General features: G+C 43.9%; 2 protein-coding genes across 3 annotated transcripts; one reads left to right on the top strand and one right to left on the bottom strand.

The window, feature by feature from the left end:
- Positions 1-24,533: 24,533 nt before the first annotated feature.
- On the bottom strand, positions 24,534-33,300 carry ATOX1 (antioxidant 1 copper chaperone). The gene is made up of 4 exons (XM_035105708.2): positions 33,144-33,300; positions 29,286-29,361; positions 26,646-26,816; positions 24,534-24,772 (listed from the first exon to the last, which is right to left on the bottom strand). The coding sequence occupies exons 1-3, from the start codon at positions 33,147-33,149 to the stop codon at positions 26,692-26,694; spliced, it is 207 nt and encodes a 68-aa protein (XP_034961599.1). The 5' UTR covers positions 33,150-33,300; the 3' UTR covers positions 24,534-24,772; positions 26,646-26,691.
- A 7,951-nt stretch (positions 33,301-41,251) lies between these two features.
- On the top strand, positions 41,252-68,753 carry G3BP1 (G3BP stress granule assembly factor 1). Of its 2 annotated transcripts, none has more exons than XM_035105713.2 (12): positions 41,252-41,380; positions 58,794-58,907; positions 60,357-60,438; positions 61,642-61,815; positions 62,258-62,348; positions 63,710-63,803; positions 64,376-64,580; positions 65,940-66,041; positions 66,380-66,491; positions 66,880-67,005; positions 67,124-67,233; positions 67,711-68,753. In XM_035105713.2, the coding sequence occupies exons 2-12, from the start codon at positions 58,813-58,815 to the stop codon at positions 67,915-67,917; spliced, it is 1,398 nt and encodes a 465-aa protein (XP_034961604.1). In that variant the 5' UTR covers positions 41,252-41,380; positions 58,794-58,812; the 3' UTR covers positions 67,918-68,753. The 2 variants fall into 2 exon arrangements, with proteins under 2 accessions (XP_034961604.1, XP_034961600.1); XM_035105709.2 differs by having other exon boundaries at positions 67,103-67,233.
- The last annotated feature ends 271 nt before the right edge of the window (positions 68,754-69,024 follow it).

Raw genomic sequence — 69,024 nt, 5'->3', positions numbered from 1 at the left:
TCGCTGCCCCCCAGCGACTCCAATCTGCGCGGTGCATGCCACTTGGCGCCCCCACCCCCGCGACTCCCAAGCCGAGCCTCCAGCCTCCCAGTAAAAAGTCCGGAGACATTGGGATAGGATGTGCACAGGTGTTGTGTGGCTCAGGTGTGCAAAAACAAAAACAACCTCTCCATCCTGGAGTGCAATAACTTGGCCGGCCCTTGGCTAGCCCCGATTTTCTGAGAATAGTTGGGAATCAAATACCCAAGAAGATTATATGTGGACACTGACAGGGCAATTTTATACACACCTACTCAGAAGTAAAGCCCACTGAGTTAAATGGAACTCACTCCTACCCAGTATGCATTAGTTTGCCTCTCTTGTGCCTAAGCTTGTGCCTCTCTTTTTAACCACTGTCATCATCCTTAGGCCTTTTAACAGTAGCTACAGATATCTAGAAATTTAGCAGTCCTTGATATGGCACAGATGGACAACCTGTGGACCTCCAGATGTTGTTAAACTACAACTCCCATCATCCTTGACCATTGGCCATGCTGATAGAAGATGAATTCCACCAAAGTTATTGGAGGGGGCACAAATTCTCCATCCTTGCTGTTATGGACATAAGAGATTTTTTGAAAAGCTTTACCAGCAACTTTTCTGCACACTGGTTTGCGGTTAAAGGCACAGGAGCTGATCCAGTTTGAAAGGTGGCAACCGGCTTAGATGCTTCTGTACAATTCCCATCCCTGCATTTCAGTTACTTGCTCCAGCAAGGCTGAATGTTTTCTGCAGTGGACTAGTTATGCCTTCCAGCCTCGAGGCATTGAAATGGTGCAGCTGCTGGGACTTGTCCTGTGAAGACAAAAACATCTGGAAAAGTTTAAAGAGTGGAACCAGTTCGCTTTCTGCCTTGCAACGTGGCAGCTGCTTAAATGCTCTGCATTCTGGCCTGAAGCGAAACCTTCCCTTAAAGAGCACACCAAATGACAGAGCCAGGGAGATAATTATAACTGCAACTTCTTCACATACGTGGCAGCTGAATGCAGAGCATTGACAAAAGCAAAAAGGAGCAATTGCATCAGAAAAAAGGGTTAGAGATAGAATTTAACCAGGAATCTTCATCCTTTGCGAGTTCCAGCACATGGATGTCTTTGCAATTACATTTAGCCAATGCAGGAAAAGATGCTGCACTGAAGCAACACCAAAGCCTAGACCCCCTCCAGCCCCTCCACTTTCCTTGCACAGAGCTAAGCTTGGCTTTCATGTCCTTGGGAGGAGTTGCTTTGCTAGCAAAAGCGAGGGGGTGCTTGTGGGATTGGCTAATGTCTTGGCTCTTAATAGAGGGGGGAACAAGGAGTTCTTAACAATAATCTGAGTGTCCTTCGCTTATCAAACAGATTGCTATCCCCCTGTATTTCACTTACAAATGTAAGTGCTTGTACTAGAAGGTAGTACAGTAGCTGTTTTCTATGATAGCAGCAACTGGGGCGTTTTGCTTTCTCAAATGTGCCTAGCTTGTACAAGTGTGCAGAATTGCAACAGGACTTATGCATTGATTTCACTGCAGTCAAGCACATGCCTACTCAAAAGCAAGGTCCACTGAATTCAATGGAACTTTATGTATTGGATAGAAGTCTTAAATCCTTAAATGATGTGCAGTAGAGAATTGAGCCCTGCCTCCATGTTACCTGGGAAGCCTTTACACTTAACACAGGATCACTAGTGCTATGTACCGGTCTTGGGTTTAACACATCTTTGGTTGTCAGGTGCGCGTTCCAACCAATCGTATAAGCATTGGCAGATGAAGGTTCTAATGGCAAGTAAGCGAAGGGACTGTCAACTGTCAACTGCCAGTTTCTTTCTGGGTTTTTTTAGTGTGCATGTCCTGTGAGCTCTGTTCTTGTTTGTCTATAAGTGAACCATTGTCGCTGACAAATATTTAATAAACGTAGTTGATGAACTGCCTTGGGCCTCTGACTTTTCTGAACATTTAACAACTAGGGATCCGGTTGCTGCTCAACTGTGGAGAAAATGAATTCCACACGTGCTCAGAATCAATTATATAATGGCACTTGTTCTGATCTAACCCCATTCATCAGAAATGCGCTCCATTACTATGCTCTGATGAGCTTTGGGAGGGGGAGCCACAGTCATGCATGTTGTTAAATTTTCATGTTTTAATTGTCTCATTACTTCCCAGATACAAAAACAGCTAGAATTCTAAAATTTGGTACATGCCAGAAAGGTAGGAATATTGAACCAAAAGTAGATGCTAGTCCCATTGGTAGAAATGCAGCCCATAGTGGCCACCAGTATAAATAATAATAATAATAATAATAATAATAATAATAATAATAATAATAATATATTATTTATACCCTGCCCATCTAGCTGGGCTTCCCCAGCCACTCTGGGCAGCTTCCAACTGAATATTAAAAACAGTACAGCATCAGACATTAAAAACTTCCCTAAACAGGGCTGCCTTCAGTTGTCTTCTAAAAGTAAAATAATTGCTTATTGTCTTGACATCTGCTGGGAGGGCGTTCCACAGGGCGGGTGCCACTACCGAGAAGGCCCTCTGTCTGGTTCCCTGCAACCTCACCTCTCGCAATGAGGGAACCGCTAGAAGGCCCTCGGTGCTGGATCTCAGTGTCCGGGCTGAATGATGGGGTTGGAGACGCTCCTTCAGGTATACAGTACTACAGCTATTAAATAAGTACCACTGGAGAATTTGCCACATAGTTGGGACCTAGAGACATTTGCTGTTATCTCCTTAATGCATCATTATGCTTTGTGTGTGAACAGTGCAGACATGAATTATGGGCCCAGTGCACCTCATTCTAGATCCAGACAGAAACAAGTTAACACATGTAACTGGAGAAGTTTCTATAAATCAGACAGAAATTTATGGTACTGGAGGGAGGAATCCAGAAATGCATGACTTAACTGTGAATCATGTTCCCTCAGACACAACTTGCTCCCTGAGGCAGTTTTTCTCCATGATACACAAAAGGAAAATGTGAACTGACATTAAATTCTGGTCTAGGAGGTTCTGGGGGCAGAGCTCTGAAACTATACTCTGCTACCCTAAGACCCAAAAGTAAACCAAATTCCACCAAATGGAAGAGAAGGAAAGGTTTGTGACGAGCACAATGGTGCAATGGTTACCTTAAAGCAACAACAGAACATCTAGAAATGAATATATTGCCACAGACACAGAAATAAACATAAAAAGGCTGCATTCAATGCTGGTCATACTCAAAGTAGACCCATCAATGTTCATGAACATGACTTCCTTAAATCTATTAACTCCAGTGGATTTACACTGAGTAAAACTAAGTTGGATACAACTCAGAGAGGATGTCCTAACCCAGGCACCCCCAAACTGCGGCCCTCCAGATGTTTTGGCCTACAACTCCCATGATCCCTAGCTAACAGGACCAGTGGTCAGGGATGATGGGAATTGTAGTCCAAAACATCTGGAGGGCCGAAGTCTGGGGATGCCTGTCCTAACCTCTTTCCCAACCAGTCTGGCGTTGAAGCAGGGATGGTGAACTTGTGGCCTTCCAAATGTTCCTGGACTGCCATTATTCCATGGGCCTGATGGGAGTCAGAATCCAGCGTCTGGAGGGCCACAGGGTCACCAACCCTTGCCTTAAACAAACTAGAGAGCTCCCTCAGGATCAATGGTATATTTAGAGGTTGTGTGAGTGAAGAAACCACATCAACTGTCCCGAGACCTGAAAATACAGGGCTAGGAAAGAAGATTTTTCATATTTGGAAGTGAACCACCCTGCGTTCAGCACTACAATTATGTGAAGTTTTAAAACATGCAGATCTTCATAAAATGGGAAGCAGATGTTGCATTGTGTATGGGTGTACACATGCATAGAACTACTGTATATCCTCCTTACAGCTCACCAGACACTCCAAAGGGCTCACAACATTATAATGACGGAATGAGCTGTTTCCGTATTGTTGACATTCCACCATGTCATTGAACACTGAACAACGCAGAAGAAGCAAGGGATGCACATGTGGTGTTCACAGGATGTATGGAAGAGCTAGTGCTAAAGGAAGGATGAAAAAGAGGAGGAGGCTGGAGCCATTATAAGGGTGGTGGTGCAGTCACTGATCAGAATAACCAAAATGGTGACTGTGGGCTCAGGCAAAGCAGAATTCTAGCACTTGCCTGATCCTCCCAGTTGACAGTGACTCCCATAAACATTCTGGGGCCACAAACAGTTGTGATGACAGATTTGCAAAATTCACAGGGTCCTTCCTGTGCACTCTGTTCGTTTTGCCAGCAGCTCTTGGGGGCTGGATAGTATATTGCTACGGTTCCTATTTTACAGGTGGGAAAGTGAGACTTAAGCCACATCTGTAACATACATATACCACTTAGATAGCCACGTCTTCCCCCAAAGAATCCTGGGAACCGGAGTTTGTCAAGGATGCTGAGAGTTGTTCAAAAACCTCAGTTCCCCGCACAGAGCTATGACTCCCAGAATTCCCCGGAAAGAGGGGTTGGTTGTTAAAACATTTCTGGAAATTGTAGCTTTCTGAGAGGAATAGGGGTCTCCTAACAAATCTCAGCACCCTTCACAAACTACAGTTCCTGGGTGTCAGGCTTCAGGGAATCGGCTTACTCCTCCGTGGCAGTAGATAAGCAGAACAAAGGAAAGGAGTCTTCTTACCAGTTTGAAACCTTAATCATCACAGTGAGAAAACAAAGAACACATCTCCTAGTAATGGCGGTGCTCCCAATTAAGGAGCCCACCCCCTTCTGTCCCTATTAACCTACGCCACTTCTACGCCTTGTAATCTGAGCTTGTACCCTCTGTGCTTTCTGTTCTGCCACTTTCTGAGCTCTTCTCGACTTTGGGGAGGGCGGTGGAGGAATGCTGTCCAGAGACTGTGAATCTGTTAACCCTCTCTCTTCCAGTGTTTCTTCTCCTAGCTGTTCCCCATCCAGTATTTCCCAGCTTCTGCCTTCTGAACTGTGCCCCTCTGCAAATCACTGTTCCAAATCTATACTGCTCCTCCTGCTCCTGGGAAGATTCAGGATCTGGATCAGGAGCAGGGGGAGGGGGAAGCTCCCACCATTCCTCCTCAGTGCAGCCCACCTCGGCACAGTCCCTGACACTGGGATTCTCTGGGAGGAAAATATTACTTTTAAAATGCCGTAAGAGGGCTTTAAATATATGCTGTGGTTGTGGCCTGAGTGTCATGGGCAAGGCCAGGTTTGCTCAATATAAAGCCCACCGACGGCTGCAACAGTTGTCTGGCTCCTGGGTGGATTCCAAAATCCCATTGTGCCAGCCCTTTGCCACATCACTATGGAAACATCTAAAAGCCACCCAAGCTGACCACATCACAACACCTGCATTGCTCCTCCTGTTCCTGGCTTCAGAAGTGCATGTTACGGTTGGATCTGTTTTTCTAGGCTAGAACTGTTGAGTGGAAAGGGCCCAATGCGTCCTGTTGTCTTGTAATTAGTCGCTAACTACACTACTAAATTCTGAGAGCTGGCTGGTGTTTGTATGTTTCAACACCTTTCCTTCCTGTGCATCTGCTGGCTGTAAAAAAAACAGGGGACATGTGCATGGCTTTGAATGGGTGTGGTGTTGCAATGGGGTTATGCAAACCTGAAGATCCGCTCCCCCCCCCCCTAGGAAGGCCACATTCAGCTGGAATCTATCACAGTGGAGCTCTTAATAGACAGCCAGCATTAATATTTGTCAGTAACTGGAGCCAGTTTTAAGTTTGAGGAGTTTATGCCGAGTCTTCCGCAAATGCTGATGTCACAATCCAAAACAGAGTTAAGTGTGCATAAGCCCTTTCACTTTTTGGGGTGGGGGTGGTTATGTTTCCCTAGCTTTGTGCCTGTGTTTATTTGATCTTATCCATTTTATACATTCCCTTTCCTCCCCAAAATAGCCCGTGGTAGCTTAATACAACCTAAGGAAATAAAGAAAAAAGTATATTAAAACACTTTATAAAATATTTCCATTATCAATCAACTTGCCTGTTTAATGCACAGTGCATGATATTTGCACAGGTGTTGCTAGTGTAGATGATTTGTTACATTCAGGCCACAAAACAAATCGGCTACTAAAAGGACTTTTAATGCCTTCACTAATAAAAGAAGATGCTTGAAATAAGACTTGATCTTAATTTAGTGGGGCAGGAAAAGGCACCTTTAATTTCATCATACAGGACAGGAATCAAATCAAATCAAGACATGCAAATTTTCTGCAGCACTCTCTCTAAAAGTGGGGAAGCTTCCAAATGAAATTCTGAGTCTTTTGCTGGCTCCTGGGGATAGAAGGGGAAAGGTTTCATCCCTCCTACATCTGTTTCTGCCCAAGAGATATCTTGCATCTGGAGTGGAAAGCAGGCCACTTCGTTCACAAGCTGACGTGTCAAGAAACTAGCTCACAGCCTTTCTTCTTGGGATTTCCGAAATGTAGGTTTAATTCTGCAAACTTTGGTCCAAAAAGCGAGGAGAAAGGAGCATTCTTTAGTGATTATTTTTTTAAAAAAAGAAGCCCTCAACAATCTGGTACTTTTTCCAAACCCATCTCATTTCTTGTATTTTCCTGAGTGAGGCCACCAAATGAAGTAGATTCATTCGGCATCAAGGAAACTTTGAGCCATTAGCATATTTGCTCCGTAGCATCCAGTAGATGGCTTAAATGCAAAAGGCATAAGGCAGGCATCCCCAAACTTTGGCCCTCCAGATGTTTTGGACTACAGTTCCCATCTTCCCTGACCACTGGTCCTGTTAGCTTGGGATCATGGGAGTTGTAGGCCAAAACATCTGGAGGGCCACAGTTTGGAGATGCCTGGCATAAGGGCTTCTGCGAAGGCAACACCTGCCTGGTTGTGAAGGTGGCAAAAGACCTTTCTTCTCCACCTCCATTGCATCCTCAAGTAGCCCATCTGGCAGAACATTTCTGAGAGGCACACAAGGCTGGTTAACATGTATCATCCTGGTAAGCAGAAACCTGCTGTGGCTAATTGGAATGCATTTTGAGGATAAAGTTGCTCACCTCCATTAGGACTTAGAGCAGGGGTGACTGGGAAGTGGATCCTGCAAACCCCTGCCAATGTTCATTTGATGAATCCTGCCCATTGAAATGAACAATATGAAGTTAGTCATGTCTGCTAACTTCAGTGAGCCTGCTCTCGAGTAGGACTAGCATTGGTTACAATCCTATGAAGCATGCAATTCTGAAAAAAAACACCCATAAACCACACACACACACACCAAAAACAGCAGCAAAAAGCTACAGCAGCATGACTAACAGGGGGGGGGGGGAATCTCCACTGCAGTCTGTCAAAATCTTGGCAAAATAGGCTTGGCACCCCATCCCCTGCGCTGGGAAAAGCTTCACCTATTTATTTCTGCTTGCTGTGCAGTTCTCTAAGCCCTGCTGTTGATTTAAAAAGAGAGATTTTGTTCATAAAATCCTCACTCTTGAAGCCCAAGCATCTCCCTTCTCATGGGCTGTCAGCTCCAGCACCACAAAAGAGCACCATCAACAGGAATGCCCAGGCCAGATATTCTGCCAGCGCCACATCTTTGTTAGTTTTGGCTCCTTCTGTCAACGGAGCTACTGAATGTAAGGTACGAAAGCAAGAGGAAACCATGGAATATAATCACAGTGGCACCAGACATTTCCAGAATAGCTCCCACTCCCAAAAGCCAACCAGATAGCCTACTTGAGGGCTGTTTCGGTTACGGTGAAATCTGGACCTGCTCCACAGAGTATAGTCAGCCTTATTGCCTTTTAAAGAAATGCTTGCTCTCTGCTCCCAGGCTTATGTAACGGAAGGACTGCCCACTGAAGATGTGCATTGCAAATCAAAACCAGCCACTTTGAAAAGAAATCCAGACATATTGGCTCGATTTAGTGGGTTGCCTCACTGCTTCTTGAACAATTACAGAGCCTGTGGTTCTTGACACACTACGGTAAGTCAGGCACAGGCAAACTCAGCCCTCCAGATGTTTGGGACTACAACTCCCATGATCCCTAGCTAGCAGGACCAGTGGTCAGGGATGACAGGAATTGTAGTCCCAAAACATCTGGAGGGCTGAGTTTGCCTATGCCAGCTCTAAGCAGTCCACAGAGTGGATGGGGGAAAGTGCCAGGGGAGATGCGAGCCCCTTTCTGGCAACTTCCAATCAATGCAGTGCAAAAGGCTGTATGTCCTGCTCCTCCTGTTGATTGGCAGAGCTGGGAATCATTACAGCAATCCTCTTTATTGCAAATCTCCCATTCCCCCCTTCTTCAGGATGCACATCGTTCCCACTTTGAGCTCCCTGTCCCCAAGTCACAGACAAAATCATTCCCATCTGTATTTGTTTTTGCAGCTGGGACCCGGCATCCGCTCACTTTGTTTACTTGCTGGAAAGACTTAAGAGCCACTTCTCCTCCTGCCTCAGAAGTGGCTCTGAGCACGTGGCAATAATAAACAGAAAGAATATTTTAAACTATGGTCACCAGATGTCCCCGCTTCCTGGGGACAGTCCCTGGATTTACAAATCTGTCCCCGGACAAAATCCGTCCCCGGAATGTCCCTGGATTTCATTTAATGTCCACGGATTTATATTTTAAGTGTTGTAGATTTATTAGTAGGGAATGAAAGTTGTGTGATTGGTTCAACGGCACAAGACACATCATATGGGGACTTCCGGCAAGGCAAAATGGTGGGCGCCACGGCAGCAAGCAGCTCCTGAAGCCAGCCACAGCCAACTGCGCTACCAGGCTGGCTCTGGGCTGCTGAGACTGCCACTGCCACTGCCAAGGGGGAACCGGGGATGCGCGGCACGTCAACTGGGGGAAGCGCTGACATACACCCCCGTGCGACCCAAATCAAGTCAGGAGCGAGAGTGCCCAGCCACCCGGCTGACTGCCCAGCGGTGCTCCGGGGCCAGGAAAAACCCGGAGCTGACACAGGGAGAAGGAGGAGAGGAGAAGAAGGAAGAGAGAGGAAGAGGAAGGAGAAAAACAGAGGGGACCCCTGACCTTGTCGTGCCGCTGCCGCCGCCACCGCTTAGGAGGAGAGGTAGGAGAGCACCGGGAGGGCAATGGCATGTGGCCGAGCCCAGGCCCAACCCGAGCCTACTCCACAGCGGCTAGCGCTCCAAGAGAGCAGGCCACGACCCATTGGAGGGCCGCACGACAGAGGAGACCACAGAAGAGAAGATATTACTTCTTAATTTTTTTAAAAAATAACATTTTTAAAATAACTTTTTTCTCTCTTTTTTTAAAAAAAGTGTCCCCGGATTCTTTGAAAAAAAATCTGGTAACCTTTGTTGTTGTTTAGTCGTTTAGTCGTGTCCGACTCTTCGTGACCCCATGGACCAGAGCACGCCAGGCACTCCTGTCTTGCACTGCCTCCCGCAGTTTGGTCAAGCTCATGTTCGTAGCTTCGAGAACACTGTCCAACCATCTCGTCCTCTGTTGTCCCCTTCTCCTAGTGCCCTCAATCTTTCCCAACATCAGGGTCTTTTCCAGGGAGTCTTCTCTTCTCATGAGGTGGCCAAAGTATTATTTAAACCTTATTTAAACCTAATAAAATATCTGTGATCTATTTTAAGCTTAAGGCTTGTGCTAACTCATTGTGACAGAAATGTTAACACTAATTTCTGTCTCCGCCCAGGTAATATTCTGTAGTCTTCTCTTCAGCTAATGTGCTTTTAACCCTTCCACGTGGCAAGACGGCTGCCTGATGGATCTCTTTCTCAAAGAAGATTGTGGCTGAAGGTTTATCTGTGCACCACATCATGTCTGGCCATGAGACAAAGTTGTCCTAAGAGGCCATCTGTACACGGCCATCTGTAAAGTGCTTTGAATTAGGGATGCATGCCCAGGGCTAGCTGACTACAAGATGAAGATCCCCTGCTTATGGCAGTTCCAACTCTATCATTCTATGATCTATTTCAAAGTTTCCCTAGGGATTGGAATTGAGTAGCCCAGAAGCTATACATCTGGTCTAGTTAATTTCACCCACACATTGACTTGTATGGGGAAGCAGCTAGAATTGGAACAAACAGGCTTTTGCTAACCCAGTGAGCCTTTGATAACACACCTATATAGCTGGCTCACTACTTATGCAAGGGTTCGGTTCTGGGGGTCCACATGCAAAAGCAGAAACCCCAGAACCCACCCACCCCCAGCAAGGTGGAGGGCTGCTTACTGGGCTCTAGGGGCATCCCAGGACCCTCCTGTGACCGTCTCAGAGCCCAGCAAGCAAAAAAACCCTGTTGGGTGTGCGGGTGGGGAAAAGAATAAATAAATGGAGTATGGGGAATGGTGGGTGTTCACTCACTCTCCATTTATTTATTTATTTATCCCTCCGTGTAAGGTTGCATATGTAAAGTAAGCGTATTTTGTGGGCCCACTGCACGTGCAATAAATAGCTATGGCTTCCCAGAATGTTTCTAGACAGTGAATACACGTGTGTAATCATTACAAAGGAAGATTGAGGCACAGATTGTGCTTTCTGCATGGAAAAGCAGACCTTTGTACAACTGGATCCCAAGGACACAGGGACATACCCCTTACTCTACACCACAGCTGCTTTTAAGATCCCTTTGCCTGTGTTTCACAGTGAGTGGATGAGTGTATAGCATGAGGAGGCCACTGTCAAAGGCATGGACGCTGTGAGAGAAAAGACTGAAGACATTTTAGTTTGTGTCTTGGCTTGCATGAGAGTGAATTAGTAGGAGAAGACACCCATCAGGCTGGGTTTTCCCAGCCACTTTGGGCTGCTCCCAACAGCATATTAAAAACACGATAAAACATCAAGCATTAAAAACTTCCCTAAATAGGGCTGCCTATAAATCTATCTATATATAAATGTAAAAAGGGCATGTGGGTATGTTTCCACTTTTCACCGAAACCGCTTGACCGATAGTGTTCAAATTTGCACACAACGTCCCATGCTACTGTGAGAGGAAGCACATACCGTTTGCGTAGACAGATGCCACACCTGCGCAATGTAAAAAAACCCAAACCCCGCGTTTCAGAACACACAACTCACCCAAAAGTGCATGCTGGGAAAAAGAAGCCAGAAGAGGTTGCAAAACAGCAGCCTCTAGTGGCAGCTACACTGGTACTGCAGCTAGAAAACCTTCGCCCTCTAACGGCGGTTACACTGGTACTGCAGTTAGAAAACCTTTCCTCTCCACAGCAGCTCAGCTCACCTTTACAGACTAGGCCGAATGGAGGTGGGGACTCGCCTGGGTGGGGGTTGGGAGGAGGAGGGGATGGAATATGTCATGGGACGGGACAGGGTAGGGGAAATCACAGGGATGGCCCGGGGGTGGGGTGGGGAGGAGACGGGATACGTCATGGATCAGGACAGGGTGGGGGGAAACACAGGGATGAGCCACAGCAACGTGTGGCCGGGCCAGCTAGTGTCTTCTAAAAGTCAGATAGTTGTTTAGTTCCTTGACATCTGATGGGAGGGCGTTCCACAGGGTGGGTGCCACTACTGAGAAGGCCCTCTGCCTGATTCCCTGTAACCTCGCATCTCGCAGTGAGGGAACCACCAGAAGGCCCTTGGAGCTGGACATTGGCTGAACGATGCGGGTGGAGACACTTCTTCAAGTATACTGGGCTGAGGCCATTTAGGGCTTTAAAGGTCAACACCAACACTTTGAATTGTGCTCGGAAACGTACTGGGAGCCAACCTAGGTCTTTCAGGACTGCAGTTATGTGGTCTCGGTGGCCACTCCCAGTCAGCAATCTAGCTGTCGCATTGTAGATTAGTTGGTTTCCGGGTCACCTTCAAATGTAGCCCCACATAGAGTGCATTTTAGTATGGTAGTCCAAGTCGGAGATAACTGGGGAAAGCAGCACTCTGGCAAGACAGAGAAAAAAGGCCAACCTGCAGGAGAGCCAGTGTCTTGCTGGGGGAAGCGTTGGACACTAGGTGACTTTGGCCAATGGCAAGCAAATGGAGTTGCCCTGGGCTCCTTGGAAGCTATGTGCTCATGAAAAAAATAGGAGACAATTCAAGTTTGTGGATTCTGACAGTTTTTGTTTGTTTGTTTGTTTGTTTGGTTTATTTTGACTAGCTAATGGACCGGCTCAGGATAATAATTTTCTCGATGTTATTGAGCATTCATTTTCTTCCAAACGGACCAGACACACTTCTAGAGTGCCACTGTTTCCAAGAGAGATTCAATCACATATTGGATCCCGAGCAACACACCCTCTTCCCCCAAAGATTTGACTTTTTGTGAAAAGGAAATTGATTGGAATAGGCAGCAGAAAGTGTGGCTTAACACTTGCTCTGATGCAACATTACTCAACCTCCCCACAAACAAATTAGAATGAATACTCATTACTTAGCCAACTAAGTCTAATCTCCCTGCAAACAAATCAGGATGAATGCTCAATAAACAAGCCGTTTGGAAGCGCTCCAAACCCTTTTGCAATTGGATGCTTTGACCAGCTCTTTTGCTGCTGCTCTCCCTTGTACCTGACAAATTCCCTAATTAGACTTCTGCTTGCAAACCACTTTCCTGCCCCCTCCCCACACACAGAGGTCCTGTTTTATGGCTATCACAGTGTATATCTGTATTAGCGTTGCCAGCCCAAGATGGGTAAGGTGCTTTTATTGGACTTCCCTAATATAGCAGCTAAAATCATCATTTCAGCATCACCTGAATAGGTTTAATTGATGAGGACAGTAATAAACGTGCCAGCAGGTGAGCAAATATTTTTATTTTGGAGGATCACTATAACCGGCTCAGGAAAGCTGGTCAGGACAAAGTTAAAAATAAAAGACTGGAAAGCTCAGCTCTCCGTAGCTATGGAATGCAAAAGCACCACCAAGAGTTGTTGTGTCGCTTCCCTTTGCTCCAGCAATTTTCTCCGAGCCGGCTCCAGGCTTGGCTTCAAGCTCCCACTTCAGAAAGAGAAGCCATTCACACTGTTTTTGTTTTTGGTTTGGTGGTGGTTTTCTTGGGGGGGGGGGAGAGAGTGGAGGTTCAAAAAAACCTGAAAGCAGGCATGGAAGAAAACAAGTAAAAATGAGATGCAGAAATGCAGTTTTTGTGGCTGAATACGCTTGCAAAAGGTCAAGCACAGCCCTGTGATCCTTTGGTTCTTGTTTGCCTGAGAGATAAATTCATCCGATTTCAAGAGAGCTGATTAGCATCTCTACATCAGGGGTGAGCAGCTACAGCAGGAAGTATCTTTGAGGGCGCAGGATTTCTTTCACAGGGGACAATGGCTGATCAATAGCACTGCAGCTTAGGAGCCTTGTCAAGGATCCAACTCTTGTTGACTCCGAGTGAGGTGCTTCAAGCTCTATGGGAAACCTCACTCAATATGTTTGAGCTGCCTATTGAAGCCATCCAGGCTGGATTTGCTCAATAATTGTTAACCTGTAAGATTTCTGATTCCCAAGCTTTCTAAGCCAACAAGCCACTGTTAATCTTGACATTTCTTTTCACACTCCATGGCTGCATGTATTTATACAGCTCAGCAGTCGTGTGTGTGTGTGTGTGTGTGTGTGTGTGTGTGTGTGTGAGAGAGAGAGAGAGAGAGAGAGAGAGAGAGAGAGAGAGAGAGAGAGAGAGAGAGAGAGAGAGAGAGAACTCAATAGTATGAAGTACAGTCACCTCTTTTATTGTTGCCCATGGCAGCCATTTTGTGCTGGCGCCCACAACACTTTTGTCACTATATAACAGGGGTGCCAACTTGAATAAAATATTGGGGGGGCAAGGTAAGCCCCGCTCCACATAATTGATCACATGACATGGTGCACACACGCCATTTGAATGGCAATGCCATTCAATGCCAAAATATTTTAAGGGACAGTGAAGACCCTCTCGGTCCCTGGAAGTTGGATCCTTTGAGATAGGATGAATACCACCCAGCACCTAAGGACAACATTTTTTTTTTCATGATTACTAAAAGAGGAACAAAGATGAGCCCACATAATTTTTTTTGCAAATGGGCATAATGAAGTAAAGCTGGATGACACTGCTTTCTTCATAAAGTATCTACACATCACCCCGCTAGGGTACTACACAGCATTATAATGTCAACAGAGGCTGCCTTTGAGTTCCCCAGCCTCACTCACATGGCCCAGATGTGCTGCTATTAACTCACTTAGCGTTGCCTGAGGATTATTTAAAAGGGAATCGAGAAAGGCATTCTTGCTTTTCTCCCTGGGCCTCTTCTCAGCTCCAGAAGAACACAGTGTCCCTTTCACACGCTGGCTAGCAGTTTCCCAATGCCCACCTGCGAAAAAGATGTCATGATGATGAGATCTTAATCAGAAGATTGTGTTGCATCAGGTCACCGTGCCACATTTTCTCCGCTGTTAATGGTCCGCCTTTGATCCACAGTACCTTTCTGAGGATTCATGAGAGGGATATTGTCTGTCAAGGACTATTAAAGAGCAGATTCAGTATTGCTGGGTTGAGATCCATGCCACAGCAACTTTTTTAAAAATACAACAACAGAGAGCTCAGTTTGTTTGCCAAAGTCTCTTCATAATTCAGTTCCTCTCCGTGTCCCAGCCCGCCCCCCACAACTTCTTCAGCTGGTAACAGAAGAGAGCAGAACCTAACTGGGCAAATTGGTTAGTTTTGTTCCTTCTTGATTGCTCATTTTCCCCATCTTAAGTTCACTTCTCTACATTTCTACATTTCAGTTTCCTTTTTTTTTTTAATGCACGCTTAAATGCACACTTTACCACAGTATATGCATTTTTTGGTGTGCATTACTTGGCTGCAGGGCGGAATCTGGGTAGGTGTGCAATTTTGAAGGGCAGTGGTGTTTCAGTTCGTGCATTGTTTAGTAAAATGCAAATTGGGTAAGCTCACCTTTCAATGCCAGCTGAATTGAAGTTCTCCCCTATCCCTAGCTGAAAGAGCATTCAGATGGCACCCCACAAAATGAAGTTACCAAAAAATAATAACAAGTTAGGCTATACCAGTAGGACCTGCAACAAAAAGTTGCAGCATAGAGTGCTCTCTTACAGGACTCCTGGTCCTCCAGTACATTTTCCTTCCCCCTGGTATTCTGTTTCTCCCTCACAGTCAGCCAGGATTCTGTGGTTACTGAGCACTCTGTGGCTGCATATGCATTAGACTTTCACAGCACATGGAGAGCACATTCTTTCCCTCAAGCATTTCTGGGCCTTGTCCTTTGTTAAGAGTTGCCGGGAATTGTAACTCTGTGCAGGGCCGGCCCTAAGTCAAGGCTGGGTGGCGCAATGCGCCAGGCCGCCGGGTTGCCAGGGGGCGCCGCGCTGCGGCGCCCACCAGACATCCCAGCCGCCCTCCCACTCACCCTGCTCCTTGCCTCCCTCCCTCCCGCCGCGGGTTCGAGTCCCGGCCTCAGCCTGGCAGGTTGGGGGCATGAGGAGGACAAAAGGCCGGGCGCTGCGCGGCACCGCCCCCCAGCAGAGGCCTCCATGCAGGAGGAGGAGGCGCCGGCGCCCTGGAAGACAACCAGGCAGCCTGGCCTACCCACTGCGGCGCCCCTGAGCCCGGCCCACCCTCAGCGACAGGCCCGCCCATACCATGTCCCTCCTCTGCATCCGCGGAGGAGGGACCTTTGCGCCACGGCGCTCAATGTGGTTAAGATGGGCCTGACTCTCTGAGGGGTAGACTACAGCGCCCAGAATTCTTTGAGCCCGTGATTGCTCTTTTATCTTTTCAACTGCCCCGAGATCTTTTGATGAAGGGCTACGGTACCTAAATCGTCGAATAAATAATAATTTTGTGCAATTACATTTGGCTACCTTAGCAGCAGCAGCACTTACAGTGTGAACTTCAGAAACAGAGGGAATCGTATTTGGTCTTCAGCATCGGTCCTTGATTTCTTTAGAGTTAAGCCACCCCCCCCTTTAATAATCATTGCATGTTTACGTTTTGTTGGCAACATGACCCCTGGATTTATTCAGATGTAATGTCTATTTGCCACTGGTCCCCTAATTAAGAGGTAGTCAACAATGGTGCCCTCCAGATGTTGCTCAACTTCAACTCCTAGCCATCAGTCCTAGCAACCAATGGTCAAGAAGGATGGGAGCTGCAATCCAGCAACACCTGGAGAGCACCACATTGGCTACCCGTGCCATAATCCATGTAGAAGCAGGCTCCCATGTTGGCAGCCAATGTGGATAACATGCCTCTTGGTGTCCATCATCTATGTCTGCTGAGTGATGTTCAGCTGAGTCCCCCAGAACTGGCTGAAAACATCTTTGAATGCAGATGGGGATGCGCTGCTCTATCTGGGGCCACTTGTTGTGACTGAAGATGGATAATGCCTCTCTCAGCTGGAGCACTTGTGTAATCATATTCCCAGGGACCTGTCTACATAACTGACATGGGCAACTGCATACTCCACCAGCTGAAATTTCTGCACACTCTTCAAAGGCAGGCCTGTATCTACTGTACAGAGCAAATTTCAAAAGCACATTAGGTGGTAAGTATTGATCCTACAGAGGGCATGTAAGGAGAGCCCTATCTTCCCTGAAATCCTCCCATTTCCCCTTAAAAATCCATACTCCTGCCTTGTTTCCCCCCCCCACTCTGCAGCCAAAGCAGCCTTGCTGGTTCCTTTACAGATGTTTTTAAATAGCCTAAGCTTTTCAGCTCCTTATAATTAACAGCTCATTTGGTTTATGGGTAAATGGGGCTGGGAGAGAAGAAGTTGAATAAATGCACTCCTACTGCCTGGGAAGTGAATTTTCAAAATAACACCACCCAGTAAATACGAGGCTTTGATTGTAAACACGGAATCACAGAATCATAGAAATAGGGTTGCCATATTTCAAAAAGTAAAAACCAGGATACCCCATAAGTTAAAAACAATTGAAATTGTTGAGCTTTTCACAAAAGTTGTTGAGCTTTTTTAAAAACAAAAACGCTAAGATCCAGGACAAAGCGTGGCCTTTCAGTAATCCCCCCCCCCAGTTGCCAATTCTGCCTTTGAAATCCTGGCAATTTCCTAACAGAAATGTAGAGTTGGAAGGGACCACAAGGGTCATCTAGTCCAACCCCCTGCAATGCAGGAAACTTTTGTCCAATGTCAGGCTCAAACCCACGACTCTGAGATTAAAGAGTCTCATGCTCTACTGACTGAGATATCCCTTAGATCAGGGTCAGCAACCTTTTTCAGCAGGGGGCCGGTCCACCGTCCCTCAGACCATGTGGTGGGCCAGAGTATATTTTTGGGGGGAAATGAACGAATTCCTATGCCCCATAAATAACCCAGAGATGCATTTTAAATAAAAGGACATCTTCTACTCATGTAAAAACCCGCTGATTTCTGGACCATCCACAGGCCGGATTGAGAAGGTGAATGGGCCGCATCCGGCCCATGGGCCTTAGGTTGCCTACCCCTGCCTTAGATAGTGGGAGCAACTTTGTGCTAACTAATAAATCCTCACGGCTGGGGGAAAAGCCACTCAGGTGACAGGAAATGCTATTCTTCCAGAAAGATATTGATTTCTGGAAATAGCAGCAGTTTGCTTAGAAGCAGCCAGTCTTATTCACTTCCAAGTGGTAGATTTTGATGTAGTTGCACAAAGTCTGAATGTTGTGTGTAGATCCCAAGGACACCAATTGTGTGGAGTTGAGTCATGATTGCTTGGGGAAGAGCAGCACCCTAACCATAACCCTATGCTTCCAATGCATAGACCATTGCCTGAAAGTAGCAATAGTATAGAATCATAGCCCATTGCTTGAAACCAGCAACCCTATAAAAGACCATTGTTTGGAAACAGCAGTCATAATGTGTGCCTGATCTTAGTCTTGTTCCCTTAGAAGTAAATGCCTAATTACAGGGGGAGCGTGGCCCTCCGAGGCCCACATTTCTCCCTCGTGGCATGTGGCATGATATCACCACTCTGTGTTTCCCTTCTCCCGAGGAGTGCCAAACATGGTGATGACATGTGGCAACTGCATGGGATGAAGCTGTGTGATGGTGGACCCCATCCATGAGGTGCTGGGCCCTCAAACATTGCAGCAGCACCAGGGGGGAGAGTCTCAGGAAAACTGTTCGCTTTCCGTGTTGTTGTTGTTGTTGCTGCTGCAGCTGCAGCTGCTGCTGCTAAAGTAGGGTGTAGCTGTGGTTCCCAGAGATGCTAAGAACCCACTATCTCTATTGCCCTTTCCCAGAATTACAGTTCTTGGAGAAGACAGAATGACTCAAAGCCAGTTTTAATTTTGTAGTAGATGTGGCCAGAAAACAGAAGGCAGCAGGCCCCATCTCTGGACCAGCTTGCACCCACCTTTTCTTGGGTGGCAGACATAATTGAATGATAAAGCAATCCTGGGTCCTTCAAATAATATAACTATAAGCCTGTTCATAAGAGCGGCCTATCGATTAGCTGTGCATTGGCTTCCCTTTGTTAAATTTGCTTGCTCACTGTTCTCATCCTCCACAATCTGTCGCATATTTGTGCTAGCATTTCTGGGATGCCTCTGTATTTCAACAGCTGCTTGGCGAATTCCCTCAGTGCTACAGCTAGTCGCTCCCCTCCCCCCCCCAATCTCTGCTGCCGCAGAAGACCTTAGAAAAATAAATAAGGACTTTAAAGGAGCACAAGAAAGCAAGATGAGAGTATTAAAGGGGTGGAGAAATGAGGCAAGAATAGCCAAGGCAGCAACAGGGCATATTTTGTTTCTCTGGTTGCTTTTTATGGAGCGTTCCTCTTGATTTCTTTGTACACAGGTTATGTGCCCTTGTGTCAAGCAAATGTTATCCCCATCACAAAATCTGACTGTGGGCAGTGCCGGATTTACATATAAGCTAAACAAGCTATAGTTTGGACCCCACTTTCTCGGGCCCCCCCAAAAAATGTAAAGAAAAAAAACTGGATGTACATTTCCAGAATATAAGATAAAAAACTAATAAAATAAAACCTACATACAGCAACAGTGTTTTGTTTTGTTTTGTGTTGTGTAACCTCCTATTTGTTACAGTACATGCAAATAGCTTTAGATACCTATTAGGTCCATAAATTACAATAGCATATATTCAACACAAACAACAGTGACAATTTGTTGTTGACAAAGGACAGCTTGACATATAAAGGGTCCCATAACCTTCAGTAGCTTAAGGCCTCATCAAACCTAAATCTGGCCCTGACTGCAGGGCATGTGTGTGCAAAATGCATTTGTTTTGGGGGAACAAAAGTTTGGAAAGTTTCCTCTTTTCAATATTATTGCCCCAGGTGATGGCAGCTCGGTTATTTTTCGATTGTTTCGAAAACTGTTTCTCTCTGTTTATAAGTCGCCTTGACACACATGTAGAAGGCAACCTATAAATCCATAAGAAAAATAGAAGATTGCTATATTAAATTAAGATCACTCAGTTATCTTCTCATCTTCATCAGAAACCAGTCCAAACAAGATTGGCCTTGTGCCTCCATCACACAACCTTGATACATCACTAGAGACTCAGCTATACAGCTGCAAATAAAACGTTTTGAATGTGTTGTAAAGTGCAATATACAATTGTGACACTAGATTGTGATAGTGAGCTAAAACAGTTTTTTAAAAAAGCATTTTCACACTTTTAACATTTTAATATATGTTGCCAGTCTTGCATATTGTAGCTTCCTGATGGCTAAAGAGCAGATATCATACCTTGGAGCTGAAATACTGAAGGAGGGGGGGGGCACGGCGGAACGAATGCCACAAAATGAACTCATCATCTTGCACCACAAGGCAGTGACACCACACACCAAGGGCCTGAGGCGAAAGAGGAAGAGGAAGAGGCTAACTAAAACCTGCCGCACTAAGAAAGATTCAGGAAAATTACAGATGCAGTAAAGACAGGCTTTCCGAACCCATTAAGAGATAATGGCAGAGGAGAAGAGAGCTGAGGGTCCCACACTAATGATATGTTATTGGTTCTGAGAGGACAGTTCTGGAGCAGTGTGGTAGCTATAAGCCCTGTAAAGGAGAACAGATTCCCCACTCTAAGCGTTCACTGCCCGAGATTCTAGTTTAGTTCATTAAGCAATGAAATCTGAAGAAACTATTATTATTATTATTATTATTTTGGTGGTGGGGAGGCAGAGGGATTAGACCACCCTGATCTTTTCTTCAGTTGATGTGGAGAATGCTTGGAATTGGAGAGGAGTGACTGCCAGGCTGTAGACTACTACCTATTTATTTAAGGTTGTTTATATATGGTTTATCGAAGCCTATAAGTCAGGCATGTCAAACCTGCGGCCCTCCAGATGTTTTGGACTACAATGCCCATCTTCCCCAACCACTGGTCCTGCTAGCTAGGGATCATGGGAGTTGTAGGCCAAAACATCTGGAGGGCCGCAGGTTTGACATGCCTGCTATAAGTGGTTTACATGAAACACACAGTCACAAATAAAATCTGTAAAATGCACTGGAAAGTACAAAATAACACTTGCTTTGGCACCTCATCTAACCTCCTTGCAAACAAATTGGAACGAATGCCCGGTAAATAGCCAACATTGTCTAACCCAGGCACCCCCAAACTGCGGCCCTCCAGATGTTTTGGCCTACAACTCCCATGATCCCTAGCTAACAGGACCAGTGGTCGGGGAAGATGGGAATTGTAGTCCAAAACATCTGGAGGGCCGAAGTTTGGGGATGCCTGGTCTAACCTTCCTGCAAACAAATCAAGGTGAATGCTCAATAAACAGCACCTCATATTCCATTTAATGCAGGGAGAAGTGAACGCCACAAAAATAGGGCAAGGGCTGTATGAAGTCCCCAGGTGTCCAGCTGCCAACCAGTGGGCTAAAACCATTATCACATTAGAATCATAGAATTGTAGAGTTGGAAGGGACGCTGAGGATCATCTAGTCCAACCCCCTGCAAGGCAGGAATATGTAGCTACCCCATATGGAGATCAAAGTTGCAACCTTGGCATTATCAGCACCACACTCTAACCGGCTGAGCTCCCTTGCCCTGCAATTGCAATCCTCTGCATATTCCAAATAAATGTTTAGCAGCAGGCTGCAAGAACTTATTTAAATATTGCTACTCCACCACCAGTGAGCAAAGTTAAGCCCTTTTGTTTGTGTGTTTTGATTTCATTCTCCTTCCTTGGAAGAACCACACTTCATAGCTAATTTTAGCTATGAAGGGCTTTAAACTAAATACCCAGTGTTTCCATACATTTACGGTTAGCCAGAAACTAAAAGGAAAAGCTGTTAAATAGGTAAACAGAGTCAACTAGCTGTGAACTCAAATGATCCAGTGGAGAAACTGAGCACATGAAACCCAGCAAGTTTCAAAAGATTTGATTCTTCGGAAGCATTAATGGACATGATTCTGTCACACACCTCAAATGCTCTTAGTAAGGCTTAAACAAATAATAAGAATGCCAACCTAGAAGTTTGAAAGCACAAAGTGCAAGTAGATAAATAGGTACTTACTCTGGTGGGAAGGTATACGGTGTTTCCGTGCGCTGCTCTGGTTCGCCAGAAGCGGCTTTGTCATGCTGGCCACATGACCTGGAAGCTGTACACCGGATCCCTTGGCCAATAATGTGAGATGAGTGCCGCAACCCCAGAGTCGATCATGACTGGACCTAATGGTCAGGGGTCCCTTTACCTTTAAGAATGCTTTAATGCTGGAGTATGTGTGTGTGTGAAGGGGGAGAGAGATGGCCACAATCCAGGCTAGAATTATGGACACTTGGGCTGCAGTCCTATACATACTTAGCCAGGAGAGTAAGTTGAATTGAATTCACTAGGAGTACACATATACAGAATTATGCTGTTAAGTCCCATTGCCAGCTTCAAGCAAGACCATTCCTTAAGAAGCCCTCTTTGGATTTGGAAAATCTAAGTGATAACTGACCAGTTGCCAGTCTCCCCTTCTTAGGCAAGCATCTTGAGCAGATAGTCACAGACCTGATCTAGGAAACTGATTTTCCAGATCCATTTCAATTGGGGTTTAGGCCCGGGTTTGGCACAGAAACTGCTTTGGTCACCTCTGTCGGGAGAGAACATGTGAAATGTGTCCTTGTTAATCCTCCTCGACCTCTCAGTGGCTTTTGATACCATCAACCATGGCATCCTTCTGGAGTGGCCGTCCAAGCTAGGGATGGATGGATGCTTTGGGGTGGTCCAACTTGGATGGTCATTTCCAGAGGTTAATGCTTGAGTAGTGCCCTTTGGGCCTGTAGAGCCTTCAATGTTGAGTTCCTCGGGGCTCAGTTTTATCCTCCTCGCTGTTTAACATCTACATGAAACTGCTGAGTGGCATCATCCACAGTTTGAGAGTACGTTGCCAGCAATATGCTGATAACACACAGCTCTACACTTGCAAGTGTGGCAGTGAATGTGCTGGACCGTTGTCTTGCCTCAGTAATGGACTGATGAGAACCAACAAACTGAAGCTCAATCCAGATAAGACTGAGGTGCTGTTAGTGGGTGGTTCGCTAGACTGGATGGATGGGAGGTGGCCTGCTCTTGATGGGGTTACACTCCCTCTGAAGGGGCATGTACGTAGCTGGGGGGGTTCCTTCTAGATCCTTGGCTGTCACTTGGCTCAGATGGCCTCAGTGGCATAGAGTACCTTCCATCAGCTTTGGCTGGTGGCCCAGCTGCACCCCCAAATGGACCAAGATAACTTGGCTCCTGTCATCTGTGCTCTGGTGACCTCTAGGTTAGATTACTGCAATGTATTATACGTGGGGCTGCCTCTGAAGATGGCTCAGAAACTTCAGCTGGTGCAGAATTTGGAGGCCAGGTTCTGCACTGGGCAAGATGGGATTGAGTATATAATGGCCAATCTTAGCTGAACTGCCAACTAGTTTCTGGGCCCAATTCCAAGCGCTGGTTTTGCCCTACTAAGCCTTAACTAAGACTGCAATACGTCAAGGACTGCCTGTCCCCGTATGAACCTCCCCGGACCCTGCAATCATCATGTGAGGTTGCTCTTCCTGTGCCTCCTCTGCTAGAGGTCAGGAGGGGGGCAGCATGAAAACAGGCCTTTTCTGTGGTGACTCCCTGCTTGTGGAATGCTCTCCCCAGGGAGGCTCACCTGGCGCCTTCGTTACATATCTTTAGGCATCAAGCAAAAATATTCCTCTTCTCTCAGGCCTTTGGCTAATTAGAGAATCTATGGCCTTTTAAGCACAGGAGAGCATTGTTCTCATTCGTTACAATATGTATTTTTTTTTTTGTTTTCATATTGTAAAGTGCCCTGTGATCCTCCATTGAAGGGTGACATCAAAATAGATAGATGATAGATGATAGAGTGCCAAAGGTTATCTTGGAAGGTGGAGTGTGTATATGAGTGTTTTAAAGGACAAGGAAACCTCACCCACCATTTCTATTGTGATTAAGTGGGGCGGGGCGGGAGAGATGAAACGAACACTTCCCAGCTGTTAGGTTTGTTTTGATTGCATTTCTCAGGTTCATTTTACAGACTCTCGTGGCATTGCGACAATTGTTATTAGGACTGAGATAAAGAGAAGGAAATGGCATGAACTGACAGCTGGGAAAGGGTGGAAGGAGAGATGAGAGACCCATCTCTGTAGCTAGCACATCTCTCCTTATTCAAGACCTCTGTCTGGCAGTGTACACTGTTGTGATGGAAAATGTTATATATCGTTTCCAAACAACAACTTACTCCTGAGACCTATGAGGGAAATTAGCTTAGCTCTCCAGAGATGTGCTAGCTGTAGGATATTAACGCAACTATTATCGCTTATTTGCTCACAGCACCTTCTCTAGGATTTTTCCTTGGATGCATTGTCTTCTGTCACTGATAGCCCAATAAAATGGTGCAGGCAGCATGAGAACATTTCCACACTCCTCAACCAAAAAATAATAAAAAAAATCTGTCTCTATTCTTGTCTTAGTATTTAACTGAAGTGACCACAGCCATTTCTGGCTTGTTTCGTCTCAATAGCAGCAGAAAGAACAGTGCAGATGCTCTTCTGGAAGTGGAAAGACAAAGACACACTACATTTGCTTCCTACCTTCTTTCAAGGAGCACAAATAAGGTTCTCCCATTTTTATTGGCCCTCTATCTTGGGCAGGTAGGTTAGGCTGAAGAGGCAGTAACTTGTTTAAGGTCACTCGTCAAATGTATCCAAGTGTCACTCTGCACATAAGACAAGAGATTTCGCCTCCCTGGCATGTCTGACACTCGTTCCACTACGCCACACGGTTCTATGTTGCCATTGGAGAATTTTGGTCCAATAAGAATATGTGTTTGGAACCTAGTGGCCGAATACCGAGTGACACCATTGGTCCATCAAGCTCAGTATTGCCCCCAATGATTGGCAGTGGGTCTCCAAGGTTTCAGGTTGGTTATTCCCAGCCCTAACTGGAGATGTCAGGGAATAAACCTGGGACCTTCTGCATGCAAAGCAGATGCTCTAGCACTGAGCTACACTCCTAGGCACCCAATGATGTATCTTAGCTTCTCTTTAGAATATTATCTCATTGGTGGACTGAAATAAATCAGCTCACGGCTGGTACTCATTTTTAAAGTCAGCCCCTGCCCCACCAAAAAGAAAACAGGGCTGAAAAGATATATACTAAGAGCCACGGCGTTTACTTGAATATAGCAGATCCAAGTTTAATTACAAAGCCAAAGAGAAGAAACACTACAGCTATATGTGGGACATCTGCATCAAAATTTCTCATAGTCCTTCCCTCACCAAAGGCCTTCTTCTTCTTTTTCTTCCCACCCTTCCCCTCTTCTCCAACATCTGGCAGGGCAACTGTGGTCAAAGGAAGATTGACAGAAGTGTAAACAGCCGCCTTCGGACTGAAGCCATGTTAAGCGTTGCTGCAAAATAAAGGAAGGGTGGAGAGAGTTAGGCAAGGGCAGCATCTGCCGGTAGGACCTAGAAGGAACATCCATTTTAAACAAAGGCTGCTTTGGGGGGCCCCCAGCCGGTTACTGCAGGCTACTACAACTGCTGCTCCCCCTGGCGTGTGGAAAGCAGGCAGAAATCTTTTCTTGCAGCCTAGAACGTGCTTGATGTTCTGCTCCTGCTACCCATCGCTGCAGTTCCTGGCAGACAAACGGCGGTGGGAAGGAAGGAAAGTCCTTGGTGTGCTGGCATCCACAAGCAGTTTGGCTGTATATGGATTGGTGGGTTACCTACCTAGCTACCTACCTACCTACCTGACTTGTGTGTTTACAATTCCTTCCACACTGTATTGGAAGGCCCCTATTCCCCTCATAAAACTACAATTCCCAGAGTTTCCTGTGAAGAGGGATTGATTGTTAAACCACTTTGGCAATAGTAGCTCTGTGAGGGGAATAGGGGCCTCCTAATAACTCTCGGCACCCTTAACAAACTACAGCTCCCAGAATTCTTTTTGTGGGCAGCAAGTGAGTGGCATCATGGTGCTTTAAAGGTATGGTGTGGATGTAGCATTAGCATGCCTCCACTCTAGTGCGCAGCCAATGCCTACTAAAAACTCAGAACCTGGGGTGGTAGGAGGGCAGAACAGAATCTTCAGTAGTTAAAGCAGATACGCAAATAATATTTAACAGATATATTTCTCTCCACCCTGATAAGCAGCAGCTGTGTTGTGCAAAGCAGATTATGCATCAAATATTTTAGTTTTGCTGTGTACAGAATCATTATCGTGGCACAGGATTTTGATGTTTTTAGTGCACAGAACTTTTTTTTTAAGAGAAAAAGGCATGCAGAACTAGGCCTAAATACAGCCAAAATAAAACTCTTGTCCATTTAATGTGAGTCGGACCGATGTTCCCTGTGTAGTTTGGAAGGACATGAAGTTATTAGGTTCTGCTGCTCTCATGCAAACATGCCCCACTCAATCCTACGACTATAAAGTGTAGGCTACGTTCAATGATGGCTTAAATTTTCACGGTGCACAAGGAGCAGAACATTCCTTAAAAAACAACAACAACAACAACTCGTTGTTATTGTTCCCACATTGATGGAACCACAGGACAGTTCTGCCAAAACACTGGCAGTGTGCAGACGATAATTTTTGAAGGTATTTTCTCCTTAGTGCCGCGGTGGCAACAGAAGCAAACTGGTAGTTCGCTAGCCGTACAAACTTAATGGGGCACCCTTGTAGGTGCTGCAGATGGTGGAGAACCCCGTTAATTCCTACCCCAGTGCTTCTGGTAATTCAGGGCCAATCAATGGTGTGAAAGTAACTAGATATGCTGGTTTGGGTCCAATGGGAGCAGAGCCCAGAAACATCCCTCCTTTAAACAAGGCTGAAATCCCACTGATAAGATCCTTGGGAGTCGCAGGATTCAGTTGCCCCTGCCCTTGCCAAACAGCTGGTTTGCGGGGTACCAAAATGCCTGGCACACACAGTCGCAGATGATTTACGCACAATTTGCTGGATTTGAGTCCTAGCTTGTATACAGCACCAGCTCCTCTACTTCAAAAGAAGAGGCCGACTTCAATGGCCATAAAATACCAGGGCTTGCAGGGAAAGTTTTTATATATGGCAGAGGATCTATCTCCTCCTCTGATATTATTTATAAAAGAGAACACGTGGCATGAAGTCACCCAGTTAAGAGTTTCCTTGCCCTCACTTCAGTCGAGTCTATGAAGTCACTGGAGGTGGGAAACTCTTAGCAAGATTTCTGTCACGTCATACATTTTGTTTCTTATACATTCTGCCCCGAGTGGCTTAAGAGTACTGTATTTCTAGCAACTGACCTTTCCTGAAGCACAGTAGCCCCACCAGCCAAGCCTTCCTGTGTGGCTACTTGTCTCCAAGGTAGGAGGCATCCTTCCCAGTTTTCTTCAGGGTGTTCAGCAAGGTGTCAACACTGTGCTCTGAGTCTATATTCACCTTCTTGTTGGGCAGGTCGATTTCAAACTGAACACCTGAAAAGAAAGGACACAGCGTACAGGAGCAGCATTGGAAATCGGAAGTCTCCTCCCCACAATTTATTCTCCCACCTTCTCGAATGAGTGGCAATGTCAAATGGATAGTCTATATTATCTTGCAATACATCCATCAGTTGAGGTGGGGCTGTACTTTATCTTATGCTTGTTTATTTACAAATTTGTTATCTTCACTATGAGAAAGCTATAGTAAGATGGAGTACAGGGGTAAAAGAATCAAAAGAGCTATGAAAACATCTCAAGCAGTTGGTCCCTTACCTTTCTCGCCCTGATCTGGCCACAGTGATCCATGCGACGGTCACCTCCAGGCTTGATTATTATAACTCGCTCTACGCGGGGCTGCCCTTGAAGCTGACCCAGAAACTCCAGCGGGTGCAGAATGCTGCGGCAAGGCTCCTTACGGGGTCCTGGCCGCAGGATCATATTCATCCAGTACTTTACCAGCTGCACTGGCTCCCGGTGGAGTACAGGATCAGGTTTAAGGTGCTGGTTTTGACCTTTAAAGCCTTATGCGGCTTAGGACCCTCGTACTTACAGGACCGCCTCTCCCGGTATGCCCCGCAGAGGACATTAAGGTCCACAAACAACAATATTCTGGAGATCCTGAGCCATAAGGTGGCTATATTGGCCTCAACTAGGGCCAGGGCCTTTTCAGTGTTGGCCCCAACTTGGTGGAACGCTCTTTCACAGGAGACCCGCGGAAAGATGCGGGATTTGTCATCTTTCCGCAGGGCCTGCAAGACAGAGCTGTTCCGCCTGGCCTTTGGGTTGGATTCAGTCTGACCCCTGTGTTTTCCTCCCTCATGGTTTTGATTTATGGACTACTTAAAATGAGGCTGCATTTTAAATTTTAATATTGTATTTTAATCTGTATTTTAATTGTTTTCTTTTCTTTTATGTCTTATTGTAATTTTATTGGTGTCCCGTCCTGAGCCCGGTTTTGACTGGGGAGGGTGGGGTATAAATAAAAATTTGTTAGTTATTATTATTATTATAAAAGATGGTTGAGTTTGATGGTAGAGCACAAGGTTGCATCAGTTGTCTGCAGCTGAAAGGAGTTCTCGTGAAAGAAGAACATCTTGCACATGCTAGCTTTCTATATCAAGGCAACTTTTTATACGGAGGAACATTACCAAGGCTGGTGGTTTCCTACAGGGAAGTAACATCAGGGTAGCTGCATGGAATCACACATGGGAACTTCAGGCACACACCATGTTACATATACACAAAAAGGCACCATGCAGCTTCTCAGTATATGCCGACAGAATGAAATACAGATGACTGTGAGGCACATGAGGTTCATTTCTGTCCCAATGTGGAAGAAATTTATGTGTAGCAAATCCTTTGAGTGGGGGCAACCTTCAATGTCTTGCAACAGTTATGCTGACACCAACACCCATTGAGGACAGGAGAAGATTAGACCTTTGCTAAGGTGGTAGAGACAGCAGCAGATTCAGCTCTCCTACTGCAGAGCAGAAGCAACCAGAGTTATGCTTTGATGATTTAAATGAGTTTTGGAGTAAGCATTTGATCTTGTAAACAGAATAAAGTTGACTGGACAACTGTCTAGAAGAGGAAATTGCACAGTCCAAAGGGACATGGGATGCAAGTTAAACATTGCAGCAACAATCAATATTTAGTTACTGACTAACTAACTAACCTCTACAGTGGAACCTCAAGTTACGTACCGTTCTCCTTACGAACGCTTCGGGTAACGAACTCCGCTAACCCAGAAGTAGAAGCTCCTGGTAGCGAACTTTGCCCCAGGATGTGAGCGGAAGTCGCGCGCTGGCGGTACGGAGGCAGCAGGAGGCCCCATTAGCGAAAGCGCACCTCAGGTTAAGAAAGGTTTTGGGTTAAGAACGAACCTCCGGAATGAATTAAGTTCGTAACTGGAGGTACCACTGCATTAGGAGCAAAGTAGCAAGCCCTCTAGAAGTTGCATGCTACTTCAGCAAGGGCAAAGAATGAAGCAAAAGCTGCACATCATTAAAGTGGCTCATTTAATCATTATAAAACCATGCAATGAAAATACGATATGCAAAGATGAATGCACTATTGAGTTGGAAGATTTTCTAGCATGCTGCACTGACAACTGCAAACCAAGTTAGAAGATAGCCCTCTTAACATTAGCAATTTTTAAATAGTTGTTAATTTTAAACAATTGCTTTTAACTTTTTTTCTGATGGGTTTTATTCTTTCTGTAAACCGCTTTGAAGTTTTATTGCAATCAAGATGTACAGAAATCTTGTGAAATAAATAGAAATAGAGGAATAGTGATTTGCTGCCGTTAAGGCAATACAGGACTTGAATGTCAGTAGCTGATCCTTCAGCAAGTGGATCTTTTTCATCTCAAACAATGTAAGCAGGAATACTTTAAGCGTAATGGTAAGTGCAAGAAGAACCCTTGAGTGTTCAGAGCCTTGTGGTCTGCCAGATACCACTCACCTCCCAGCTTGTTGAGAACACGGGTGACGGCATTAGAGCACCCTTCACAGGTCATGTCTACAAAGAATTCATATTTCTGAAATTGCAAGAAGAATGGAGAGGCCATTGAAATATCTCTCGCTGAGCAACTGCACAATGATGTTATAAAAACTACTTGATTAAACTATAATAAAAGCTAGTATCAAAGCTTGACCTTAACTCCCTAGTTGCAGATGCATATTTTTTAAAGGATACATTGTCAGCCAAAACGATGTCCTCCTTTCCTTCAGTCAGGGTGCATTAATTTAAATCAAGACAATTTAAATCACCAAGGTGGGTGGGGGAAAGGCTGATTTTGGAAATTCTATTGGCAATTCATGCATTTCCTAAACAGTTAGGTAATTAATATTACATCTACATGGAACATTTACACTACTATTTTCTAGGACAATATTGCTGCTTTCTGAATATTATTTACCGGAACAGTAGGAGATAGTTATTGCTTTTGAGTCCTACTCATGGGGTAGGTATCTGAATAGCCAATGCAAGCGACAAGGTACTAGATTAAATAGGCATTTGTCTGATCCAACAGGACTCTTTTTCAGGGTGTGTGTGTGTGTGTGTGTCTTTTTTCACTTTTGCTTTCTTTCCTGCTTTGCCCCACACCAGAAACAGAAAGTATTTTCACACAAGAAACAGAAAGTACCGGTAGCTAAAATCTGGAACAATAAAAAACACACTTGATCTGTAATGTCTAAAGACAACAAAGGACCCATTCCCCCCACCCCACAAAAAAAGTGAACAGCTTCTTTTCATAAGATGAAAAGGAAATGTCCTTACTGATAGGAAACAAATACTATAGAGCAAATTGCAGAGCTAACACAGTTAAAGAGATAATCGAGGTTGATGCAGTCGATGATCAGCCAGGATGGCATTTTCTGGGTCTGGAATGAAGTTCAGAGATGACTAGATACTTCATTGGTCCTAGAACCAAGGCCACAATAATGGTTATTGTGCCATATTAATGTTTGGCCTCAAAATATTTATTTTTCCTGCTTCTCTGTTTATGCAGAAGAACAGTTTTTTAACTATTTGCTTTATAGAGGGCTGTTCCTTCAGTCTTAAAACATTTGTGTGTTTAATTTGTATTTCAATCTTAACTAGACTATCTTTTTTAAAGAGACATTTACAACATTGAGTTATAAAACAGCCATTTTATAGTAAACAACAACACCCCTCAGTAGACAGGTTAATAATAGTACTCTTTCTCTTCATAGTATGAAGTATGTACCCAACCCAGGATGTTTAAAAGTTGTGGCAGAACTTTCATCCATCGTAAACACTCCAGCCCTGAGAGAATTGTATGTCTCTGTGGCTTATTGTGTAATATTACTGGAATCTATTGGGGGAGGGCAGGGAGAAGAGGGAGGAGAAAAAAGAGCCAGATCTTGCATTACTAACCAGTTTTTCCTGGCACCTCTAAAAACACAGTTCATAAAGATGAAACTGGAGATAGGCTTGAAATCCAAGCCACATGATCTGTTCTTTATCAGGGATGGGCCAAACAGAACTGGATGACATAAGATGGACCAAACCCCTAGAATCTTTCCATGGATTCAAGTCACTTCCAGCTTTGCTAGAAGCAGAAAGGTTTATTCAAAAGAGACACTTTCACTAAAGTAGGAGAGCTTGATTCAAGTTGTTCTCTAATGTGTCACTTGAAGATCACACAATGTTCTTGAAGGGATCCTCACCCTCTGTTTAAAACAGGGGTAGGCAACCTAAGGCCCGTGGGCTGGATGCGGCAATCGCCTTCTCAATCCAGCCCATGAACGGTCCGGGAATCAGCGTGTTTTTACATAAGTAGAATGTGTCCTTTTATTTAAAATGCATCTCTGGGTTATTTGTGGGGCCTGCCTGGTATTTTTACATGAGTAGAATGTGTCCTTTTCTTTAAAATGCATCTCTGGGTTATTTGTGGGGCATAGGAATTCGTTCACCCCCCCCCCAAATATATAGTCAGGCCCACCACATGGTCTGAGGGACGGTGGACCAGCCCATGGCTGAAAAAGGTTGCTGACCCCTGGTTTAAAATGTATTCTTGTCCTTTCATGTGAGGGGCACTGCATGCAGGATCCTATACCACCATCAGGCCTTGCTCAAGGAAGGAGGCACTCAGAACCAAGCAATACACAAATTAGCAGTCCTGTTGTAACATCAGCTCCTAGGGATCAATTCCCAAAGTGATCCTGTGAGCATGGAATACAACACGAGGATTGGCTTTTGGTTTTTCATAACTGCAGCCTCAGAGGCAATGGGTTGCTGCCCTCAGATGTTACCCATTGGGGTTGCAGTGAAGAAAAACAACAGGGGATGGTGTTCAAGGTCTCAGGCTTGGGGTATATATTTTATTATAATTTGAGAGACTTTTTGTGCTTAAGAGAAGGATAAAAAACACTTTAAACCAGGCATCCCAAACTGCGGCCCTCCAGATGTTTTGGCCTACAACTCCCATGATCCCTAGCTAAGAGGACCAGTGGTCAGGGATGATGGGAATTGTAGTCTAAAACATCTGGAGGGCCGAAGTTTGGGGATGCCTGCTTTAAACCTTCACACCCACAGGTGAAGCAAAACATACAGCTTTGGCTCCCATTTCTTCGCTATTGGGAACCTCTTAATTTGCTTACCCCTAATTGATTTAAAGGACGCGGGTGGTGCTGTGGGTTAAACTACAGAACCTAGGGCTTGCCAATCAGAAAGTCGGCGGTTCGAATCCCCGCAACAGGGTGAGCTCCCGTTGCTCGGTCCCTGCTCCTGCCAACCTAGCAGTTCGAAAGCACGTCAAAGTGCAAGTAGATAAATAGGTACCGCTCTGGCGGGAAGGTAAACGGCATTTCCGTGCGTTGCTCTGGTTCACCAGAAGCGGTTTAGTCATGCTGTCCACATGACCCAGAAGCTGTACGCCGGCTCCCTCGGCCAATATCGCGAGATGAGCGCCGCAACCCCAGTCGTCCGCGACTAGACCTAATGGTTAGGGGTCCCTTTACCTTTACCTTGATATAAAATGCACAGCTCATCATCCGTGTGATCTACCTGGCTTGGCAAACCATGGGCCCTCATGGAAGACATACAACTGGATCAAGAGAGGTGGTACACACAGCAGCAGGGAGCAGAAGCAGTTTAAGAACCGCTATAATGCGTGTGTGGCAAAACCAGGTTGCAAATCTGGTGCCAACTCTACTTCACATCATGGGTGTAAGCCAGGATTTTTGGGGAGGTAGGAGCAGGCCTTATGTTAGGGGGTGGGGTGCAGAACCAAGTTACAGTATCTGCAACACAACTGATCAGTTAGTTAAGTATTTTTTTTTATTTACTGGATTTGGGGGGGCAGCTGCCCCCCCGCACCATCCTGACTATGCCCACAGTACCCTAAAACTGCTTGGAGGTTGTTTTTTCCTACGATCAAGCTGTATATAAATATTAGGAAACTAATAATAATAACGACGATACTCTCTTTACAGCCAGCATTTCTTAAGTGACTTGACCAAGGCCGCCAAAGGAAGCCCGTGCCAAGTCGCAGATCCGGTAACGCCCCGATCCCAGCGCAGAGCACCCCGCGCCTTGAGCAGCACCCGTCCCTTGCACACATCGTCACCCCGTTTTGCGGGAGGGGCGCCTCCCGAGTCGCAACGGGGTCGAGGGCGGGCGTGTTTCAAACTGGGCCCGATCATTAAGGATCCCCGGAAGGCGAGTCCATCTCCTTCTTTTCCCGGTAGTAGAAACGACAACGGCAGATGGAAGTGGGGGGAGGCTGGTGCTGCGTCCGGAAAGGGCAACGGCGCGGCTGTCCAGCAGCCCAGCGAAGGAATCACCACCCACCGGCATGGCTGCTGCGGCTCCTTCTCCTCCTCTTCTTCCTCCGAAGCCTTCCCGGCTGCTGTTCAACGGAACGACGCGGCTCCCTCCGCAGCCTCCGCGAAATGAAAGGCCACCGAACCAGCTCGCGCCCCTCCCACTGGCCGGCCCCCCTCCCGCGCTAAGCCGTCTCCGGCAGAGTCGGCGTCGGAAAGGCGGGGACGGGCGCGCTCTTCACACTTGCGCCGCTAGGAGGAGAAATTCCACGTCTCTGTAGCATCATAGAATTGTAAGAGGGGGGGGGGGATCCAGAAGGGTCATCTAGTCCAGTCCCCTGCAAGGCAGGAGTCTTTGGCCCAGCGTGGTGCTCGAACCCACGACTCTGAGATTAAAAGCCTCCTAAGGCAGATTCTTCCTAGGTATAGTAATCAGTGCTTTTTTCTAAGAAAATGTTTAGGGGCACTTTAATTTAACCTAATGTTAATCTAATCTGATTTATTTCATTAATGTTAATTTAATTTAATCTAATGTTAGGGACACGGGTGGCGCTGTGGGTTAAACCACAGAGCCTAGGGCTTGCCAATCAGAAGGTCGGTGGTTCGAATCCCTGTGATGGGGTGAGCTCCTGTTGCTTGTACCCAGCTCCTGCCAACCTAGCAGTTTTAAAGCACATCAAAGTGCAAGTAGATAAATAGGTACCGCTCCGTCGGGAAGGTAAATAGCGATTCCGAGCGCTGCTCTGGTTCACCAGAAGAGGCTTAGTCGTGCTGGCCACATGACCCGGAAGCTGTATGCCAGCTCCCTTGTCCAGTAAAGCCAGATGACCTAATGGCCAGGGGTCCCTTTACCTAATTTTCCTACTCATATTGAAATACTGCCCCTCAAAGAGGCCAAACTTAGATTCACAACATGTTTAAGGGTATCCGTCCCCCTGTGTCCCCCCAGAAAAAGCACTAATAATAATAATAATAATAATAATAATGATAATAATAATAATATATTTATACCCACCCCCCCTCCGCCACTCTGGGCGGCTTGCACCAAAAATTAAAAGTACAATAAAACATCAAGCATTAAAAACTTCCCTAAACAGGGCCGCCTTCAGGTGTCTTCTAAAGTCTGATAGTTGTTCATTTCCTTGACATCTGATGGGCGGGTGCTCCACAGGGCGGGTGCCACTACCAAGAAGGCCCTCTGCCTGGTTGCCTGTAGCTTCACTTCTCACAGTGAGGGAACTGCCAGAAGGCCCTCAGAACTGTACCTCAGGTTCTCACTGTCCAGGTATAACGATGGGGGTGGAGATGCTCCTTCAGGTATACAGAATTAACCTGCGCCTGCATGGACAACTGTGAGTACAAAATGACTCCCAGGCTGCACACCTGGTCCTTCAGGCACAGTTACCCCAGTCTGACCTTCCTTATTGATTTCCCCCCCCCACTTTGCTGGGTTGTGATACCTGGATATTCACACCCACGCACAGTTTGCAAAACTGATTAATTTTTTTTTTGTTACCGCAAGACTTTCCAATGCCACAGTGCTTAAGGACAGCTATCTGGTGCCATCTGCTGGAGCTTTAATACTTGCCACATCTTCTCCTTTAATTATTCCTGGAAAAAGTATGCATCTCACAAATTCCTATTTTTTATTTTTAAAAATGATATCTGGTCATGGTGACTAATGGTGATTAATGAATGTTGATTATATATTGATATTTCTTGACATTCCAATTTTTTTTAGTTTGGGGTTGATGACAACTTTATAAGCTCATCAGGGGGTCAATGAACTCAAAGCTTGGGAAACCTTGAACTAGATGATAGCAAAAAAGGCCCCCTCCAACTCTCTGATTCTGTTTGCAAGTTCATTTAGACTCCATGGGATTGATTTTGGAACGAACGTCCAGGATCATGCTCTACAAAAGTGAAACTTTTTCAGCCATTGTTATCCTTCCCAGGAAAAGCTTTACCTCCTGACTTTGTAAGTTGCAAGCTTTTATTTGAGGTAGATAGGAGCAGGACAAACGAAAAAGTATCAACTTTACTGACAGAGGACTCTGTTTGTTAAGGTTACCACATTTTTTTTCTGGCGCAATGCCTATGTCCTTAACAGCTGTGTGACAAGCAGATCCTCAAAAAGTGTGGTTTTCTCCATCATTATATTTGTATGCCAGGAGAAATTGCACATGTTGAATTCTGCCATTCACACAGCTGTCAAAGGCACATGCCAACAAAAAGGTGAGTAATCTTCATTAAAGATTGAAATATTGGTTATTGTGCTTTGTAATGTAACATTGCATGTTGTAATGTATCCTTATTTTCTTTTGCCTGATAGATGCCAATGGTTCAAAAGTGAACTCCTGAATTTTTTGTCCTTCCTTATTTTTTGACTATTCTTATATTGTTTGGTTATGTTTCCTGCATAATTTTTATTTTGGGGGGGGGGGGTGTTACATTTCAAAATTATGCTAAGGAAAAAGAGACTTCATAGTTAATTAATGGTGTACTAGGAGTAATATCATTGAAGTCAGTTGGACTGCTCTTGTGCAGTGTTTCTCAACCTTTTTTGGGCCACGGCACACTTGTTCCGTGAAAAAAATGACGCGGCACACCACCATTAAAAAAGTTTTAAAAATTAACTCTGTGCCGCCCTATATTGACTATAATTATGACTGTAAGTCTTAGAAACACTTGCCAATTGCTGTCTTGGTTGCAATCTCCTGTAATAAGGCTTCACAAGCCGCTGATTTCTCTGCCAGCACGTGCTCCTCGCCGAAGAGGCCGCTCACTCCCTGACAGAGTGACAGTTTGGATGCTGGCTGGACAAAAGAGGCTCTTCTCTTTGCACCTATGGAGTCCCTGTGCGATTTTTATGCGTTACAAAATGCATCGTTTCATTTCCACGTGGCTCCACTCCTCCCGTCGAACCCGGCTGGGCCGTCCCGAGATTGCGGTGCATGTTGGGATACTGGGGGTTCTGCTGCTTTTTCCTCTCTGGGGGGTCTGGGCTGAGGTTGCGGCTGCAGAGATGGTGAGTAGGGGAGGGGGAGCGCTCGGCGGCTTTCGATTGGGTGCGGAAGACCATAGACAACTAAGTCAAAGGGATGCTCGAGGAGGAACCATAGAGATAAAAGAGAGAGCGGAGAGTGGTGGTGGTGCGGGCGGCGCAGGCAGGCGGGTTATGACAGGAATCGCCGCCATCTTGTGAAGGGCGCGCTCAAACGCAGCCATGCTGAGAAGGTTCTCCGCACATAGGTACAGTAGTTCTGCAAATCACCCTTCTCGTCGCCGCACATCGCGGCACACCAGCCAGCGTCTCGCGGCGGAACAGCGGTTGAGAAACGCTGCTCTTGTGGACACTGGCTCTGAGCCTCTGTGTAAAAGGACACTTTTTCTCCCTGTGGGCACAGCCTGCCCCTCCCCTTTTTTAATTCTAAACCTTTCTCCCTCCACAGTAACCAAGGCAACTCTGTTTTGCCCAGACCCAAAGGTGCTTCTTTAATGTGTTAATGACTGACCATTGTGTTTCATAATGGCTTGCACTCAACTAGCCCTGCCAGGATAGTTTGCAGAGGTTAACCCCAGGAATGTCCATGTTTGGCAAAGTGCAGGAGAGCTGCTGCAGCCTGTATTTCCCCTCCAATGTCCCAAATATTATCTAAATTCTACCATTTTACTAATTTCTAACATTCGCTAACTCTAGATCTGTAGCACTTTAGAGACCAACTAAGTTTGTCATCGGTATGAGCTTTCGTGTACATGCACACTTCTTCTTGATCTGTAAGAGTAGGAGTCGGCAACGTTTCCTGGCCATGGGCTGGAGCATTTGCACAGACTATCGTCCGTGGGCTGGACATGCGCAGAAACCATTTCCAGCGCTGCGCTGCCCATGTCCGGAATGCCAGAAATGGCTTCTGCGCATATCCACAGCTCCAGAAATTGCTTCTGCAGCTGCGCAGGCGCGATTTCCAGTGTCTGCACAGGTGTAAGCACCATTTCCGGCGCCACCCGGCAAGTCCCCGCGCCACACTGCACCAGTTTTAATGCAGCACGCTGGGGACTTGCTGAGCGGGTGGCTCGGTGACCGGGTGGTTTGTGGGCCGGATAAACGGCCTTCGTGGGCCGTATCTGGCCCATGGGCTGGAGGTTGCTGATGTATGTGAAAGAGGGTGATGGTGGTTGGAACTTGTGGAATTAACATGTTGGATGTGTAAATTTTCTTCTTCATTGATCCTGTTTATGAGGGGCAGATGGGGCTCGTCAAGCTGGGAAGGTAGGCCATCTAGGAGAAGGAAATTTCTGATCTTAAACCTCCATTGCCTTGCAGGACATCTTCGGGAGAAGTAAAGGCTAAGGAGTAAACCCTACACAAAATCCAGAGTGCAGTCCCTAAGATGCATAGCTGCCAAGTTTTCCCTTTTCTCACGAGGAAGCCTATTCAGCATAAGGGAATTTCCCTTAAAAAAAGGGATAACTTGGCAGCTATGCTAAGATGGTTGGATCATGGCATCTTACATGCCTCCTTCTGGCAACTCCTGCAGCCAAATGTATTGCTCTGCTTTCCTTTGGTCCACATCAGTGAGGCCAAGAGGGGGTTCTTGTTGCCAGGGCAGCCCAGCCCCTCCATACACACCGCCCAGGCTTGTGCCCTAGTAAGGTCACTTCAGTGCTGCTAGCACAGCGGTTTGACCTCATCCCCAGAGGTGCATTCCACATTGTCTCTCGAGACAGGTGCCAACATTCATATATATTATATTATTACTAGTTTGCATGTTTGAGCTGCTCTACCGCTCTCAATTTTATTTATTTATTTTTGGTAGAATCAAAACTTTTTTAAAAACAAGCTGCACATGCACCTATCTGGTCCCATACACTGTTGGTATTCAGTTGGTATAATAGATGCAACAAATTAGAAGGCATGGACAAAACACCAAAGGGAAAGCTACTGGTGTGAATAGGAAATACTAAATTTGTTCCTCATACAGCGGTACCTCGGGTTACAGACGCTTCAGGTTACAGACTCTGCTAACCCAGAAATAGTACCTCGGGTTAAGAACTTTGCTTCAGGATGAAAACAGAAATCGTGCTCTGGCGGTGCGGCGGCAGCAGGAGGCCCCCATTAGCCAAAGTGGTACCTCAGGTTAAGAACAGTTTCAGGTTAAGAACGGACCTCAGGAACGAATTAAGTTCTTAACCAGAGGTACCACTGTACACAAAATATGTGTTGGTGTGTCTTACTCCAGTCAAATTTGAAGGGGGGGGGAGAGGATTTATAGCTAAATAATGCTCAGTTGTTGACAAGTCCTATCTATGTACTGTTGTAAGTTCTTCCCTTTGTCTGTCCTGAATCTCTCACCCTTCACAGGATGGCTCTAGGTGGTAAAAATTGTATGAAAGAGAAAAAGTCTCCCTATCCACATTCTTTCTGCCATGTACAGTTATATAAATGTCTGTTATGCCCGTCACCTTCTGTGCTAAGAAGCCTCAACATTGTAACCTGTAACCTCTTTTACAGGAGTTGGCTGAGCCCCCTGATAGTTTTAGTTCTCATTTTCTTCATCCTTTCCAGCTCCCCAACATCCTTTTTTGAGATGAGTTGACCAGAACAGAACAGGACATGGTACAGGCAGACGTATACAACAAAAATCTCAGTTTTGTTCATTGTTTCTCTGCATTCTAAATGGTAGTTCTCTGCATTCTAAATGGTAGTTCCAGACTCCCTATGAGTCTCTCATTTTGCATGAGATACATTGCTGACTCTAGTGTCTAGGCTTGCGCTTGTTACCATCTTCGCTCAGAGAAACTGTGACTTCTGTGTGACAGGCGGCAGAATGTCTTGCTTTCCCCTGTGTGCTTCCCCCACCCCAGTTAAGCAGCTCTCCATGAAAGGAAGTCACATCTTCTATTTCACCTGAAACCACTGTGTTAGCAGAACTTTTCAGAGGGCCTTGAGATTGAATTCTGACCTGGGCTGAAATGCATTGTTATATTAGTGAGCCCCACAGTTTTCCTGCTGTAACAATTTTCCCTTAGAAGGAAAATCATTTTCATCTGCAGGGTAGGGAGAAGCATAACGAACAGGCAGGGATCAGTATTTTCTTTCTCTGCTAGCCTTTGCCAGTTCATCTAATTCATAAAGCCATCCAGATCCCCTCCTCCCTCTCCCAGTTAAGCAGCACTGCAGCTAAACAGAGGTGTAGGAAGATAATGTTTCCCTAGAATTATGGATGACTAAGGCAAGAGCAGCAAATGTGTTGTGTGTATCACCATGGCTGTTGTTTCAGGCTGGGTGCAATAAGTTACCGGTAAGTTTCTTCCAGGAAGACTAGCTGGGTGTGAGAGTTGCTTATTGAAAAGTAATCTCTCGTTTGGTCATTTATTTCATATCAGTTCTACAAAAGCTTTGCCTAAGCTTCTGATTTATGAGTTGGCAGCTTGCACAGCGGTTCCACTTTCCTAAATAGCCAGGCAGAAGGGAGGACTAAAAGCTAAGGATGCCAAAATGTCAGTTTAGTGACTGCAGTTTTTAAAGAGCTACTCTAGGAAAAGAGAAGTAAAAGGGCTTCAATATTTCCATTCCTCTCAAATGAAGGCTGCCTTTATCTAGGATTCAGTGCTCGCTGTTTTTAAATGTATATTATTGAGGTTCCATAGGAACAACCTCTAACTCTTATCCTGAAAAAAATATCCCCATCCCTTGTTTTCCTTTTGACACAAGTGGATGAAGTTAGCAGGCATACAAACATCTCAGTAGGTAAGATCTGCCAAATTATAGACAAATACGTCCAGAGGGTGTGTTTTTTGTACTGGACACCTTCCAAATTTCACATCTCCTCTAGCAAAAGAACAATATCCCTTTCTTGTTTTTAGCAGAATTAGATCAAATTTGCAAGCAGAGTATCTCCTTCTGAGGGGATGAATCCTGCCAAATTTCAGTAAAGTAGCACCTTTTCCACCTGGCTTGGGAGGGTGAGGCCCTGACTGACTCCAGCTACAAAAGCTGAGGCTCCTGACCAGAATCCTGGGCTGGGGTATTATTTAGAGGTTTTTGTTGGGAAAGGGTTGTTGTTGAGGTCAATTTTTTGTATCTTTATTTTGAATCTTATGATTTATGTGGAAATTGTTCAGTTGTGTTCTTTTTGGTGTTTTGTTTATTATGACTACTTTGTGTTTTTTTTAAAGTTACATGACTACAAACATATGTTGTAAGCTGGCTTGAGCAAGGTATTGATTTTGGAAAGGAGGCACACAAATGAAGTTATTGATTGATTGATAAAGGCATGCAATGTAAATGTGCAAAGGTATTCAAGCGTAGCCCCACATACAGTGCATTGTACTGATCTAATCCAATGTGACTGAAGATACTCATGTTTTGACAATTAAAAGGTAAAGGTAAAAGGAGCTCCGACAGTTAAGTCCAGTCGCAGACGACTCTGGGGTTGCGGGGCTCATCTCGTTTATGGGAGCTAATTATGGGGTTATTAAGGAAGGCAGCTGATTTCAAGCACTTATTTTTAGAGTGTGTGTGTTTTGGGTAACTAGTGGTGTTTGGTGAGGACTCTGTGGAAACTGATGAATTTCGCGCCCGTAGGGGGATTATAGTGGTCAATGCGACTTTGAGAGGTTTAAGAGGAATCTTGAAGAAAAGGGTTTTTGTTTCTTTTAAGGCAAGGTGTGTTTCTTTAATAAGCCCGAGCTCCCCGCCTGCCCGTCACAGGGCAACGTTCTTCGTAATTGGACTGTATGCCCGGTGCCGCTCTGGAGCCACGCCTTTCCTCACACGGGGTTTCTATGCCTCAGTTTCCAGGGTTTCTACTGTGCAGCGCACCTATCCTTGGCGGGCAAAGTAGCCACACCTCCACAGAACCTTTCTCCTAATACCGAAAGGAGCGTCGCCTCATTGGTCTTCATCCGAATCGGCGACGACCATCTCCGCCTTCAGAAGTCTTTCCGCAACAGCTATTGACTGATGCGGACGTCAGTCCTACTAACCGGCTTTGCGCTCGCTGTGGCGCGATTGGCCTCTCTGGATGTTAACCGCCTCCCATCCCTCCCTTACGGCCTATCGTTCTCCGAGCTGGGCACCGAGCTGGCTCCTAACTGGCTGCGGGCATGCCATAGTGTTAGGTTGCGCGCCGGGTATATTTAGCCGGTGGCTGAGCACGCTGTTGCGTGAGGTGCTTCTCGTCCCCTTCGGCCTGCCTGCCCGCCTCGTACGGAGTGAAACCGCCTCCTCCTCCTCCGCGTCCAGCTCCGCCTCGCCCGCAGGTTGGTGCGGGAGGGGCGCAGACAGGTCACGTCCTTCACGAGGGGTCGAGGAGTGGGGAAAGGGGGTCTCCTACCCCTGTGGCGTCTCCTCCGCCGCCACCGTCGCCATAGACACGCGGCTGCGGCGGCGCTCCTCCCCCTCGTCCCGCGCCGCTTTTCGCTCCGCGGCCTTCAGCCTCGGGGCTGGAGAGGGACGCCGGTGGCGGGTGGGCAGGCGGTGGGGTGTGTCTGCTGAGCCAAGGGGGCGCTCGGGGCTGGCGGGCGTTTGCCTGGCCGGCCTGGCGGTATATTGAAGGGGGAGGGGAGGTTGGGGCATAACGGGGAGCGGCGAGCTGGGCTCCCTCTGCGTGGCCGGGCCTGAGCCGTTAACAAGCCCGCTGGGTAGCAAAAGCTAGGCGAGAAGGACCCGCCCGTCCGGGGAAGTGCGTGATCTATAAGACTAAGAGGACAGAGAGTGGAGGGACGGGGCGGGTGGGCGGCTGTTAACGGGTCGCTGAGCTGGCTTGCGAAGGGAACTCGGTGCTGGCTTAACGACGAGGGTCTCCTTTCTGACATGCGGAGGAGGCGGCGCCCAGCCTGGCCCCGGCGCGTTCCTCTCCCTCCCTCTTCGATTGCTCGCTCCGCGCTATGAATAACTAACTAGGAAGGTTCCTGATCGTGCCTGTAAAGCGGCCTACAAAAGAGATGGGGATGGGGAGCGGGACCCTCTTGAAGCGCCGTTGCGGCGCTCCCCGCGCTTCTCTCGCGCCTCCAGAACCTCCCACCCACCCCACCGAACAAAAACCCGCGAGCTTTGTGAAAGAGCGGAAATGCACGAACGGTGCTCGTTCCACCGGTGTAGGTGGCGGAGGAGGAAAGCAACGGGAGGTGCGAGACGCCGCTCCGTTCACTGTTCACGGGAGTAGCTGCGTAGGAACCGGAGCATAATGGTGCTCCTTTTCAGTGGGGCAGACGCTGGTGAAAAGGGCCCGCGGAAGCGAGCTGTGCTCATTGTGCAAGCCTAGGCAGACGGAGCTGCAAGCTTTTGTCCGTTGCCGCACGCAGCCTGCTTTTCCCTAGCGCGCAGGCAAAAAGGCTAGGCTGGAATATACAGTAGAGACCTATGTAGCTTTGTTTTAAAGTGGCGTAGCCTTTCATTTGAGAGATGAGATCGGCAGTGTTTTAAACAACCCTGAGCTGTGGACTCCTAAAAGCAAAAAACAAAACAGAAACAAAGCCCTCCCAACAAGTTTTTGCTTGTAAAAAATAAAGTAATAAAGGCAGAAAAGTAAGGACATTTGCTCAAGGTCAGTCTTAACGTGTTCATAGAAACTAGATTAAGCATGCCTGGAGCTTCTAGTAATTTCCAGGATCTTACTAAAAACTATTAGTTTTTCTATTGAAATAGCTTTAGTGGGAATCGTTCACTGGCATGTTTTTCTGATAAATTGAAATCTGGTTGTGTCAGGTGGCTGCATCATAATCTGTTGCGGAGTATTTGTAGCAAGTAGCCATGTTTCCAGTTTGTGCTATTTTTGTCTGCCTCTCCCATGGACACAGTGTTAGGTTTAGGAAACGGAGGCAGACTACTAAGCTATAGGAAAATGCCCATTTATTAAGAACTTCTGTTTGGGGGGCACTTGCAGGGCTCTGGTCAGTCATTAAGTAAAAGATAATTCTGCTGCTAAGGTGATCTGTATGGTTAAGTGGAAAAATACCATCATGTGTTCCCATAAGGTTTCACAAAGATGCCAACTATTTAAAATTTGCTAAGTCCATAAATGAGACTTAAATGAATTTATCAATTGCTTGGCATCAAATCTTTTTTGCACTTGTTTGTAGTAGCCAAAACAGCAATGGTAAAGTTTGTGCTGTCCAGACATGCTCTTCTGTGTACTTAACTGGAAGTGCTGCTTGAACTATTATATCTAAAAATAGCAGACCCTGTTGGTAGAATCCATTTTAGACTAAGATTTTCACCTGGTGTACTGAACTTTTTGTATTTGAATAAAATAATCTCAGGAGTTTTAGATTGTGTATGTATAATCAATAGGGTCTTGGGTAATGAAATGTTGGATTTAACAGATTCCTTTTTTGGTTGCCCATACACTAATAATTTAAATGAGTTAATAATAGGTATTCCCTACAGGTCATTTTAAAGACAAACTACATGAAACAAACTTCTGCTTTTTTTAATATGGAGAAGACTTACATATTTCAGATATGCTACTGGCTTATGGACATTTAAGCTAAGGATACCTTAACAAAGACAACCTAAGATAGTCAGATAAATTTCCTTACTATGTACGTTTGCTCACTCACCTAGACTTAAAAGTCCAGGAATAAAACAAGAGAAATGGCTTGTTGGGTCATTTTGTGGTGGATTAATGCTCTCTAAATTTACCCAAAAACAAAATAAAAAAATCATTCCAGTAGCACCTTAGAGACCAACTGACTTGGTCTCTAAGGTGCTACTGGAAGGATTTTTTAAATTGTGTTTTGACTGCATCAGACCAACATGGCTACCTACCTGTAAATTTACCCACTCATGTTTGAAAGTTGCAGTAGACTTTTAGAGTTGTGATGCTCAGTTTAGAGTCTAAACTAGGGGGTGAGAGACCTGTCGTACTCCAGATATTGCTAAACCAGAACTCAAACCATTCCAGACCAAGATACTGCTTTTGACAAATAAATATCTGAATAGCTTAGGCTCAGGTTACCTGAAGAAGCTACTTTCCCCAAACTGTATGGGCTTTCATATCAGAGGAGGCCCTTCTGGCAGTGCCATCACTGAGTTAAGGTCAGAGGATCCACAAGGTGGCCAGGAAGGCCTTTTTGGCATTGCAGCTCCATTGTAGAACATCTTTTCCCTTGAGGTTTTGCTAGGAACCACTGGAGTGAACTTTAATTTTCTTCCAGGCCATCCATTCCACTATCCCATCTCAGATCCTTGTATTGTTGAATTGTACTGGAAAATTTTAACTGTGTGTTATTGGCTCATTGTTTTTAAATTGTAACTTGCCCTGAGATCTTACGTTGTGACCCTACCCTCTCACCGTAGAACTCTGAGCGTTTGTAATACTTAACTGGAACTGATGGGGATTGAAGTTCCATCAGCATTTGAAGGGCATAAGATTGGGGAAAATGTAGGGTTGTAGTGATTAATAGTTAATCCATAGATAGCCAGGAAAAGCAGATACAAAATTACAGTGGGATTGAAAATTATTCTCCTGTTCACACTAGAAAACAACACATACATTTAATTATACATACATGTTCTTGATTATACATAAATTTATTAGTATACTTTAAGCTGCTGAGGAAATATTATTTTATTTAATAAATTTATACATTTGTTTGCAAAAAATCTCAAAATGATTTACAAAATATTAAACATTAAACTCAAATTCACAACTATACTTTAAAACATACAAAAGTTAAAATACTAAAACAGATTAAAATTACCTCAACCTTCTAAGGATTTGGGTAAACGTGTCTAAACAAGAATGTTTTTAGCATTGAAAAGAGTACAGTGAAGGTTCCTGCTTGATCTCAATAAGCAATGAATTCCAAAGTGCAGTGGGTGTCACATTAAGTGACCTAGTTCTTACAAATGTGGAATGGGCATAATGTGACATCTGTAGTAGTGTCAGTTCTGCTGACTGAAGTGATTGGGTGGCACATGGGGGTAAGGTGATCTTGTAGGTAAACTGGTCTCAAGTTGTTAAGGGCTTTATGTACCAATAGGTAAAGGTAAAGGGACCCCTGACCATTAGGTCCAGTCGCGAATGACTGGGGTTGTGGTGCTTATCTCGCTTTACTGGCCGAGGGAGCTGGTGTTTGTCCACAGATAGCTTCCAGGTCATGTGGCCAGCATGACTAAGCCACTTCTGGCGAACCAGAGCAGCACACGGAATCGCCGTTTACCTTCCCGCTGGAGTGGTACCTATTTATCTACTTGCACTTTGATGTGCTTTCAAACTGCTAGGTTGGCAGGAGCTGGGATCGAGCAACGGGAGCTCACTGCGTTGCAGGGATTCGAACTGCCGACCTTCTGATTGGCAAGCCCTAGGCTCTATGGTTTAGCACCTTGAACTTTGCCCAGTAGCAAATTGGCAACCAGTGCAGATTTCTGAGCATAGGGGTTATATGTTGACAAGGCGTCACTCAGTAGTCATGGTGCAGCATTCTACACTTAACAGCAGCTTCTGGATCAAGCACAAGGAAAACCCCACATATAGAGTGCATTGCAGTAATCCAGTCTTGAAGTAACCAACACATGAACTACTATGGCAAGACTTTCCTGGTCCAGGAATGACTACCTGTCAAACCAGCCACAGTTGGTAAAAAGCCACTGAGGTTACCTAGGCCTCCAGTGATAGAGCTTGATCCAGAAGCACCCCCAAATGGCGAACCTGCTGTTGAAGAAATAATTGTGAAATAGGAGTTTGAAAAAGTTTTTACATAAAACTGTTTTGGATTAACTACATTTTTACCTCTCTCCACGCCCCAAACAGTTTGCATGTGACTGTTATTCAAATTCATAGTTTTGAATTCGGTTTCATTTCTGAAATGTTATTCTGTGTTTTAAACGTGATATCACCCACCTTCAGTGATGTTTAAGTCAAAACCACACTTGGGTACAGACTAGGCAGTTTAAACACTTAACTGGGGCTTATGCACTCAATAAAATCAGCTGAGTGAAATCCAGAAGGTGCAAATCAGCCTAGCAGTTTCATTTGACTTCTGACTATTTGAAAACCACTATGATTTACATTTAGGTAAAATAAGTAATTTTAAGGATTGAATGTTTTCAGCACCCAAAATAATAATAATAATAATAATAATAATAATAATAATAATAATAATAATTTATTATTTATACCCCGCCCATCTGGCCGGGTTCCCCCAGCCACTCTGGGCGGCTTCCAACAAAATATTGAAATACAGAAATCCATCAAACATTAAAAGCTTCCCTAAACAGGGCTGCCTTGAGATGCCTTCTAAAGGTCTGGTAGTTGTTGTTCTCTTTGACCTCTGGTGGGAGGGCATTCCACAGGGTGGGTGCCAAAATGTTAACAATGCCTAAGAAAAGTTACGTTTAACGCTTAAAGTATTTCACATACGTTACAACAACATCTTTACAACCTTGCAATCCCCAGTGGGTGGATCTGTGGTCCTCCAGGTTATTGGGGATGGTGAGAGTTGCAGTCTCTAATAACATCAGTGGAGCAGTCTCTAACAGTATCACATCTGCTCAGTGTTAGAAACAGATGAAAGCTAGGAGCTAAATGGCGCCTTAAACTTAGGTAATAGGCGTGTGTAGGTGCGTTTTTCTAATATCAAGAATACAAAGCTAAAAATGAACTGCAGCTAAAATATGTTAATTTTTCACATGGTTTAGTCCTCCCCCTGCCCACCCCCATAATACTCTTAAGAGGGTCTCTGCCAGTCTTCAGAGAGTAACTGGAAGTGGGGAGGCAGAAAAAGCTCCACCTTTCCTTCCACTATGCAGTTTTAATCTGAAATCTTCGGCACAGTACTGCTCTCAGAAACTGCTCATGCTAATGAAATTCCCACCTGCTGTGGCATCAATATTGGTGTGCCAGAATAATAGGCTTTCTCTGACTTGTGCCCATTTCTAGACTTAAAGGTGAGAATGGGATGAAAGCATGTTGGTAGTAGCTTGGAGGATTGGTAGACATTTCCTCCACCTGTTCACTATTTTTCAACCTCCAGCTGACAAAGGATTATCAAAGATCATTATTGGTGGCAATTGTAAGCTTTTAATTTTTTTCATCTTGATACCCAACAGGAAGTTCAAGATTCTCTGCACAACAGTGAGGTGGGTTTGCTGGAAACCCTGCACAACTGTGATGTGGATTTGCTGCCCTCTGCCTAGGGCAGAGGTTTTCAAACTTTTTGAGTCCACGGCTCCCTTAACCAACTACATTCTTTCTGCGACACCCCCGTGGGGCTCAGAAGCCCAGTTATGTCACCCCTTGTCTGCAGAGCTGGCAGACTCTTGCCCTTTTTCGAACACCCTCCTTGGTGGAGTGTTCCCTCAGTCTCTTCTCCTTTCCCTTCTCCTTGGGAGTCCTCCGGACAGCTGCTGCTGTCCCTGATTTCTGAACTGCCCCCCCCCCCCCGCTGCTTCCCAGAAGCACCATTTGCCTGCAGAGCTTATAGCCAGGGCTGTTGCAATAAACAGCTGTGCAAGCCTTTGTGAGGCAGAGACATGAGAGGGCATCATAGGAACGAGGGGAGGAAAGAGGGACGGAGGCCAGTGTTGTCCGCACCCCGCATCATTCAAGGCACCCCAGGTTGCCACAGCACACTGGTTGAAAACCACCGGCCTAGGGCTAGAACAGTTCCCATGGAAAAATAAAGAACTGGAAAGTGTTATACCTTACATCAGTGCTGCACATTGTTGAGAATTACTGTGTCTGGGATGGATAGAAGATGTAGGACAAATCCTTCTGTTAGTTTTCTAGTACTTGTGAATAAATAGGGTATGTATGTATTATTTTATTCTCCTAATCTGTATGAAAGATGGGAAGCAGTAAGACACATTGTTGGCATCCATCTGTCTTGAGAGACAATAGAGTGCACCATCTGAAAAACTCCAGTGCAGAATTCTTGGCAGTGTATGTGGAAGTTCTCAGCTGTCCAGATGACAACACCACCTCTGCCACTCTCAGCCTTGCTGATGTTGTTCAAAGGAAAGCAAAACAGTACAGTACATGTGGCACTAGCTTGGCTGCAGGAATTGCCAGAATGAGGTGAGCAAGGTGCCATCCTACTGCCTTGGGGACTGGATTTGTGTAGGGTTTAGTCCTTAGTCTTTCCTTCTCCTGGAGATGTCCCACAAGGTAGCGTATAAGGATTTTTCCTTGGGAGTTTACTCCTGAAGCCTTTCTTATGGATGAGTATAGCCACAAGGCAGCAGAGGTTTGAGGTCAGAGTTTTAAGGTCTCCTAGATGGGTTACCTTTCCAGGTTAACAAGCCCCATCTGTCTTCTGATTTTCTTCAGACATGAAGGGAACAACTGCTGCCCAGTTAGCTTTCTAATGATCTCTGCCCAGTAAACCATGGCTTATTTACTAAGAGCCTTGTGCCTCTGTTCTGCCCTCCTTTCTCTTTTGTGTTGCAACTGACAATGTCTGGGGTTTGTTACACCACAGTCTCCCATTATATCTGAAGTGGGAAACTGGCTAATAATAATAATAATTTATTATTTATACCCCGCCCATCTGGCTGGGTTTCCCCAGCCACTCTGGGCGGCTTCCATCAGAAAAATAAAATACAGTAATCTATTAAACATTAAAAGCCTCCCTAAACAGGGCTGCCTTCAGATGTCTTCTAAAAATCTTGTAGCTGTTTTTCTCTTTGACATCTGATGGGAGGGCGTTCCACAGGGCGGGCGCCACTACCGAGAAGGCCCTCTGCCTGGTTCCCTGCAACTTGGCTCCTCGCAACGAAGGAACCGCCAGAAGGCCCTCAGTGCTGGACCTCAGTGTCCGGGCAGAACAATGGGGGTGTTTTCAAACCATAATCTGATCCTGGTTTGATATCTGAGTTTGTAGCCTGAGATTAAGCTACAGTTTCCTAGTTTGCATTCAATAGACACTGCTATTTCAACACGTAGGGGAAGAGAGGATGAAGTTTGTGGTGTAGCATTGCTTCCCAAATATAATAAAATAGTTTGATAGAATTTTGTTTAAACTGGTCCTGATATTTCTAGTTTCTCTGTGTGTACTAAGCACCTGTACACTTGTGGGAGGGCTTGGGTCAGTGCTACAGAAATAATAGTTGAACCAAAGTACATGAAATCATACCAGCTGAGCATATGGACATGAGCCTCTTCTTCCCATATATGTTTTCCTTCCAGTGTTACATGTAAAGTTTTTCTGGAGGGAAAATTTTGGTTTAACTTGTGCAAGTTATCCTTGAAATAAGGTGGCTGCTGAGTGTGAAGTTGACTACTACAACAGCAGCAGCTTTGGGGCAATGCATTTCCCTTTGTTCTTTTTTATAATAATATTCATTTTGTAGAAAACAACAACAAAAAAGAACAAAATACAACAATACAAACTAAACATACAAAACTGAAAACAAAAAACATACAAACTTTTCTTATAAAAACCTAACCCCCCCCCAAGACAGCACCTAGAATTCTATGTGCAAACATTTTCTTTATCACGTAAGTATGTGCTGCTTTATGACTACATATTTCTGGTCATTAAGGTCTGAGCCAGCAAAAGAATCCAGTTGTATTGCTTGCTTGCTTGTTTTTATTAGGTAGCAATTGTTTAAGCTAACCCTGGCTTAAGAGAGGTTTTTACTTTGAGTGCAATACTGATATGTGCAGCTGAAGATGCTTACAGCCACTGAAAGTCTAGAAATCCACAGTTACACCAGAGCAAATGATAAGGTCTTGTTCTTTATGTGCTTATATAATGCCAGCTATGGTAAACTCATTCAAAAGCCTGCCAGAAGATTAGTCATACAAAGATCAGGACAGATACACTACTTAGCAGGTCTGAATGTGAACTTGGCTCCATACATGCAGAGCCACTGCTGCAAGTGCTCTGCTTCTAGCTGCAGGAAATCATATCTCAGGTAATGAAGAGGACATAAAACGGCTTTAGTTTCTGAATGCAACTAGTCCAAGTTGGTGTTCAGTGACTTGAAGGGTTCTTAACACAGAAACTAATACTTTTAATTGGGCTCAGAAACAGTAGTATCTGATGAAATTGCTATAATACAGGTTCAAGGTGTATTAGCCAGTATTCAATAGAAGGCACACAGTAGCATTTTGCATTGGCCGAAAGGTTTGCTCGGATAGATCTGATTCTTCATGGTTGGGGTAGTCAAAGTGAGGTCTGATTTAAATGTCTGAAGTATGCCAACTCATCATGGTTTGTTCTCAGATAACAAACCATTATGTGATGCCATGGTTTGTTGGTTTATAAACAATGACTTGTTTGAACTATGATTTGGCCTTATGAGCTAATCCAGCTCCTTTGGTTTAATCATGGTTTTAAATTGTGGTTTGCCACAGCAAATGCAAAGCTACAGAGGCATGAGTAGAATTCTTAGAGGGAAAAGATATGCTTTGAGTGTGCTTTAAAGGTATAGTATGTACAAAGCTGAAGATGATGGACCAAAGATCTGACTCAGAATAAGGCAGCTTCTTAGGTTTCTGAAATGAAAAGCTATATATAAATTACCCAATTAATGATCAGTACTTTCTTTAAAGAAGGAGAAAACTTCCATTTATCCAGAAAGACATTCAGTGCCTTGGCCTAGAAGACCATTGTTTGCTGACGCTGACCTTCACCAACTCTACTCTGCTGTTCAAGAGCCAAAGTACATGTGGTGGTTTTCATAATGGCAAACTGTCAACATTCATGGGAGATATATTCAAAATTGATCCAAGCAACTCATACTTCTGTATAGACAAGCCTGGAATTGTCACATCTGTAGCTCCAACAAATTGAGCAAAAATGGAACTTCTGAGTAGATGTGTGAACTTTGTGGTACCTGTAATCAACACCACAAAATTTTTCTTTGTTTTTGAATTATTTAATGTTGGGCCTCCCATGCTAAAGCTTTAAAATAGCAGGAATTACAGTCAATCGATGCCTTAATATTTATTTTTTAATATTATCAGCAATATTTTCTTTATAAATAACAATATAGTTTTTTTTTAAAAAAACCCCAACAACATTAATCTTAGAACCCAGGAAAGCAAATTCAGTGGCCCAGTTGGCACATTACAGTAAATCATTGTTAAAAGTCAAATGTGATATAGCAAGAATGTGAAAAATACTAGTTATAAGGCATGATGCTGGTTGACATATTGGAAGAGGAGCGCCACAGTGCTGCAAACCAGTATGCTGCTTGCTTTATCCCAGTGTTTCATTTATTGTTTAAAGCAGGCATTGGCAAACTCGGCCCTCCAGATGTTTTGGGACTACAACTCCCATCATCCCTGGCCACTGGTCATGTCAGCTAGGGATGATGGGAGTTGTAGCCCCAAAACATTTGGAGGGCCGAGTTTACCTATGCATGGTTTAAAGTGACACGAACCAGGCCTTTCTCACATGATATAAAATTATTCAAAAGAAAACAAGCTCCTAATAATATATGTTCTTGTATGCTCCCTCACTTCTGTGAATGCACAGTTCAAATGTTTTCTGTTAGTAGGAAGGTGCGACTCGAGTACAGATGTTGGCAGGGAATTTTTGTAGTCAATTGGGCAAGGAGCCCAATAAAAGTGTTGTGTCACAATGTTTCTTGCTTGGAACAATATACTACAGCCATCAGTGCACTCCGGAATGGTGTTTCTCATGGCATTGAATTTGTGTAAGGTAATTGTATGACATCACACACTCTAGGGATGGCAATTCTAACAGTTCTGCTACCCAACCATCAATATTAAATATAACTTTGGATTTCTAAGTCATTGAGATTCGTTTCTTAGCAACTAAGATCACACATTGAATCTAAGCCACATGCATCTTAAGTGTGCTCAGATAAAGGGTGTTGGTCCTATTACTGGACTTACCTGTTTTTCATTAACGTTTGTGGTTTATAACTTTTTATTCCTTGAAGGCTTCTTGTGGACTTATTTGAGTTGGAAAATAAAGATACCGTCCATTATCAAATGAACAAAGAAAACAATACTTAATGTGAGGTAATTATTTTTAGCCCCCCCCCCAGTCAAATACCATTCATACTTTCAATTGGCCTCTTATTTATTAATACCTCCTACCAAGAATGTGTAGGAGGTTAAGCTATTGGACTTGAGTCCCCCCCCCAGTCCTCTGGGAGTATAGGATCCCCCAATTTTGTTTGTGCAAAGCATATGGAACCCAGATCAGAAGCTCCACTCTTAAATGACAATATTTTTACTCTGGAGAAAATAGACAATATTTCCAATGAGTTAAAATCAATTCTGGTGTTTGAGATGGTGTAAGCCTCAGGCACAGAGATTAGGAGTGCCATCCCTTTACATGTCTACTCAGAGTCATTGACTTAAAGGGGGCTAATTTTTGGGTGAGTATTAAACTGCAGCCTGAGATTACAGTCCTACTGTGCATATACTTACAAGGGAGTAACCTTGTACATATACATATACTTACAAGGGAGTACAGTGGGCCTTCATTTTGAGTAAATATGCAGAGAATCAGGCAGTAAGAAATGTTTAATGTGGTTATAGCATCATTGTTTGATATTAAGCAATTTAGTTTGTAAGTCTTTGAAATGTAGTAGGTCTTGAGTATGCAGTAATTGCTAGACTGTGAAATGTTCTCTCAATCAAGCTTGCCATAAAAAAGGGTGACCTTCAGTTCTGAGTATCTGTTGGAGCCAGGTTAGTGAGTTACAGAGCATGTAAAGATTGAATTTCTGTACATCAGCCAGTGTCCTTCATTTAGCCCAAGGTGCAACAGTGGTAAAAGTTAGGCAGAACTGAAATCGTTTGTTCCAACTTCCAAAAGTAGGTGCGAATCAAGAGAGCTCCAGAATTATTTATATTGGCTGGAGTTGCTCATAGTGTCTGTCTTAATTTTGGGAGATTGGAAAAGCAGAATGAATAAGAAGTAGCTGAATATGGGAAGTGAAATCTCTCTTGCTTTGTAGATAAGTATATGTTACACAAATTTTAGACAAATTGTAGTTTGTTGAATGCAAGAGATGATGAGCAGTTGTGCCCTGTGAGCACCTGAGTGTAAAGTGCTACTTGTGCTGCCGAAAACAGCACGGGCACTTAACCTCTTGTGTGTGTGCCTGAGAGGAGGTATTCTGTAATTATGTGGTTAGGAAAGGTAGCTGTAGTAGTAGGACAGGTGGTAGCATTGGGCAATATGTTGATATATCCAAAACCAGGTTGAGGTCCATATGATACAGTTTCATAATTTTTGACCTGGCATATCGCGAATCATGATGTGTGTTAGGGCTGAACAATGTATGGCTTTCAGCATTGTGAAATATCACCAGCTAATCATCGTGATATACAATGAAATATCACCAGCTAAACATTGTAATATCACAGTGTCTGAAATATATCACAATGTCTTAAATAAGGCTCTAACTATGTAGAGGTGCACGAGGTAATGTCCTGACAACTGCTACTATTTAGGAGTATAAAACTGATACATTTTTACTTACCTGTAACGGTGATTCACGATATATCGCCATATTGAATATTATGAAACTGTTACCATAATGTGGACTTTAATCTGATTTTTTGACTATGTATTGATACGTTGCCTAGCCTTAATATACGTGTGTGTGTGTGTGTGTGTGTGTGTGTGTGCGCTATGCAAAAATCAAATGCAAAAGCCATGAAGCCAGCCAATGACTACATAGCTCCACCCTTATTTCAGGCATCGTGATATTTCAGTATATTGTGATGTTTAGCTGGTGATGTATCACAATGTGGAAAACCACATATCGCCCAGCCATATTCTGGAACTTACACGTAGGGTGAAATTTAATCGTACAAAGTGTGTATGGTCATAAGAAACCTCTATAGTTTCCAGCTGATTCATTCATTAACAGGTGACAGAAATAAAGGATTCTTGGATATTTCTCGGTTTGCAACATGACTGAAATGAAATGTAGCTGTGAAGCAAGTGAATGCTTCCAGGGTTTTTTGTTGAGTTTGTAATAAGGTAATTTGGGTATAAAATGGCTATACTGTACAAGAAGAGTTGTAGACTTTGATCATCTGCCTTTAAGGAGATGAGCTCAAATATAGCAGCTTTGATCACATGCTTCCCCTCCCTCAGTCTATAATAGGAAGGGCTTAAATGGCTGGACATCTTTTAGCCTGGAAAAAGGGTATTTGTAAGGTGACTTTGGCAGACGTGCAATGGAGACTGGGGATACAAGAATAATTTGCATTAGGCTGTCCGTGGATAGGCTGAGCTTGATATTTGCCACTGTTTTGTGAAGTCACGTACTGTACAGCAATATACATTTTTCTTATTCTGCTTTTATTTGTGGCTATTTATAGTTGGGATTCATAGTAGGTACATAGGAAATTAACTTAATTGAGTCAGATGATTGGTCCATCCCATTGGCCCACTCATGGGATTCTTTCCCAAGCTGGAGATTCAGGTATTGAACCAAGAACCTACTGTATTTCCTGAAAGCATGTGCTTTTCTTTAAAAGCATGCCCTTCCCTTTAAATGTGTTTTTGTATAGGTGTAATTTCTTTGCTGCAAGAGATTATACTAATTTTCCACAATTCTGAGTTGCTTGTGTTAATAATTCCAGACATATAAAAACATGAAACAGTCAGCAAACCTGGATAACTCTTCAACACAAGGGAAACTTAACATACATATTGACTGTTTTATAAAGACGAGACCAGGCCATTGAAAAATCCAGAAATTTGAAAGACTTAATATTCTGCTTGCACTGCAGTAGTCAGACTGCAATATTTTATCTTGAAAAAATCCCCCTCCCCCCAATCATCACCACAACCAGCATGCCTTGGACTGCTGTGTGAAAGTGTTGAGCAATGTATTGGAAGTAAATGACATGCTCTGCTCTATCGGTCACAGACCTTTGTTGTGCTGCTAATATGTGCACAGACTAATATGTGCTGCAAAGCTAATGCCTTCCTGTGGTTTTATAGTGCTCTGACATGTTTATTTTTAAGTTACATTTCAACAATATGTTACTTTTTTGGGGGGAAATCTAGCCATAAAAGTCTTAATGCTGATTAAAGGTCAGTTTAAAAGGCTGGGTGATAAAATTGTACACATAGTGAAGATGTGCTGAGCTTCAGATGGCTGCCCATCTATAGCAGTTATGTCACGCCCACTAGTGTGAACAGAACATATAGAAAAAGTGAAATATCCCTAAAAGTGTGGAATACCAATTGCAATTCCACTTGCATCTTACACTGAAAGAAAGGTGTTTTTGTATTTGTATTAATTTTAGGAGCCACCTCTCTGGAAGCAGCTCTACAGAAATGTGTCAAGTCTTGACAGATGTCAAACTTCAGTGTGCTTGGGAATGTAAATGTTTGCATATTAGTAATTTAAGCACTGGGGGTTATGGCCTGTTTTCAGATAAGTCATTAAAATAGTGAGTGGTTGAATGCTACATAACTGTTCCTGCACTAAAGTTTGGTGTAAATTTGAAAGCAGGTATTAACCATCATAAACATACATTTTCCTCAATGCCATGTTAGCCTATTGCAGATTTAAACTAAAGGGGTAGAATGAGCAGTTCAGGTTTAAAAAGTAACCCTTAGTTAACTTGAATTGATCTATTCAGATGGTATAATTTGCTGAAGCAATATGCATAAACATTTTTACAAATGGCAAGTACTGTATAGACCAACTTACCTAAGCCACCTGGTGATCTTTCTTAGTGACTGCATTAAATGACTGGGTGGTAGCCAACTAAACAGTTATGCTAGTGTAGGCAATTTCGGCTGTGCCACAAGACTCCACACACCCCCCAATCCTGCAACTAAATTTGTTCTGGGGTTCCCTAACCCTCTGGAGCAGATCTAGGGAGTGCATGGGGAAAGGAGATGAAGATGAAGAGAGGTTCCATTTTGTTGGTTAAAGCAGAACTGTTTAGTTGGATACCATCTGGTGTGTCTTAATTTTTAAAGAAAACCTAGTTCTTTATTGCCCTCCAAAGATTTGTTTTTGTTTCTTTTTTTGTTGTTGTTGTTTAAATTAAGCAACAATGAAAATTCAAACCATATAATGCTCAGTTAGTCATGACCAATCTATGTTTAAGAGTTCTCATCTATGTTACTGTTTAATATTAGAAAAATTCAACAGCCACAGGCAAGCATTATGGTTAACTTCACTATACATCAAAACTCTTTCATAGTGTAAGCATAAAACTACAGTAACTGCTGGCTTTTCTCAAATGTGCTGATGCTTGATGTAGCCTTACCTTTGTAGAGCACTTAACTCCTTGTGATAACTCAGTGTGGTAGATGATTGTTTCCATTTTAAAAACTCAGACTTGTAGTTTTCTAACAGCAGCAATGTGTTTATATAATTTCTTGGAACATGGAAGGTCTGCTCAAATGTAAGGCCTTGTTTACTAGGCCACTCTGACTCTCCCCACAACATGTGTGTGTAATATTATTTATTTATTTATTTATTTGATTTATTTATATCCACTCTTTCCCTCAAGTTTATGGTATATTGCTTAGCTTGTAGCTGAGAGATAAAGATTCAATCTTCATTTTATTTTAGCCAGTTTATTTCCCCCCTACTTTTAGACTGCTTTGCATACAAATAGGATCACGGGGTTTTTCCTAATGCAGTCATAAGACAATAAAACAACAACTTTAATTGTTTTACTGGTGTGGGGGATGTTAGGGGAAGGGGTAGAACCTCTGGTGGGGGACACTTTGTGCTCCTTCAGAGTAGTTTGTCAGCTTTTGGTCCCCACAATGCACTCAGCTCTGCATGCAAATACAGGCTCTGGCAGATTGAGTGGATCAGACAAATAGTAGGTCCAGCTGTCAAGAAGGCAGTTTCTGCATTTTCTGTACAGGGAAGTGAGGGACGGATGGGGCTTGTCAACCTGAAAAGGTAACCCATCTAGGAGAAGGGAAACGCTGATCCTAAACACCAGCTGCCTTGTCTTTGGGAGAAGAAAAAGCTAAGGAGCAAACCCAACGCAAATACGGAGTGGGGTCCTTACGACTGTTGTATGGCACCTTGTACACTTCCTTCCGGCAGCCAAATACCATGATCATGAAGGTGAATGTATTATTGTCTTTCCAGATCAGTCAGCAAGAGTAACTTCTTATGGACAAAGCTCCAATGGCAGCCCAGCTTTTAAAGACCCACCCCACTCCTGACAAATGAAAGCCCTGTTTCTCACTTTTGGCTTGTCAGGTTCCCTCAGTGCTGGATGAAGATAAGAACATGGTCTGCAGGAATACATTTGCCCATGCTAGGCTTCTTACAGATGTGCAGTGGGATGGGCTAGTGAGTGATCAAGTTTCCCCTCTGTGTTCATAATACACATGGGCTGAAAGAACATAGGATTCAAATTTACCGGTATGCATTAGGATATGTGTACTGTATAGGGACGCAGGTGGCGCTGTGGGTTAAACCACAGAGCCTAGGGCTTGCCAATCAGAAGGTTGGCGGTTCGAATTCCTGTGAGGGGTGAGCTCCCGTTGCTCGGTCCCAGCTCCTGCCAACCTAGCAGTTCGAAAGCACGTCAAAGTGCAAGTAGATAAATAGTTAGCACTCCAAGCGGGAAGGTAAACGGCGTTTCCGTGTGCTGCTCTAGTTCGCCAGAAGCGGCTTTGTCATGCTGGCCACATGACCTGGAAGCTGTATGCCGGCTCCCTCGGCCAATAACATGAGATGAGCGCCGCAACCCCAGAGTCGATCATGACTGGACCTAATGGTCAGGGGTCCCTTTACCTTTATTCTATTGTGAAGTGGCTGTTTTTCAATGGAAAACAATTGAATAGTTGGCTTTAACATATGTATAATTATGTAGGGGAATGATCACTCGCCCCAAAAATATATGTTTTCAAGTAAAGAGCATTGTTTGTGTACAAAAAATAACATTCTAGCTTACTGAAAGGGGTATGAAGGAATGATGGCGCCCAAATTTTGCTACTTCAAAACCCTTTTTGTGCACCTTACCCTGCTCTGCTCTGGACTCCAATTTTTTTGTGGGGGTTGTTTGTGAGGTGTGCGCGTGAAGATTTTGGCAAAATGGGTGGGTGGAGAGCCAATCAAGTAAAAAATGGTGGATAAGAGGTATCATGTCCCAGCTTATTGCTTAGATGACTTACTGTATGTGAACTTAAAGGTCATTGCACCTTTTCTTGAAGCCTCTCAGTTCAGCTACTGAAGTCAGACAAGGTTAATGGGAATTAGTGCAGCCATATACCCTGTTTCTCATATTTTAAGACATACCCATAAAATAAGCCATAGCAGGATTTTTAAGCATTCAAGGAATATAAGCCATACCCCGAAAATAAGACATAGTGATAGGCGCAGCAGCAATGCCGGCCGCGGCAGGAGGAGGAGGAAAAAAATAAGACATCCCTTGAAAATAAGCCATAGTATGTTTTTTTAAGGAAAAAATAAATATAAGACATGTCTTATAATATGAGAAACACGGTATAGCCTCTTAAATTCTACAAGAAGATTTACTTGCTTGCCACCAATTTTTTGCTGCTATACTTGGAATTTTGGGCACTTGTATTTTTTGATATAGTCACTTCAAAAAGCTATGTTTGGATTATAGTCTTGTTTCTTTTCCCCACCATTGAAATATTTCAGGTCATTTAGCAGTGTGTGCAGTAAATTGGCAACTGTGTGAGAAGTTGGTTATAGTTTATATAAGCTTTCCTTGCCAAGGATGAGTATTTGATATATTTTCACAAATGTTTTGGTCTTCAGTTTTCAGTTGACCAAAGAAATGGTGATGGAGAAGCCAAGTCCCCTGCTGGTTGGGCGGGAGTTCGTGAGACAGTATTATATTCTGCTGAACCAAGCACCAGACTTCTTGCACAGGTAAAGTCTCCTATTTGAATTAATTTAAATAATCTTTCAGAATCAGGGGCACTGTTATACAGAAATACTGGCTCCTCTTCACAAGTTTAATTTGCCAAAAGCAAAACAAGAATTATGGGTGCAATGAAGACTTTGCAGATAAACTTCTACATCTCTTCTGTTCTTTGTCCTCCCTGCAGTTTAAATTTGAGCCAGAGTTGTATATCCTCCAGGACCAGATTCCCTCTTCTATTACCACTGTGAAGTAATAAATTGATATTCAGTGTTAGTAATATTCAGAAAAGACTCATTGAAATCTGTGGTCTTGAGCCTATTGATCTCATTGAGTCTTCTCTGGATATGATTTAGTTGAATATTGCCTATAATCTTCTGAGTTTTAAGATTCTTCTTGTCACTCACTATTCTTGCTTTGCCCTAAAATAGAAATAATAATAAAACTCCATACAAAAGTAGTTTCCAGCTTGGTTTCTTCCATGTAAGTTGTAAAACCTCAGTCTCATCTTCCCTTATAACCCAGCCTCCGGGCAAATATAAGGAGATAAGAGTTCCTTGCGAAGACCACATCAGGCTACAGGCAATATGTGGACTGCCATTTTAATTTATTGAACAGTGAACTACACAAAAAGCAGAGCTCTTTTCTACATACAGCAGAGCTCTTATGCAAACAGCAAGAGGCTTCTAATGTGAAAAAACTGCTTAACAAAATAAGGGACTCTGGTGGCAAATTTAGCAATCTGTGAAAACCTGGTTTTTTATTTGATTTAATATTTGTATTTCACTTTTCCAACAACAAATGTTGAGCTCGAAGTGGCTCACATTAATCACCATAACATTTTTTAAAACTCCAAACGTTGCAGTGGGCATGGTTGTTGAGTGGTGATCAGCTGGTGGTTAGCTTCAGATGTGCTTGGAGGAAAAGGATTATCTGGACTTGTTTCAATCTGGCTTTGGGCCTAAAATCAGAACCGAAAGAGCCTTGAGGCACAGGCTGATGACCTTTACGACCTTTAGAAGAGAAGAGGCACCAGAGGACTGCTACTCAACTCCTTAGCAGTTGGCTGTAGTATACTGCAGGGTTACATCTTGTCCCCCATGCTTTTTAACATCAATATTATGGCACTGGGGAATAAGCTCACCAGTAGTGATTTGGAGCTGAGTGCCACAATGTAGATTGTTACCTGCGGGGAACTTCTAGTTACCAGTGGTGGCCAGGTAATCGTGATAAAGTTGTGATTGTGTTCCTAGGAGACAGACAGTTAAAAGACTTGCTTTTGACAACGAACAGCTGCAGAAACTGGTTTGATAACTTGCTGGCTTTCCATCAGCCCACATCAAAACAAAAGATTGCTTACGCCTAAAGTCAACAATATGGCTAACATTTTAGTGCTGCAAAGGACCATGTAATGGAATTGTACATTGATGAAATGGATGTAAATTGCTCTTTCACAGGTTCTATGGAAAGAATTCTTCTTATGTCCATGGTGGCTTGGATTCAAATGGAAAACCAGCTGATGCAGTCCACGGGCAGTCTGTAAGCATTTGCAAAATCGTTTTATGATTGAGTGAGTCACAGTCAAGATGCAGTGTAAAAGTCTGAGGAAAAATACTTCAAATTAGAAAATAGAATTTGAGGAGGTGGGAAACTAGTATCAGATTTCTGTGCCAGCTATCTGAATTCTTAGTCCTTAGGTATTCAGTTGATGAACTTGAATTGAAGTAAATATTTTCTAGATTTCTATAGGTCATGTATTTTCAGGTAAGGTGGCATGAGTCTTTAAGAATGGATGCTGGAAAGTATATGTTGGTTAGCTTAATATGTGCCCCTGGAAAACTGGTGGAAAGTATTGTTGCAGATGGGACAATCAAGCATATAGAAGTACAAACCTTGCAGAAGTGGGAGACAGCATGGCTTCTGCAACAGCAGGTCCTGTCTCATGAACCTGTTGGAATTCTCTGAGAGTGTCAACAAACTTCTAGATAGAAGTGATCCAGTTGTTATTGTGTACTTTAACTTTCAAAAAGCTTTTGACAAGGTACCTTACCAAAGACTAATGAGTAAGCTTAGCAGTCATAGAATGGGAGGTCATTGTAGATAGTTCGATGAAGATGTTGACCCAGGGTGCAGTGGCTGTGAAAAAAGCAAATTCCATGCTAGGTATAATCAGAAAAGGAATTGAAAGTAAAACTGCCAGTAGCATAATGTCATTATACAAATCTCTGGTGCAACCACATTTGGAATACTGTGTACAGTTCTGGTTGCCTCACCTCAAAAAGAATATTGTAGGGTTGGAAAAGATTCAGAAGAGGGCAACCAAAATGATGAAGGGGATGGAACAACTTCCTTATGAAGAAAGGTTGAAGCTTTTGGGACTCCTTAGTTTAGAGAAAATGTGAGTAAGGAGTGATGCGGCATGGAGAAAGTGGATAGAGAAAAGTTTTTTCTTCTTCATAACATTAGAACTTTACATTTAATGAAGCTGAATGTTGAAAGAGTCAGGGCAGATAAAAGAAAGTACTGCTTCATGCAGTGCACAGTTAAACTATGGGACTCGCTCCTACAGAAGCCGATGATAGCCACCTACTTGGATGGCTTTAAAAGAGGGTTAGACATAAAATAGAGGTCTGTCAATGGCTTTTAGCCATGATGGCTATGTTCCACTTGCCACCGGCAGTATGCTTTAGAATAGTGAATCCTTAAAGTAGCTCATACTTATTTCAATATTGATTTCTGTAGGATATCCACAAGAAGGTCTTGTCACTGAATTTTAAGGATTGTCGCACGAAGATCCACCACGTGGACGCCCATGCCACTCTGAATGATGGTGTTGTTGTACAGGTCATGGGTGAGCTCTCCAATAACACACAGCCAATGCGGAGATTCATGCAGACTTTTGTCCTTGCTCCTGAGGTACGTAGCCTGTGGGAATCTTACGTCTGGGAACCAGTATGCCCGACATCAGTGTGTTACTTCATATGAGTGCAGTGGGACTGGGGGTGCCAGGAAGGTTCAGTTGGATCCCCTCTGTCATTGGCTGCAGAACTTCTTTACTTTAAAGTCTTAAAAACTGTTTTCTAGCTTCTTCTCCTGATCATTGATACTTTGAATGAATGTTTTTTAGTTGAGTTGAGCGTACTTCTGAGATGGTTCAGGAAGTTATGCTCATGTAACAATGAAAGTGTCCCTCTATATTTGTATCATAGTGCAAGTAGGTAGCGCAGAGTTAGATTGTTTCAAACATAAGCAAAGTGGGTTTGTGCTGCCAGATTAAACATCAACACTGTATTCATAGTACACTCGTACTTAATACAGTAGTAAACTAAACTTCCTTTTCTCCTTGTGTTGTCTCCAGGGTTCTGTTGCGAACAAGTTTTATGTCCATAATGACATATTCCGTTACCAAGATGAAGTTTTTGGTGATTTAGATGCTGAACCTCCAGAGGGTAAGAACCAAGACTGTCAATGTGTTTTCCTCCTAAATTAGTTCTCTGTGATGAAAAAATGATAACATGATTTTCCCAGTCAAATTCAAGTTGCTTACAAGTAATGAACTTAATATTATTAATATATTTATATCCCACCTTTTCCCCAGACTGGGACCCAGCATCAGAACATGCTAAAACTTTAATAGCAACAGTAAAACTTAGTGCTAAAACTTGAGCCAGCCAAATTTTATTTATATTTATATAAGAGTTAGATATTTTTAAAGTTCTTAACTTTAGCAGCTGTCATTCATACCTTTTGTAACCGTGTGCTATGTACTTGCTTGAAGTTTAGAAGCTTCAGTTAAAACCATGCCTCTGAAATATGTTGATCAGCTGTTTGTGCAGTGATGTGAACAACTAGATTATTAGTATTCTACTGTTGGTTATGTATATATTATGGTTGAGTACTCTATTTTATAATGTACCTGGCCTGGTATTAGCATTGTTGGAGTGGGGCAGGCTATAAATATTTGGTTAAAATAATGTTAGGGTAAGGGGATATTTCGGCTAACTAAAATCACATTTCCCCATGCCTAATATGTAAAATTAGTCATAATTGCAAGTGACTGACCAGGAAGGCAGAGTTTGTCCCTCCTAATACTCCTTGCCAGCGAGCAGGAGCAACAAATCAAAATTCATGACCTAGTGTTAATGTCCAGATTGGGGGCTGTGGTTTGTTTCACTCCAAATCAAATCAGAAGCCAAGGTTTGTTCTTGGAATTACCAGTCATAATTTGTTTGATTGAAACAAGCAACAGTCTCCAGTTTTGACAAAACATGAAGGTAAGAATTGTGCTAGTGATGTCTTGTTTGCTAGTGGAGAGGAGTGAGAGAGAAGCAATCTGCATGTCAACCATTAGCACAGCTTACTATACCATGAGGGACCCAGGTGGCGCTGTGGGTTAAACCACTGAGCCTAGGGCTTGCTGATCAGAAGGTCGGCGGTTCGAATCCCTGCAATGGGGTGAGCACCCGTTGCTCGGTCCCAGCTCCTGCCCACCTAGCAGTTCGAAAGCACGTCAAAGTGCAAGTAGATAAATAGGGACCGCTCCGGCGGGAAGGTAAACGGCGTTTCCGTGCGCTGCTCTGGTTCGCCAGAAGCAGCTTTGTCATGCTGGCCACATGACCCGCTCCCTCGGCCTATAGAGCGAGATGAGCACCGCAACCCCAGAGTCGGACACGACTGGACCTGATGGTCAGGGGGCCCTTTACCTTTACTTACTATAACATGAGAATGCAGCCACTGTGTGTACATTCTGACTGTAATGTGGAAATTTGTCCTGTACTTGATCGGTGTAAAATCTTTTCTCCCTCACCAGAATCTGAGGAGGAAGCAGAGGAACCTGAGGATAGGCAACAGACTCCTGAGGCAGTTGCTGATGATTCAGCAGCCTACTACGAGCAGTCTGTCAGGTAACTCAGACATGGTTGAAATCATAGCTATGTCACTGCTTCTAACCAGTTTGCCTATAACTGCTGGCTGAAATGTAGGAAGGAGACCAGTATTCTGTAGAATACTAATTTTTCAGACTAAACCTAATCTCATTTCTGTTTTAATAATGGTCTCCTACAGAATCAGTGCTGACTTTACTGCAAAAAACTAACATTTTTTTTAGGACCTGATCTCAAGACTATTGTTCTAACAAGTGTCCATCAATATACTCAACAATGCTGCAGTCTTTTTGCATAACTAAAAGTCCACAAGCCCTTTCTTAAAATTTACTGAGGTGGGAGCATTGAAGTTCAGATTTCTAGGGGAGTGTGTGTGCATGCGAGAGGTCGTGAATGAGTATAATCCATACTGATTTAAAAGGGGAACATTGCTGACTTAACAAAGCATTGTTGCATGAGGGTTCAGATTGGATGGATGTTTGTTTGTAACCCTGGTACTGAAATAGCACAATATTGGGATTCCATTTATGGTCCTGGTGCTTGAGCTCTGCAAATGCATTGTTACCATAATGAAAATATTTTTCCACCAACAGCAATGACTTGGAGGAACATTTGGAGGAGCCAGTTGCAGAGCCGGAACAAGAAGTTGAACCTGAACCTGAACAGGAGCCTGAACCAGAGGCTCAGGAAGAAAAAACTGAGCCAGCGCTGGAGGAAGCAGCACCTGAAGAGACTGTAGAGAAGAGTCCTTCTCCAGCCCCTGTGGACCCTGCTCCTGTAGTGCAAGAGGACTCGAGGGTAACATGCATGATTTTAATGATGATACCTCCTTTCACATTTACTCATGTGTATTTTTAAGTTTGAAGTGAGAAAGATTTCAAGAGCTGTCAAGACGTTTAAGATAATTCCTGTGTTAGATCATGCTACTCTCATTTAGTTGAAGAAAAGGCAGTTGTATCTTAGCAGAAAGTGAGTGGCAGGTATCTTGATAGCAAGATGGCAATTGTTCAGACTGTACTGTAGTTGCCAAGTTGTAGAGCTTCAGTCTTTACAGCATACAGTGGTACCTCAGGTTACAGACTCCACTAACCCAGAAATAGTACCTCGGGTTAAGAACTTTGCTTCAGGATGAGAACAGAAATCGTGTGGCGGCGGCAGCGGGAGGTCCCATTAGCTAAAGTGGTACCTCAGGTTAAGAAGAGTTTCAGGTTAAGAGCGGACCTCCAGAACGAATGAATTCTTAACCCGAGGTTCCTCTGTATCACATTGTAGCATAAGAATTGTATAAGTCCAAAAAACCTCTCTGTATTTTTGGTCACCATAAATGCTCTAAGTAGTATCTGGAAGAATACTCTTTGTCTATTGGGTATCTTGCTGGCAAAAAGAGCCTGACAACAGCAGCCATTCATAAATTGTGTAGGTTTAGCCATTTGTAGACCTTTAGGACAGTTTGTAAGACACATCTTAAGTTTGCATTCCAGATATTGAAAGGAACCTTAATTTCCAAGGGTTAAATACTATTTATATAAAGGCTCTATAAATAGCCTCTCTACTTTCTGATTTATTGATTTTTTTTGTACATTTCTAATACATTTTTGCCTGAGTTCAGTTTATAAATATTATAAAGACATAGTAGCCACAGGGTGTGGGCTTTTGAGGGCTCTTTTTGCTCCACCTACCCATAGAAATGGGGTTTTCCTTAGCATGCCAAACAGCATGGTTGGGGGAATGTAGTTTCAAAGGATAGGAACACATCACGGATATCCCTCACGGACATAATCACACTCCCCCAGGCAACCAAACACTTTTCAAGCTTAGAAAAGTGCAGTTTCCTAAGGTAGAAAGGCATGCAGGGACAGCCATTCCATGAAAGCAGTGCTCCCCTCAGCCTGCCATAGAAGTGAGGGGCACAACTAACTTTGGTGGCGTGAACTTGATTGGGGGGGGGGGGTAGTTTCGGCAGTCACAGCAAAATCTACTGAAAGCCTCTAAGGTGCAGTCTGCCCACATACTGTCTCTAACATAAACATTTGTAGCTGTAGAATTTTTTGAAGAAAGATGTCAAAATTTGTAAATGTGCAAGAAACATTGTAATTTTGAAGAGCACATGTACCTTATGTTACTCAGAAATAATGAAATCTTGTTTGTTTCTGTTAGACATCTTCATGGGCATCTGTAACCAGTAAGAATCTCCCACCTAGTGGAGCTGTTCCAGTATCAGGCATACCACCTCACGTTGTCAAATTACCTGCATCACAGGTAAAAAATATACCAGCCAACTAATCAACTTGAACCAGGGTCAACAACTGTCAGATTAATTACAAATTGATAGCATTTCAAGTAGTAGAGCATTATTTTTACTGTTTAGGAAATGCTCGTTTTTTGTTGATGATGCAGTCATCTTTCTCTGAAGTTTGTTGCTTGGAGTGCGATTTCAAGTAGAAGGGTGGATAAATCTTCCTCTATTCTGGCATCTGAACTTGTGTTTTTCCCTTTCCTTGGGGTTCCTAGGTTTAGAATGGTTAGGGTGTGAAGATGTTTACACAAAGCTTTGCTTGACTTAGATGCACCACATTTGTGCTGGTACATTTTTGCAGCCCCGTCCTGAATCAAAGCCTGAATCTCAGACTCCACCGCAGAGACCTCAGCGAGACCAGAGAGTGAGAGAACAACGGACAAATATCCCACCACAAAGAGGCCCTAGACCAAGTAAGAAATCTGGTGTACTTGGTAATAACAATATAGCTACTAAAGCATCGCTCTCTGTTGGAACAGATGAAGTCAACTCTTGTGGTGATACTCAAAGATGTTAAACTATATACAATAAGAGTGTGTCGTAAGAGGAGGAAAGAATTTGGGAATAAATTAAACCAGATGCTTTCAGAGTCTGAAGTGCCACAACTTCATCTTAAGTGGACACTTCAGTCTGCTTACAGGCTTTTTAATGGTAGCAACAAGTTACTCATTTGTTGTGTTTTATTTGAAGCTTTATTGTCTATTGACTTCTGTCATTATTCCAGTAGGCAAAGCTTATGTTGGTGTTTATAGAAAGCAAAAGATGATGAATGAGTTATATCTTATCTTTTTTAATTGTAAGTGCGGGAAGGAGAGCCAGGTGACATGGAAACTAGGCGTATTGTGAGGTACCCAGACAGTCACCAGCTGTTCGTTGGGAATCTCCCTCATGATGTGGATAAGGCAGAACTAAAGGATTTCTTCCAACGTAAGTCTTGAATATTGCTTGCCTAGTGGTGGGGCTTCAGGGTTGTGTCTAAAAGTACATGCCTATGTCTACAGAACAGTCTAATGTGTGATCAAAGAAATTGGAAATTCTTTTGCAGGTTATGGGAATGTTGTGGAACTACGTATCAACAGTGGAGGAAAACTCCCTAATTTTGGATTTGTGGTGTTTGACGATCCAGAGCCCGTTCAGAAGATCCTTGCCAATAGGGTACATTAAATGATATTTAAGTGATAAAGGTTATACTGAGGTGTACTAAACACTGGTGTTTTGAAATAAAGCAAACACAAAAAACCAAGAGAAGCCTATTAGAATGTGTGTGCACAACTTAGGTTTATTCCATTTTATTAAAAAGCCTCCTTTGTTTAATTTTGTGGTGGCAGCTGAAGTGGGAATAGACAGACAAAGCTGTTGGTGCTCTTGGCTAGATTACAATATTAATTTGCAGTTCCAGATAAAAATAATGGCCTACACAACAGTGGAAAACTATCCTTGCCAAATATGGGTGGGGTGGGGGTTGAAAGAATTCACAACTTGAGTAAACAAAGACATTGCATTTTGGGAGATCAGGATCTACTTTTCTGCAATATCTGTCCCGTGCAATAATTCACTTCAATGAATTATTGCACGTATTTAGCACTTTCTTACCTGTTCATTGATTCCACTTTACCGTTTTTTCTCTTACAGCCGATCATGTTCAGAGGAGAAGTGCGTTTAAATGTGGAAGAGAAAAAAACGCGAGCAGCCAGGGAGGGTGATCGCCGAGACAACAGACCCCGTGGGCCTGGTGGCCCCCGTGGGGGGCTGGGAGGTGGGATCCGAGGGCCTCCACGTGGAGGAATGTCTCAGAAACCAGGATTTGGCACTGGAAGGGGCATCGGGCAACGCCAGTGATTAATGGATGACATGATGAGACAAACCCTTCCTGCAGATTTGTGAATTTCAGCCTTGGGTATCTTGGAATGTGGCCCTACCCTGTTATAGACTGCTACGTTTGATACTATTTTGGCCCATTTTGTTTGTGTTTGGTTTCGTGATTTTTTTTTCTAGTCTTTGTCCCAGATTCCAGCTTTGTGGAACAATATTTCGGGAAAAAGTGGATTTTTTTTAAAAAAAGAAAAGAACTGAATCCTAGCTTGCTGCAGACATGTGGACTGGATTTTTTTTTGTACCTGTTGTTTTTCCTAATGGAATGTGTGGCGCTTTTTTTTCTTCCTTACTGAAATGGGGTGCGCTTCAGTCAGTGGAATTAACCTTTTCAGCTGCATGTGTTCAGGAGCCTATAGGAAAAACTAGTATGTGACAAACGTTTCAAGGGCAGGGAAATCCGTCACCCCTTGGGGTGGGGTGGGGTCACATGACCTGTTGGACCTTGGTCTGGAGATGTTGCCTCTTGAAAATTGACATTACCCTTTCTCTGTGGCGCTGTAAAAGTGGAATAAAGGGTATCAATAGAATGCTCTTTTTTGGTACATGATCACGAAAAGGAATTCTCGCTACTGTTTTACCACTTACAAGGATTGTGGGATAGGTTTTAAATGTCTAGAACTTGACTCTTTAAAACACTGTTCCTGAACTTGTTTTTTTTTTATTGAAATAGGGAAGTTTTTTTCATGTTTAGTTTGTATTTGTATTAAAACGAAAACAAAATTGTTGTGCCTTCTATTTATCTCTCATTCCAGTCTTGGCAAATTGTTAAAAAAGAAATAAAAAAGTCTAGATTTGCTTTATCCAGTTTTTGGAGTATGTTGAAGTCTTTCAAGAGATCTGTTTGTCCTTCATGTCTCCTCATGGGTATATATGTTTTCTAGAGTTGCACATTTTGTTTTTTAATAGCCTCGTGGAATTCTGTAACATTTTATAATACTTTCTGAGGACTTCCCAACTATGTATTGATACTGTCATTAGCTCTGAAGCGAGTGCCTTCCATATGTGACTATGGGAAATGACACCCTAAATCTTTACCGCGCGTTTTTACAGTATGCACAAATGCAGTATGTG

Source organism: Zootoca vivipara, chromosome 2 (assembly GCF_963506605.1).
Source record: "Zootoca vivipara chromosome 2, rZooViv1.1, whole genome shotgun sequence".
NCBI lineage: Eukaryota > Metazoa > Chordata > Lepidosauria > Squamata > Lacertidae > Zootoca > Zootoca vivipara.
The sequence above is the reverse complement of the archived record's forward strand: the minus strand, read 5'-3'. Positions and strand labels throughout refer to the sequence as shown.

Coding starts and splice junctions, on each gene's coding strand:
- G3BP1 (XM_035105709.2), top strand. CDS start 58,813: ATGGTGATGGAGAAGCCAAGTCCCCTGCTGGTTGGGCGGGAGTTCGTG. Junction 62,349..63,709: donor AGATGCTGAACCTCCAGAGG/GTAAGAACCAAG, acceptor CTCCCTCACCAG/AATCTGAGGAGGAAGCAGAG. Junction 66,492..66,879: donor ACAAAGAGGCCCTAGACCAA/GTAAGAAATCTG, acceptor TTTAATTGTAAG/TGCGGGAAGGAGAGCCAGGT.
- ATOX1 (XM_035105708.2), bottom strand. Junction 26,817..29,285: donor TGTTCTCAACAAGCTGGGAG/GTGAGTGGTATC, acceptor CTTTCTTTTCAG/GTGTTCAGTTTGAAATCGAC.